Source organism: Cricetulus griseus, chromosome 2 (assembly GCF_003668045.3).
Source record: "Cricetulus griseus strain 17A/GY chromosome 2, alternate assembly CriGri-PICRH-1.0, whole genome shotgun sequence".
Lineage (NCBI taxonomy): Eukaryota > Metazoa > Chordata > Mammalia > Rodentia > Cricetidae > Cricetulus > Cricetulus griseus.
Window position 1 is genome coordinate 314,004,987 of NC_048595.1, and position 67,956 is coordinate 314,072,942.

Here is a 67,956-nt window from a genome sequence, read left to right on the forward strand (position 1 = left end):
CGGGGCTGCAGGGACACCGGGGGCCCCGGTAGTTGGGGGTCCGCGGGGACCTTGGGGGCGGCTGGAACGCGGGGACCGGAGAGACCGCGGGTGGAGGCGTGGCGGGAGGGGTGGGACACCCGCGGCCTGAGAGTGGTGAGCTGGATGCGGGGAGGCCACGGGGACCTCGGGGACTTCGGGTGGTGCTCCCGTGCGGGAGCCGCGAGTTCCTGCCGGCGATCCTGCCACCCTGGCTTTGCGGAGAGGCCCAGCCTGTCTGGGCTTCCCAGCTCTGTGGTCAGCCAGCTCTGGGGGAAGATTGAAGGAAAAGCCACCCCCATAAAGTTGTCTTGGAGAAGACTGACCCAGAGAACAGCCAGTGGCTGTGAGCCTAGAAGGGGCCTCTTGCACTAATTGTGACTTGGTCAAAGTTTCCCACTGGTGCGGGGAGAAAACCGGTGTAAACCGGTATCCCCTCCTCCACTAGACGCAAACAAAAGAGTTCCCTGATCCTTTCCCAACACACTGGAACGTTGTGTAAGCCATCTGTGACCTTTCTCAAAGCTTTACGAAATAGGCTGGGTTTTTCCTCATTGGAAGGAAAAAGAAATAAGTACCTGTCATCGCCGAGGTCCAGGGTTTAGTATAGCTGTTGTAGAATTAGTTTCATAAATTGAAATCATTAGTGTTATTCCTGTTTTTGCTTTTGTTTTGTTTTGGACATTGTCTCTCTACATATTCCTGGGTGACCTGGAACTCTCCTGTGTAGAGTAGGCTGGCCTAGATCTCACAGAGACCACTTGCCTCTGCCTCCCAAGTGCTGGGATTTAAGACATGGGGCACCACTCCTGGTGATTCTTGTACATTAGTACACCTTTTGGTCTCCGAAATAGTTCGAGGCAAGTCACAAAATGTATAGGAAATATTGTAAATATATCAAGAGTCAAAACCAGGTAATTTTCAACTTAAAAATCTTTTAAGTTGCAAAGGTCGTCAAAGCAGGGCATTTTAAAATCCTCCTGATGCCTTTGAAATGGGTGCCTTCAAGATAAACTGGGTCACCACCTTTTCCCAATGGAATATACTATATATATATATATATATATATATATATATATAATAAACTAATTCAGAGATGCAATAAAGGTCCATTTTAGCGCATAGTTTTTATTTTTAAATCTATTAATAGAGTGTTTGGCTGGCTCTTAACTAGTAGTAGAAAGAAACAGCTGAGAGTTCAGCTTAAAACATTAAGGTAGCATAATTAGCTAAGGGTCCAGTGTGTGTTTTGGGGAGTTTTTTGTTTGTTTTTTTTAACACCCATATATAACCTTTTTCTAATGTTTTCACACCAAACCTTTATTTAATAACACATTTTACACTTTGCAGTCATTTTTACTGACTTCAAAAAATGATTTCTTCTTATTTATGTGTATGCCCCCACCCTGCGTGTGTGCATGTATATGAGGGCGCCTGTAGAAACAACACAGGGTCCAATTCCACAGAGCTGCGTTACAGGCAGTTAGGAGCATCTAGGCATGGGTGCTAGGAATGGAACACTGGTCCTCTGGAAGAACTATAAGTGCTCTTAACCACTGAGCCATCTCTCCAGCCCCTTTACTGGCTTTTAATTTCATGTGTGCCTTCAGATTAATGATTACAGACTAATTTTTCTAGTTGTCTGGGTCTATTTATAAATCCATGTCAGGAAACTAATCGGTTAGCAGAGATGGACAGACCACAGGTGAATGGATTGCAATTTCCTTGGCACTTCAGCTGTCAAGGCTAATTATTGTGTTTTGTTTGATTGAAAGCACTGTTGGATGAAGCACATGCCATTCTTGCTTCCACATAACCTGTGGATTTCATAAAGATGTCAGTTTCTCATGTTAGATCCAGGCTCAATCAACACATATTTGTTTATTACTCTGTCTGGCAAACTGAAGTGATTAGCCTTGACCATAGGACAAACAGGACCGTGCTTCACTTATTTCCTTTTGAAAACATTTCCTGGTTCTTTGGCCTCTAGCCTACCCAGTTCCTCTCATGTGTGCAAGCATAAGCATTAAATAGTAAAATTAATTTTCATGAGTGGTTTGTAGAATGACTGTATTTATTAAACAAAGCGAGGTGGATCTGAAATAACCATGTACTTCAATGCAGAAGGCTTTAGAGTGAATGGGGAAAAATAAGGGAGATACTCCTAGGTATGAGTTGAGGTTTATTGTAGATATGAAGGAGAACCCAACCAGAGGCATCTGATATGATCCAGACTGGATGAGAGAGGAAGAGGAGAGACGGGCTAAGAGGCCAGGAGCGGGCCAGGAGGGCAAGAAACCAAGAGACTGGGCAACCAGAATGGCTGAGTTATATAGGGATCAGAGGCTGGATGGAGGGAAGCCTTACCTTGGGCTGGAGAGTTTAGGGTAGGGGACAGGATGAGAAGTGCTGTCAGGGGCCAGGACTCTGTAACAGGTATTGGTGATGCTGAGGGAGACTGGTGGCCATCCTCCACTTTGGTATGTTAAATAGGCACCTCAGCCATTTGTCCTGAATTTGAGACCTAATATAGTATTTTTTTTTTCCTCCTTAACTCCATTTATAGGGGCTGGAACTCAGTGGTAGAGCACTTGCCTAGCCTGTGTGAATACTGGGTTCAGTCTCCAACAGCACAAAAAGAAACAAAAGAACCACTACCAGTAAGAGAATTAATAGACATCCTGCTGTTATGGTAATAGTGGAAATGTCTGCTTGTCTTATAACGAATTTTATGGTCATACAAGAATATATGTATACATATATGTATATGGATATATGAACATACTTAGAGTGTACAAGAAGACCATAGGCTTTTAAAAGTTTTGCATTGATTTATTTTTGTGTATGTGTGTAGAGGTCTAAGAACAATCTACGGGAGTTAGTTCTCTCCTTATACCATGTGACTCCTAGTGTTTAAACTCAGGTCATCAGGCTTGGTGGCAGGTGCCTTTGCCTGCTGAGCAACCTTGATGGCTCCATATTTACAGGCTTTAATGGCTTCCTTCAGCCTCTGGGTTGGTATTTGGGGAGGTCATATTGAGGAATCTGGATTTAACTTGATAGATTACTAGAATAGAATTTCTCAAGATAGACTCAAATGCAGGGATAATTAACTGGAATCTGTTATCTTCTGCAGATATAGGCTTCTCCCTCCTTCCAGAGCATAGATCCCCAAATGAAACTCAGCCACTGGAGAATTAGAGGCAAACCGCCAAGTGGTGTTCCCGTGCCATGAAAGACACCCCCCACCCTCCCACCCCACTTGAAATTGAACTCTAAAGTTTCATTGCTGTGTTGCTGTTGCTAAGTTGCTTTTATCCTAGCAGTACTTTGATGTGGCTTGAATGTGTTTAATGTTAAAACAGGAACTCAAAAGTCTGGTTATATACTAACAAAGTAGAACTCTTGGAGCCAAACCCTGACCTGATCTTAACCAAGGGTATTGGAATTATCATTGGAAACATCTCTTCACCCCCTCCCAGGTGGTGAGTTAGTTACCCAAAGGCAGAGTCTGCACTGCTCTTCTCAGCTAGTCTGCAGCAGACCCTTGTGGAATCCTGAGCAGGTATGTAGTGAGAGTTGGATAGAGTAAATGGACATCAGCAAAATAACCGCATCTCTTGGCAACTTTGAACCTGTTTTTAAAAACCTTCAAGAAACAGAATGAGGGGTGCTCTTGTTTTTCATTTTCTTTTTGTTAGATACACACACAGTTAATGGTTATATATCGTTATTTGGGCCTCCATAAGGGAGAATGGACATCACCCAGTTTGAGCTAGCCTACCTTCCTGTAGTTCCCTGGACCTGAGTGGTGAGCAATCTCCTTTTTTGTATGAAGGTCTATTTAGGAAGTGACAATAAATTTGAGGAGCAATGGTCTTGAGTCACTAACCCTTCCTAGTTTTCTTTTGGATTTCCTTAGGGATTCTTCCCATTTTGAATGTCTGCCAGAAACAACACTGCTTTTCAGTATAGGTGCACCTGAACAGGAAATACTAGTCTCTCCTATATTGTTCATGCCTTAAATTTGCATGGTGCTTCGAGTCAGACATCCCCCATCTCGGCCTCCCTTGTAAGCATGTGATCTTTATCCAGAGAGGTGCACCTCTGTCAAGGAGATGCGCAGGTTGAGCCCCTTCCTCCCCATCACATTCTCCTTCCTGTGGATACAGAATCTCCTGCTGCTACAAGGCACAGGGAGCCATGTTATGCTCATCAGCCCTGTACATTTACCTCCTCCCTCCTGATGGCAAGCGTCAGCAGGAGTTTTACCCTTGGGATTGTCTCCTTCAGCCTCCTTAATATAGTCTTGTCCCTATCTGAACTCACACATGAGATGCCAACGTTTGTCTATTAAAAGCCACTTTATTTACATACAGATCTTGCCACACACATGCTTTGTGGTAAGGCATAGGCATATCAACCATACAGCTTTCTTAGAGGCTTTTTCTTGGGCTTTTGTGTTGTCTACTTCTCTTCCCCCACCTTTCCCATCACCACCCACCTCAATCTGTAGTGTCTTCTTTTTTAGTTTCCTAACCTAAATCTGTGGGGATGGCTCCATATAGGAGTTTTGGACACTATGATTGTGTGAAAGTGGTAGACATTCCATAGAAGCCATATTTTGAATTTTGACACTTGATCTTTTCTGGCTAGCAGCACAGAGCACAGGCAGCTGGGCAGGAATGTCCAGCTGCAGCTCTTAGGAACCTGGCAGTCATGAGAGGAAACAGTCAATGTTCTGTAGTGCACTGTGGTGCTCAGTCATGGTACTTGATAGACTATGTTAAATGCAATTTCTACTTAAAGTGTTTTCCACATATGATGAGTTCAAGGCTGCAACTGCATCATGAATTGAGTAATACCTGTATCTTTACAACACTATAGTTATCCAGGATTACCTAGAAATAATGGGATTTTATATATACTTTACAACATCTAGCATTCCTCCCCCACCCCAGAAACTTCCCCTAGAACACCTGACAGATTTCCCACCCTTTGAATGACTGCATAATAGTCCCCCTTGCAAACAGACATTGTATACTCAGCTATGGTTCCTATCTGACTTCAAGTATCAGTACCTTTAGTTGTACAGAAGAGATAGCACATCTATTTTTAACTAACGTTGAAACTTCCAGATGGCCTTCCTCAAAGCCCTCCAACCTTCAGCAGGAAAGTGAATGTGCCTGTTTTCTGCCTCCTGCCTCCTTCCTGATTTTGATGCGTTGTACCTGCCTGCCTTTGGATGTTAGGGCAGTGGATCCAAAATGACATTTTGTTCTTGCCCTCATAGCATTTCCCTGAACATAATTGCCTTTCCACAGACATTTGAATTGCCCTTAACTCATTTGCCTCCTCATGTTTCTTGCTTGGTTTCATATTGGATCATTTGCCTGTTAAAGTTGTCTCCCCCACCACCCGTAAGAACTCTTGGTGTGTTCTGTTGTGATGAGGCGTTCCCAAGGTAGATGGATGCGCCTGGGCTTTCTGCTGTGTTCCAGGTGAAACTGAAATGAACCTGGGCTGTATTCCAGGGCTGGACAGATGTTAGGACTGGGGTTTCATCCTGGATATAAAGTCGTATCATATAAGCCAGAATGCAGCCCACTGTGGAGGACTGAGAAGGTGGGGCAGCTCCATACCATGCTGCCTTCCATCGGTTAAGACCTCCGAGAGTAAAGGGCTGGCCAGGCCAAGGATGTCCCTCCACCACCTTGGAGGGGCAGCACTATGCTGGCCCACATTTTGTAGTGTTGCTTGTCTCTGGCTCAGGTGAAGGACAAAACCCTAGCCAGTGCTCTCCTGTGGTGCCCACTTAACTCTTCCAGCAGACAGCACTTGCTGGTGCTCATCTGAGCACCTTAGAATTTACAGGAAACTGAGCTCTAAGGTCACAGGGACATAAAAGGGTTTACAGTAATGGGTCACCCTTGGCATTGTTAGAGATGCATAAGCAATGTGGACGCTGAGCCCTTGCCACAGGTGAAAGAAATCTGTAGGCTCACATGCCTGTCAAAATGGTGGAGCAGTAGTCAACTCATTTTAAATTTATGAACTAACTTAGATTCGTTATAATAGCATCCCATCTTCTGTTTATGTCTAGTAAGTAAAAAGGAGCCTGGAAAGGGTAGATTCAAGTTAGAAGGGAATGGAGTTCTTAACAACAACAAAAGATAGGGTGCATAGAAAAATTTAGATGAAGATAGATAATTAAACTTTCTAATATTAAATCATGTTCTGTTTATGTTTTAGATTAATATTTAGTCAGCATGCAGAGAACTTGGTTTCACTGTGGCATTTTCATACATAGATACATCTCCACACTTTGTTCTTGTCCCTGTCGCCCATCTGGCTGGTCTTCTTTGTCCCCTAAATGGTTCTACCTTCTGTTCCTATGACATATGTATTGTTATCCTTTCTTGTCCCCTCCCTAGTCCTATAGACTCCGTTCTCTACTTTTTACACCCACGCCTACATAGATACATACCATCTGTATATAAACTTAGTCTACATTGTGTTTCTGAGGGGAAACATGGCACTTGTCTTCCTGAGTCTGGCTCTCCAGTGTCATCCATTTTCCTGTGAATGTTGAAATTTCACTTTCTTTTATGTGTATATACCATGTCTTTATTTATCTGTTGACAGACATCTAAGCGGGTTCAATATCTTCCTTAAAAGTACTTGTGTATTTTTAATTGTGTATTTGGGGGCATATGAACATAAGCAACCCTGGACCTGGAGTTATAAGTGGTTGTCCCCCAACATGAGTGCTGGGAACTGAACTTGAGTTCTCTGCAAGTGCAATGCATGTCCTTCACTGCTTAGCCATCTCTTCAGCCCCTGGTTCCAAATCTTGACTATTATGAGTAGTTCAGCAATAAACGTGGATGTGCAGATATTTCTGCGGTGTGTTGACTTTGAATTGTTCAGGCATATAGACACCATGTATGGTACACATACGTCATACAGTATTTATGGCTTTAATTTTCTAAGGAACCCCCTGACAATGATGAGCATAATAACTACACTAATTTACATTCCTGCCAGCCTCAGAAAAGGATTCCTTTTTTTCCCACATCTAGGCCATCATTTGTTGGTGATGGTTTTCTTGATGATAGATGTAAGAGTATACATAAATAAGCTTAAGGAAAAAAAACCACACAAGCATCTCAATAGGTGCAGGAAAATCTTGAGGAAATGAAAGACAGAACATACCTCAACACCTATTGCAATCAGTGATATTGGTCTGTAGTTTTCTTTCTTTGTTGTGTCCATATCTGGACTTAGCACTGAGGGAATGCTGGCTTTGTAAAGAGAGTTTAGTAATTTTGCTTTTTTATTTTATGGAACAGTTTTGAAGTGAATTTGTATTAGATTCTTCTTTTAAACATTTGTTAGAATTCATCAGGGAACCCACCCTTCTTTGTTGAGAGACTTCAAGTGTCATTGCCTGTTACAAAGCTGTTTAAATTGTCAGATCATCTAGACTTTAATTTTGGTAGGTCATATGCAGCTAGGAATTTACTCGTTCCTTCTGAATTTTGCAGTGCTTTGGAAAAATCTTAAAAATTGGGATCTGATGTACCCTCCGTTCATCTCTACTTTTACACTCTGGGGTAGTCTCTCAAAAATATTTTGGTTAAATTGGCTAGAGTGTTGTCATTCTGAGATTTTTTTTCAAAGAACTGACTTTTTATTTTTATAGATTATTCATTCAGTTTACATTTCATTAATTTCTGTCCCTTTCTTAATAATTCCCTGCCATCTACTCCTTTAGTGTTTAACTTATTCATTCTATATGGCCCCAGAGTATATCATTCGCCTGTTTATTGCAATCTGACCAGATTTTTAATGTAAGCACGCAGAGCTATAAACTCTCCTCTTGGAGCTGCCTTGGCTGCATCCCTGAGGTTCTGCTTTCATATTGGCTTAAAATTTCCTCCCTGAGTTTTCCAAGATACACTGTTCATTTAAAAAAACATGTGTGGTCTACTTTCTAAATGTATGCAGTTTCTGTAGCTTGTCTTGCTATGGATTTCCTGTTCTGCTGCACTATGATTTGTTGATTTGTTTGTTAAGACTTTTTTGAGAACTATAAGGAGTCCTGTTTTAAAGAAGGTTCCATGGGCCCCGGAAAAGAACTTAGAACCTATGTCTTTTGGGTGGATATTCTGCATATATTTATAATTTACAGTATAGTTTAATTCTGAAATTTCTTTCATCTTTAGTTTGGAAGATCTGTCTAGAGATGGGACTGAGTATTGAAAGCACCCACTATTATTATTATTATTATTATTATTATTATTATTATTATTATTGTCACAATATTTCTTTTCTTTTATGCCCATTTGCTTTGTGAAATTGGGAACCCAATTATACACACTGTATATGTGTGTGTGTGTATAATACAGATGTTACATTTTTCCTGGTCTTTTTATTGATTTAACATATTCTGTAATTTTACTATCTCTTCTGCTACTTCCTTAGGACCTGGTAGTATGAGCAGTCATTGGCTAGTTCACTAAGCCTCGTTCTCCCTTGGCCATGATGCTTCCTGAGATAAGTCCTCAGAAAAGCTCAGAGAGTCTAAGTATTAGAGAGTTTGTCTGGATCCATACATTTGGTCCATTTCCAACTTATTCACTAAAGAATAGATACCCCTTTTTATGGTTGGGGGCATATTGTGTGGGTGAATTGTCTTCCTCATGGAAAGACTTAGTCATTGGCCAGTGAGATGGCTCAGCAGGTAAAGCATTTGCCATTCAAGCATGATGATCCAAGTTCAACCCCGAGAACTCATGGAAAGATGGAAGGAAAACACTGATCCCACAAAGGTGTCCTCTGATCTGCACACCCATGCTCTGATGCACACAGACACATCCAAGGCTTGGGCATTACAGTTCTGACTCTGCATTTAGATCCCTTTGCATAGACACTTAAGCAGACAAAGCACATGCTGTTAGTTTTCTTCCCCCACCCTTAACTGCAAGTGCCAAGCAAGCTTTCTGTCTTCCAAATATAGAGAGGAGGGGCCATTTAGTTATAAAGTAATATATAGCAATAAAGAAGGCTAATTATTTGTCTTGTGTGTTGGGTATCTAGAAAATGCTCAGCAAACAGAAAGTGAACTCCAGGTGGGCACTCACTAGTCATTTCCCTGCTACTTAAGGCTGTTCCCCTGGATTTCTTATGGGTCTGTGAGTCTTACAGATTCCAAGCACTGCTCATCAGTCTTGACTTATCCTGTGCATGTGTTTCTACTTTGGAAGCCAGCTTGGTTGGGAACCTCCAGGCTATAACCAGGACCTCAAGATCATTGAGACCTGGCTCACTATTTAATGTAAAGACAACAGTTTAGGGCTCTGCTTTATATTTTGCTAGCTCCTAAAATGTGCATATTTTGAAAGCATATAGTGGTTTCCAGTATGGTCCGTTTTCTTATAAATACATCGTTGTAATCACCACTCCCAATATATAGTGCATGGGATCAAACCCAGGCACTTGTGCACGCTGGGCAACACCTCCAGACCTTAGCTCAGTTTCTTGATATGTTACATGGAGACACTTGTTCAGAAGAGAACACTTAGTGCAAGAAGGACTAGACAGTTAACATCTTTCTTAGACATTGGCATTTACTACTCGAGTATTAAGGAGAGGAGGAAAAATCATATCACAAGGTTTGTAACATAAAAGGGAAAGTAAAATGTCCTCAACTAACATTTATAGGATCTGTGTGTGTATAATAATGATTACTGTTGTGTGTGTCCCGTCCCCGTCCCCCTCGCATCCCCCCCTCCCCCCATGCAGACACTGCAGAAGGAATGAGGAGTGAGGAGACCATGGAAGACAGCTGGAGACCTGATGACATTTCAGGACAGGGCGGTCCCTGTCCCGGGCTGGCACCCGCCGCTCCCGGTCACCTGGGGGCGCCGTACTCCGAGGCTTGGGGCTACTTCCATTTGGCCCCGGCTAGGCCCGGACACCCGACGGGCACCTGGGCCACCTGCCGCCTGTGCGGGGAGCAAGTGGGCGGCCACCCGGGCTTCCAGACCTGGACGCGGGCGCTGTGGCGACACCTGAGCGGCGCGCACCTGCGGGAGCTGGAGAAGAGCGGTGCTCGGAGCTCGCCGCCCGCCGCACCCTGCCCTCCACCACCCGGCCCGGCCACCGCGGCTGCCGAGGGCGACTGGGCGCGCCTGTTGGAGCAGATGGGCGCGCTGGCCGTGCGGGGTAGCCGGCGAGAGCTGGAGCTGGAGCGGCGCGAGGCAGCCCTTCGGCAGGCGGAACGTGCGCTAGAGCGCAGGCGCAGGGCTCTGCGGCAGGAGGAGCGCGCCATGGCGCAGGCGCGACGCCAGTTACAGGCCGAGCGCGAGGCGCTGAGCGCGTGGGTACGGGAGCAGAGCCAGGGGGCAGGGGTCTCGGCGCCGTCCTCTCCTCGGCCTCCACTCCTCAAGGAGGACCCTGATGGGGACGTCCACGGCGACGTGATCACCAAGGTCCTATTGTAGTGAGGACACTCCATGTACCCCAAGGACTTTCCTCCAGGAGCCTGGATCGGGTGCACGGGATGGACCGTGTATATAGCAAGAGATTTTGGCTCCAGCAACCTCCTTGTAGTGCCTTATGGATGGAGGCTTCCAAAGCCAGAAGGTTCTGTAAACACCAAAGACTCATCACACCGGGTGCCTATACACAGGGCAGGGGAGGGGCGTGGAAACGATGGTGGTTTTTTGTTTGTTTGTTTTTTATCCAGGGTCTACTCTTTCCTAATGTTTAAAGTTGGCCCAGCACCAAGTTCCAAAAAGGGATTTTGAGTTTCACTGACTGCCAGGCTGCCTACCTTAAGCATCTATAGAACCCCACATTGGGCTAGTCCCAGAGAGACCCCCCGCCCCATCTTTGCTCCTGTCTCCGCACAAGGCTCATCCAAGGCCACGAACACCTTTTTCCTTAAGTCATCTTTTCCTGGATCCTATCCAGGGTAGGTATAGTCTCCCACTTCTCCCTCTCTCATTTCTTGTCACCTTACTAGCAAGACATCATCTGTCACTAGGAAGAGCAGTTCCTTGCCCCAAAGTCTCTCAAAGACCTCCCCCTGAAACCAAAGGAGAAGCCTGAGGCTACACCTGACAGCATCAACCCTTTCATTTCTTTCCTTTCTCCAGCCTGTTCCCCAGCAATGCCTCTTAGCCCTGAAGGTCAAGAAGTCCTTGTTGCCCACACTTGCCTTTTCCGTTCTGCTGGTCCCTTCCCATGCATCAATGCGTGCTAAGCTACCACCCAAAACCAAATATGTTTTCTGCAGCCCTTGTCATTCTGGAGTCCCTTCTGTTGAGGTGGAACATGCTTTTCTAAAGCTTTTATTATTATTATATATATTTTTTGAGACAGGGTCTTTCTATGTAGCCCTGGCTGTCTTGGAACTCACTGTGCAGACCAGGCTGGCCTCGAACTCAGAGAGATACACCTGCCTCTGCCTCCTGACCACTGAGACTAAAGGTATACACAGTCCCCAAACTGTTCTCACTCAGACGACTTTTGTCCTCAAGTTCTTTTTTTTTTTATTATTTGAACTACCTACGAGAAGTTGAAAGGCCGATAAAGTGAATATATATATATATATATATATATATATATATATATATATATATGGATATTCAATATATGTCAGTTTTTTTTTAAGCATCCACTTGCACTTTAGATTTGTCTGGTGGTTTTTATGGGCCAATGTCTACATTCAGCTCCTAGTCCATTTCCTTATAGAGCTTAAGTAACTTCTGCTAGCAACTCACTGAGGTATCCCAGCCTACTAGTCACCTGTTGGTGGCTCTTTCCACTACTTGCATAGCCTGCTACTACCCACACCTGATAACTGGTAGTTTCTGGACACTTACAGCATTGTCAAGCACACAGCTCCAAGGTGAGGTACTACTACTGTGCCTGCTTCATGCCCAAGAAAAATGTCAGCTAGGTGTCTCAGTGGGTAAAGGTGCTTGCTGCCAAGCCTGCAGACCTGAGTTTAATAAGGATCTGGTCCACATGGTGGAAGGAGAGAGCCAATTCCCATAGGTGTATGCATACATACACATACACACACACACACACAAAGAAATAAATGCAATAAAAATATTTTTAAAGAATAAAATGGGAGAAGGTTAATCTGTACAAGATTACAGCTGGTGAAGTGGTCAAGCCAGGATCTGTGTGTGACCAGCTGTCTGCAAGTTGCCATGTTTTTCCTAGCTGCTGCACTGTCCTCTGAGAGTGGGCACCTGTCCTGCCTCCATTTCCACTTAGTGAAAATGGTGACATTAACATCTTCTGAGCATTCACCGTGTGCCACAGCTGTGCTGGATGCAGGGCGTAATCCCTGCACTTGGGAGGTAGAGGCAAGAGAGTCAGGTGTTCAAGGTCATCCTGAGCTACTTTATTAAGTTTCAATCTGGGCTACCTGAGACCTTATCTCCAAAGACCTCCCACAACTCAGCAACATAGCACCCCCTGGCATGTTTGTTGCATAGATGAGGACACATGCTCAGAGTCTCCCCTTCACCCATGCACAACCGTGATGAAGCAGGATGCTGCTGGAACTCAGTCACAGAATCCTAAGCACCACTGAGCTTATTTTTATGGAATGTTGCACCCCCTTTAAGTCATTCATTCACCTGGGATTCATCTTCTCATCACACCCACCCCCCATCTCTCAATTTGGCCACAGCCTGTTCTTAGTACCTCTGCCCAAGTTTGCCTTCCTCTAAGTCTTTTCAGTCTCTGGGTGTAAAAAATCCACCCAGAACTGGGGTACAGCTCAGTAGCAGAGTACCTGCCCAGCATGTGATAAATCCCCACCCGTTTGTAAGACCATGTGTCTTCCTTAGAGGGATTTCCTTCTCTGAACAAACCAGCCAGCATATGGCCACCTGGAGTCTTGTCTTCCCTCAGGGGGAGGGGGAGCAAATCACTCACCTGTGCTTACAAGTTGTTCTGTAGTTAGTCTTATAATTCCTTTATCTTTAATTCTCAAGAATTCCCAACAGATTAACTGGAAGTAGTGTGTGTGTGTGTGTGTGTGTGTGTGTGTGTGTGTGTGTATGGGGGGGGGGGGTTCTCATTAGCCCCGAATGGCTTGGAACTTGCTTTGTAGTCCAGGCTGGCCTCTAATTCACAGAGATCTACCTGCTTCTGCCTCCAAAGAGTTTGGATTAAAGGCATTTATACCACATCCCTGTTCATTTTTGATTAGTCAATAAACAAAGATCTTGAAGGTTTAAAGAAATGCCATTTGACCCCAATAGACAAATTTTGGTTGCCATGGGGGATAGTTTGTTATGCTCCCTTTTCTTACATAGGTTATGTGAATGTCATGCCACAATCTAAGAACAGTAAGACAGTTTCCCAAAGTCTGCCATTTCATTAATCATTTGCCATTTTTATGTTAGTCTAATAACAATGTCATTTCTCCCAGTGATTGGAATTTAGCTTCGGGTACATTTATAAATCAGGCTGTAAGATCTGAATTTGGATATTTTAGAAGCAAAGAAGACTCTGAGAAATGTTATTCCTGTCTCACCAATGATCAGAGCCATCAAACTAAAGGAGTCATTTTTAGAATTATACTTTTAGATTCTTTACTACAAAGAACACTGACAGGAGCCAGAAGGGCCTAGGAGCTGGCTGTGGGAGCCAGGGAAGAGGCTCTCTGCCCTGTACACATCAACAGTTGTAATTTTCTATACCAAACCTAACTTATAAAATTTATCTACATTTGCAAACAAATCCTTTCCCTCTGCATTCAGCTTTCTTAGTCAAACACAAGGGTGTATATTACCACCATTTCTAAAAAAGCCTAGAGAGAAATACATTCCTAGTCCACTCTACCATCGTTTGACAGAAGAGAAAAATGAGCTCTAGAAGCGTGTGGCCCACTCAGCGTAATGGCAGGCCACCTATCTCCAGCCTCTTCTACAGGCATCCCGCCTCTGTCCTTGGGGGCTCCTGGCAAGCACAACGTCTGTTGGGACAAGCATTCTGGAATCAGCAGAGGTGGCATTTGAGAGCTCAGAGGTGGGGTTGAGGATTGGATCAACACTCTGGCCAGCACAGACTGCTCACAGGGAACTGTCATTGCTGGCTGGTAACCAGGACATGTCTTGCATGTATGCCGTGCTGTCTAAGGTGACAGCATTTGCTGATGGCATGCCCCTGGTGCTGTAATTAGAGGGGAGAATATGGGTGCTTGGAATTACAACTCTCTCGTGTAAATGGAGTTCTTAATTGGTCTAGGTAATAAAAACCCAGAATCAGATATAGAAGAAAATACTAAGAGATCAGAGAGAAGAAGGAGCAAGCCACCACCACACCTTACCTCCTTAGTGTCTCAGCAGACAAGAGAGCCAGTTCCTGTTTCTCCCTGCTTATATCCTGTTTCCACCCAGCTATCTCACTTCCTGTCTGTCTGTGCAGACCTCCAGACCTCTATGGTTAGCTAGTGGCAAACTCCATTCTCTGACCTTCAGACAGGCTTTATTTGTACAAAGTATCACCACACTCTCCTGTCAGGATGTTTCTGTTCACTCTATGTTGGAAACTGATGGAGAAGCATGAGCATAGGATCCCTGGGGCAACGACACCACCAGAACTGTCATCCTTGACTTGGATTTGATTGGCATGGTCTGAGTTTCCACTGTGACTGTTATGCCCTTAAAAATCCTAGATTGGAGTCATGAACACTGTTGTGGTTTTATCTTTTGCCTAAGATTTTGTTTTATTCTTCTTCTGGACATTGCCCTAGTTAGCTTTAATTGTCAACTTGACCCAGCCTAGAGTCATCTAAGAAGGCAGTCTCAATTAAGGGATTACCCAGCTCAACCTGGCCAGTGGGTATGTTTGTTGAGGACTGTGCTGATTAACAAATGAGATCCTATCCCACTGCAGGTGGTACCATTCCCTAACAGGCAACCCTAAGCTGTGTAAGAAAGCAACAAAGCACGAGCCTTTGTGTGAGCTGGCAAGCAGCATTGCTTCTGATTTCTGCTTCAAGTTCCTGCCCTGGCTTCCTCAGTGACTGGCTGTGACATGAAGTATCAGGCAAATAAAACTTTGCCTTCAGCATGTTTCTTTGGTCAGGGTGTTTTATCAGAGCAACAGAAAGGAAGCTAGAACAGACTGATTAGAGCTCCATTTCTAAAGGTCTGACTTTGTACCCTTCAGCCACTTCAATGTGCTCCTTTGCCTAGAAAATGGATGAGACAATCTAATTAAGGTCCCCTTGGCTCTAATCCACTATGGTTACAGGAAAGACACCAGAGCAACAATCACTAGTTCAGGGACTCAGTTGCTTAGGTAACTAGATTTCATTTGCATTTAGAAACAGTGCCATCATATGGCCAAGGGTAGGGTGAGGAAGACACACTAGTTAGGCAAATGCTGGCATAAGGTTAGACCCAAGGATCAGGACTTCATTTCTTACTTCATCTGAAAAAGGAGCTCAGATCCAATCCTAAGGCCCTCACAAAGGACAGGCTCCCTGGGAGGGTTCTTCACTGAGGCTGCACATAAGCCACAGAAACTGTTTGCAAGGTCATTTCTCCCTCCCAACCCCAAAGAAACTGCTCCCTCCAATCAAAATTGTTACCCATGATTACAGGTCACATGACAAACCGTACAAACAGTGGTCCCTACTTAGTGACCTGGGAGAGTATACAGTTATTTCAAAAGTACACCCTGTTTACAAATGCCTCTCAGAGCATCAACATCTTGCCCATTTTTAAGACATCCTTTGAGTTAGCAAATATGTATCTTTCAGAAAATTTTTCTTATTTAAAAGTAGTGCTAGAGCCTGTGGACTGTGGTGCATGATTAGCAGGTTAATACTTCTCACTAATAAGGTGAAATTATAATAAAGCCATGATAATTATTTTTGTGTGACTAATAAGTTGGTCTGACAGCACCATACCTTAGGGTTAAGTAAGGCAGCATAGGTACATAAGAGATTAAATCCCTTTTTAGTTGGTTTATGACATGGAACGCTAGCAGCCATTATGTACTTAAACAGTATTAAATGTGTCTTATGAAAACCTTAATTGCGACATTTCTGAGATGAGACTTCATAGAATTAAAATTGGGCTTTAAGAAAGAAGCATTAAGTGGTGATGAGAGCTTTGTTCGTTCAGAATGACTCTCAGGGGCTTTGGGTCAGGATAAGTAATGTTCAGGTGAATGAGCCGGCGACCTTCCTAACCTTTGAGTCTGCCAGTAATGGGAACTTAAGTAATTCACTCTCACATGTTCAAACACATCTAATGACATTCCACCAGCTACTTCTGTCTTCTGCTCACTGAGCGGTACTATGCATTGCGTTCTTACCCACAAGGAGAGCTCACTGCTCCGTAGAATAACTATGCGAGCACTTTCTTCCCAAGCAGACAGAGACAGCCTTCTGTCCATAAGCGTGGGCCTCCTCTGCTCCCCTCTTTGGCCTCCGGGGACTGGCTCAGGCAGCATCAGCACCTAGCAGCTTGGCTGACGGCTTCTGTCTTGATTTTCGGTATGACCATCATCTACTGCTAGATTGAGAAGGCTGCGACCCAATGTCTACGCTGCTGTCACTACAATCTCAGGCATGTACACGAGGGGCCAGAGTCTTGGCAAGATTTTATTGTCATCCTCATGTCTCAAGCCTCAAAAAGGTGACTGGGAATAGTTAAAGACAGCATTCATAAGACTCCTTTAAATAGGTTTGAAGACAGATATGAAAAAAAGAATAAAAATCCACTTCACCTCCCCACCCAAAGAAATCTAGCTTTAGCCAGGCGGTAGTGGCTCATGCCTTTAATCCCAGCACTCAGGAGGCAGAGACAGACAGATCTCTGTGAGTTCAGGGCCAGCCTGATCTTCAAAGAGAGTTCCAGGACAGTCTCCAAACCTAAAAAGAAACCCTGTCTCGAAAAACCAAAGAGAGAGAGAGAGAAAGAGAGAAGGGGGGAGGGAAAAAGGGAGGGAGAGAAATCTAGCTTTAAAATTTTGGAAATGAATAAAAATGATTTGTGATCAAAACCACAGCATTATCAGGCCTTTTGTGCATCATTTGGCCTTTGCATTTTACCCAATTCTACCTGAAAATAAACGTAGGCCCCACAAAGGCAGCAGGTTGTCTGTGTGCCTTGTTCAGTGTGGTCTCCTTAAGAACCTGAAACAGCGTCCAAAGTGCACTAAGCACTAGGGCTGTTTTCTGGCTCAGTGTGTGCTAGTGTGTTCCTAAAATCTGACTTTTCCTCCTAAAGTCCTGTCAAATCCACCCCTCCTTTGAGGATGGTAGAGATCACCTACAATAAACTAAAAAAAAAAAAACCAGCTCTGCAGAGATACACAAAGCGGGGTATACCTCTCCCTGGGCCACTGGGCAGGCACTAGGCAAGGTTAACCATCTGTTAAAATACTAGTATTAATTAGGAGTTGAGTCCTTATTGTAAGTACTCCTGATATTTCATTTTCCTGCAGATAGGGAACAATGTTAAAGGTGGGGCAATACAAGGTTTTTTGTTGTTTTCTCATTTATTTATTCTTCTGTGGGCATGCACTTACATGCCATGTGGAGATCAGAGGACAACCTACTAGAGTTGGAGCCTTCCTTCCACCAAGTTGGTCCTGATGGGACTCAGGTCACCAAGTTTGGCAGGGGCAGGGCACCTTTACCTACAAAGTCATCTCAGACAGCCTGGGATGGGGCAGTTTGGCTCCCTAGTATAGCAGCTATAAACTCTTCTTTACCTCCTTGGCTGCCTTGAACAAAAAGATTTTCATTTCAATAGACAACTATATCAGCACCAGCCATTATTATGAATATTCTGCAGATATCTTGGGACAAATACACAACGACTCCAGCTGATTCTGCCTAGCTTGGCTGCAGTGGCAGTGGCAGCTAGGCAATAAGGCAGGCTATGCTGGCTAGTTTTATGTCAACTTGACACAAGCTATAGTCATCTGATAGGAGGGAACCTCAATTAAGGAATGCCTTCAAAAGGCCTGGCTGTAGGTCATTTCCTTAATTAGTGATTGATGGGGAGGCCCCATCTCATTGTGGGTGGTGCCATCCCTGGGCTAGTGGCCCTGGGCTCTATAAGAAAGCAAGCTGAGCAAGCTATGAAGAGCAAGCCAGTAAGCAGCACCCCCCACCCTATGCCTCTGCATCAGCTCCTGCCTCCAGGTTCCTGCCCTGTTTGAGTTCCTGCATTGCCTTTCTTCAGTGATGGACTATAATGTGGAAGTATAAGCCAAATAAACCCTTTCCTTCCCAACTGGCTTTTGATCATGGTGTTTTATCACAGCAATAGTAACCCTTACTAAGATACAGGCTAAGTAGGAGGTAGCCTATTGCTTGGCACTGGAACTGGTATCAGTCCTGGGTATTGTGGCTGCAGAGATAACAGCCAGGCTGTTCAAAACAGTTTGCGCTAACACTCCATGCTGCCATTAAGACTAGAAGAGCTCTGGATAACCCTGCATACACCTTGGCCAGAGGGGCAGCACGCCCCCTGGTGGTCTAACAGAGAGATGTAACTGGTACCTAGAAACAAGGCTGTGGTTGGTCCAAATCCAAATCATCCATGAGTGTAACTGGTGTTGCGACAAGGCTGTGACTGTCCAGAATAAACTGTGATGGTGCAGACGTCCCCAACTACACAAGCAGACTGCTCAGGCTCACTCAGAGGGTCAGCTGAAAAGCATTCTCCTCCTTTGCTGCCTCTATTGCTGGTGCAAAGCAGGCCCAACAGGCTTTTCTTTAGAATGGGTAGTGCAAGGGGGGTGGGGGTGGGGGGGACAGAGACAGAGACAGAACAGCAACAGCAGAGGCAGGTTTTACCCCCTAAGGCAGGTACCCTGGTTGGCCCAGCAGAAGCAGCAGTGTGGAAGTTATAAAGACCAGCATTTGGAGCCAGTGGCTGAACAGTTTGAGAGTGGCCAGGGCAAGAGGGGAAGTAGTGAGAGGACAGAAAGTGGGGGCTGAGGCTGAAGGATGAAGAGCTGCAAGGAACCAGAGAAGGAAAGTTGCAAGTCCCCACCCCATGGCAGAAGAGTCCCAGGGAGCTGAAAAGTGTTTGGGACTAAGGGTCTCAGACCATAGACTAAGAGCTGTTAACACTGGCACTGCAGGGTTAGAGATATGGGAGGAGGGCTGCAAGGGACTGTGACCCAGCTTCTGCCTGCCCACTCCAGTGGCACACGGCTACTAGTCAAAGAATGCCGCAAGAGAGCAAATCATTGCTACTTCTGCACCTGACATTTTTACCCAGTTAAAAAGAATCCTTAGCCTGAAGGATGGGTGTCACTGCCACTTCCAGAAAGGTTTTGACCTTCAACAAAATAAAACCCCACTTTTTTTTTTTTTTTTAATACAAACAATGCTGGGGACTCTACCACTGAGCTCTACCCCAACCCCTCCCTGCAAACAAAATACCTCATAAGCCTGGGTTTTCTAATTCTTTAAAGTGTTGAGAGCCAGGGATACAAGCTAAGTGCCTAGTGCAGCCCCTGACACACAGCCAATCAACATTGCATTCCAGCCATGAATTACCAAGAACGTGTCAAGCATCCTCCCTGAGGTAGGCGCTGAAGAAACAGCACTGGAGAACACAAACAAGGTTTCCTGCCTTCCAGCACTGCACAGTGTTGTAGGCTGAGAATTGCTACACACATAAACCCTGCAACTCTCCAGCCTTCATCTTCTCCCTTCAGTCAACTACAGTTACCCTGCTAAGCCCTTCTGAAGGGTCAAGGCCTTCTGTGTATATGTTTGTCTTATTGGTTGATAAATAAAGCACTGTTGGCCAATAGGGAAGCAAAATAGGTAGGGCCAGGAGTCGAGGATACTGGGAAATGTAGTAAAGAGGACAGTCACCATGTGATCCTGGGGAAGACAGGACACATGCCGCTGGCATCCTTGATAAGTCTTTATAAAATATATAGATTAATGGTTATGGTTGATACTTAAGACAGAGCTAGCAAATAAGAAATTCCAGTCATTGGTCAGCACCATTGTAACTAACATTAATATCTGTGTGTTATTTGGGGGCCCTAACGTGGTAGCAGAACTCAGGTGGCTGGTGGAGTTATCGTTACTCCCTTCCCTGCTTATCTCTTCAGTAGTTGTTGGGGTGCAGCTCAGTAGTAGAGCATTTGTGCAGGCATGCACGAGACCCTAGATTTAATTCACACATAGAAATAATAAAAAGGAAGGAAACCACTGCCTCACTTCTGCTGTCCACTGAACCTCAGCAGTTCTGACATTAACATGCTCAGCTCCACCTATTGGTTCATGATTGGCATAAGCCAGTTGTGGCTACCTGTTGCTTGCTTTGAAGGAGTCTCTTGGGATAGGAAGAAGTGGGCAGTGTCTGCTTGAGGACGCTTCCCTTCCTGACAGAAAACAACTGGCACCTTGCACCACACTTCCCAATTCTTCCTAAGACATGACTGTGCCCAGAGTTCCAAAAGCCACTTTGCCACAAGCCAAAAATATGACAAGGTAGGGAGGCAGTGGACAAATCCTGAGCTCTGATAAGCAGGTCCACACAGAGGCGCTTCTCACTCCAAGGAATCCAATGGCCTCCTATTTTAAAGTCTGAAAAACCAACTGCAATGCTCTGACTCAAAAGTTCAAGCAGAAATGAAGGTGACACTTAAAGAGAGAAAAAAAAAAAAATACACATATGGCCAGGTTCCTGGGAGATTGTGTCCACGTCCCTGAGGATACCTTAGGGCTGGGTTCAAAACTGCTCCCAGGCACCAGCCATGTGTACTCCTTCAATCCCACAGCTTCACTAAGCTAGCTCCTCATGCCTTCTGTTTTCCTGTGTTTAGGATTTCTACCTTCTGCCTGTCCCTGGGAAACATGCCCAATTAACCAGTGGCCTTTCACATGAAAAACTGGGAGCCTTCTGAGTGGGGTGAAGCAATCTCAAGTTCAGAATCAGGGTAAAAAGGAAATTCTGGGAGTTAACCCTATTCCAAAAGCTGGGGGGAGTCCTCTCTTTGAGGAGTGCTTCCATTAGCAACTTAATAGCAGAAAATGACTTCCATTAAAGTGAATAGCTTCTTCAGCCCTCAACTGTAAATTCCTCATGTTCTGGCCAAAAATAAGATGTTAAGTTGCTTAAAATTCAGTTAACTTGTAGTTCAAATTAAACCAAGTACTTAGGAGCTACTATATAAATTAGTAAATTTGCACTTTGGGAATAAAGTACTACTTAAAATTTGCATTTAAAACAATTTTATGTATAATTTAAATTGTATATAGCTCACATTTATGCTTCTAAACCAACAGAAGCTCACATATGTTTTATGGTGACAGTTTACCAACTAGTTACATATACATTGCTTTTGTTGTCTAACAAGACACGTGAGAAAAAAATCCCAGACAGAAGCGGAGACATTTATTCAGTACATTAATAATACATAATGAAGCCCTGAGACTTTAGACCTGCAAAGTGGTTTAAGAATGCAAGTACTGCTGGGTGGCAGTGGCAGTAGCAGCCATGGCACACGCCTTTAATCCCAGCACTCGGGAGGCAGAGGCAGGCGGAACTCTGTGAGTTCAAGGCCAGCCTGGTCTACAGATCGAGTTCCAGGACAGGCTCCAAAGCTATAAGAGAAATCCTGTCTAGAAAAAAATTTTAAAAAAGAATGCAAGTACTATGTACATATATTTCAGTTTTTACTACTGTTTTCTAGTTTTCAGTTTCTTAACAAAAACACCTATGAAAAAACACTTCCCCCTCAAAGTAGACTAAAGGTGGGAAGTAGTCATTTACTAAGCATGTGAGGAAGACCCACACCTGTTCTGAAGGACCTACTGTTACCTATTCAGGAAACCAGCACCGAAATTTTCATACTTTTGATTTCTATTTTAGAGAAAATAAGCAGAGCATTCCTGCTGCCTCAAGTGTGTGTGTGTGTGTGTGTGTGTGTGTGTGTGTGTGTGTGTATGTACATGTCTGCATGTGGGAGGGCACAAAGAAACACTATTCAAATAAAGAATTACAGGGCTAAATTCTCCCACCCTGGTCCTCTGGGTACTTGTCAAGTCATCTTCTTTGTCACTTTTAGTCATAACTGACTTCTCGGCACCCACCCCCACATGGACCATACCACTAGGGGGAAGTTCCACAGGCAACCTTTCATTTGAAATGATTTCCATGACTGTATCTCTTTCAGAATTTCCTGCATTTGTTTCTGAATCTTAAAGACATTTCTTTTTTGCAGATGGGGAGCTACAGTTTATACTTATTGCCAAAAAAAGGAGAGACAATTCCAGTGTCAACTTCCCAGTGAACAGTTGTGGGTGAGGGGAATGATAGTGGTAAATGAGACGCCTGTCCCCAAAGGCCATTGGTCTGCCAATGCAAAGGGGAAAATTCTGGTTGGTTGCAAATACAAAGGAGACAAATATGTTTAAATCATTTATTCAAGAAATTAAGTCTTTTAAAATGTTTTTATTGCATTTGAAGACATTTCCAGGAAATGCTTGTGTTTGAAGCCTTGGCTCCGTAATCCACACTAGCTGTCACATTTCTCTGGCACAATCCCATTGCCTGCAATGGTGTTTATCAAAACTAAAAATGCTAGCACACTGAATATGCCAATATGTACCCAGTTATCTATATCAAATATTTCATCAGCTAGGAAAACACCAAAGGCAAATGCTGAATATATAGTACAAATCAACATTCTTCACAGAAGAAAACAGTTTGAGACTAATTTTCTATAACATGTCACCTGGTCATCAGTTCCTCAATTTACTGCAGTTATTTCAAGGATAATAAAATTATGCTCCACTACTCACCGTTTCTCAACTTAAAAAAAAAAAACAACAAAAAAAAACAAAAAAAAAAACTATGTTCTAAAATGTATACACATAGAATTACTTTATAAGTTTTGACATGTCTTGTCTGTGTATCTTCTTACAGTGAATACGTGGAAACAGGACATATGTACACTCAAGTCATTAGTGGTTATCTGAATTTTGCTTCCATGGCTAGTTGCCCCTTACAGGTGTGGTAAATGACAGGATAAAAGTCTGACAAGCTCTGCCTGTGCTCTGTGAACTTTAGTCCACTTCCTGCATGAGTCCATCCAGTTCCTATTCCTCAGTTAAAACCGCTCTCTAAGAGCTGTTCAGCACATGCCCTCACACATGTGTGGACCACGAGGGCCATCTCAAGAGTTCCCTTCTGGTACTGACTTTTTAGGGACCCAAGTTTCTACAATAAGAGTTTTCAAACTTTTTTTTCTCATTTCAAAGCCCCAATCTTCCCCATGACAGACCTTCACTCTGCAGTTCCCTTCACCCATGGCATGGCCCCTGGCGAATCTTTCAGAGGCTTAGTTTCTGTGAAGTTTTCTGCAAACCTCTCTCGTGCTTTGTCCCAATTTGTTTTGCTCTTATTTTGCAGAAAGTGAAGATCATCAACTGAGGATGGTTTCCCTGTCCCCAAGCCCGCATGTGTCCGTCGAAGCTGAAGCTGGATCTGTTATGAAAGTTAAACAGAGGACCTGTTTTAGAACCTAAACACACCAAAACCTGCTGTGTGCCACACTGGGTAGAGACGTCTGCCTATAATTATTTGACTTATTAAAGGTTCATGCAAAGAACACATGTCAAATGTATAAATACACACAGGAACACATGCACTATTTCCCATGAAGTTAAAGCCCATTTTGTTTTCATTGTCTTACCAGACCTAAGTACAGCCAACTCCATTAAAAAAATGTTCCTTAAACAGCCGTAACCAAACGTTTGTCCTTTTCAATTATGATAAATATACTTATCTACAAAGTTTATGCTCTGAATAGCCACCCAAAAAATGAACAACAAAAGAGCCCCATTACATTTTATGTAAGTTTATGTTTTGTTTAGGCTGCAGTCCACAGACACAGGAGGGACACACCTGAATGGTAGAGAGGATATTATTCCATTGTAACCAAAAGTAAAGGTCATGGACATGTTTAACCCTGCCCTAGCCTCACTCAAGCAAATGTACAGGAGGACTAAGCATTAAAATGGCAAGAGGAGGCCTGAGAGTCACTGGACAGTGCAGTGTCTGCCAGGCATGTACAAAGCCCTGGGCTCAGTGTCCATGCTGTGCACACAGAACTATGAAGAGAACCTACTGTTCTTTACTCTCCCATCTGGTGATGGGGGCCTCTCATTATGTTAGAAAGCTACCAGAGACTGGTGATGTAAGTAAAGCTTAGGGCTTTATCTCCAGGACACCCTTGATAATGGTTCTTATCATCGCCACCTCACACAGCACTGTAACTTCAAACATGCCCAAAGCCTCAGTGACAAGGCTCATACATACTCAGGGTCTAATTATTAAACCAAACTTTCCATCATGCTCCAATGAAAAGGAGAAAACTGGCCCATTTTCACACTGGTGGTCCATCTGTTCTGACACATATCAAGTACTTCAAAAGTTCTACCGTCAAAAGTTACTTGAGAGACAGAGAGTGTGTGTGTGTGTTACCTCCTATCAATTATGGGACTACAGAATTTAACTGATGCGCTGTTATCTAGACATTACTCTGTATTATACATACAGACCTCTGGGGCTCTGGAGCATAATAGATTCTTCAGCTAATGCAGAATCTGCCTACATGTAAACTAACACCAGCTGTTCCTGCAATGTTCAACCCCAGACTAGTAAGAATGTCATTTAAATTTTTTAAAAGGACTGAGTGCTTGCCTAACATGTTCAAGGCCCTGGGTTTAATGCCCAACATGGTAAAGCAAAGAACCCCAAAACCCACACAACTAAAAAGCACAAGAAAATCTTTGATTCAGGAAATAACACTTCAACAGTTTTTTTTTTTTTTTTTTTAAGAAAAAAATTCTAAACAAGACTTTCCCAAAGCACAAAATAGCAAACAAAACCCACATGTGTTAAATGATAACACAATAAAGGTCATAACCATGTCTGTTTTGGGTTATTACTATAGGCCTCAGCACTTGGCAATGTCTGGCTCATTACTGCACAAAGGCAATGTTTAGTCAAAGAATTTATGAATGAAAGAAAACACAAGTCTTACCGGAGTTTTCATTCCTCCACCATCCTTTCCCAGGCCCTCTCCTTTTCTCCAACCCATCTTCTCCAACATCTTCCGGCCTTTGTTGCTATCTGTAATTTCACTGTAGGGAAAGTTAAAATGATAACTGATTTACAAAGACTTTTAATGCCATATGTACAATAAACTCATACATTAAAAGTAACCAGTACAGTTACTTTAAGAAACTGACAATACCTCATCAAATGGAGGACATAAATTCTACTCTATAGATACTAACTAACGGAAATGCACCTAATGACATATGTACAAGCAAACAAACCTAATAGCATCAAGTCATAAGCAATTCAGATGTCCACACAGAGAGAGACAGACTGTGGACATTCATAAAGTTAAGTTCTATGGCAATGAAAATAAATTGTATCAAACAAATCCACAAAGAACAAAAGAATACAGATATATCATATGAATACTTGGTATTGCTCCATTCATTTAAAATTTTAAGATCAATGGAAGCTACTACTGTCAGGACAAAAGAAAAGCAGGGCAGTGATTAGCACAGGTCAAAGGTTACTGACACTTTTGTACTTCTTGTCCATGAAACATGCACTGTAAATGGGATGATCTTCCACAGTATCCACAAGGTTGAACAAACAGTCAGCACAGAACAGTATGAATTTCTATATACATGAATGTACCGATAAAGGGGAAACAGAACCTTTTGTTCACTACTTGCATTCTGTGTGATGGATTTTCTAATGTGAGATGTTTGATTTTGTGTTTTATTACTTTCTCGCTGTGTGGGAGCTACATTAGCTTCTTTTATAATACACCAAGTGAAGCAGACCAAGGTGCTTCATTCTTTATTTCTAATTTAAATCTGATGTTCTCTCCGGCATAAGAAATGCTCTATTTTTAAAAGTTGCCCTGCTGCCTCCTGCATCCAGCTTGTAACACTACATTCCATCAACTGACTCCATGCACAGTAGGACATCCTATTCTACGTACTGTAAAGGAAAAGTTAATTATAAAATTAAACCTGGCACAGGTGGTACAGTTTGAGAAGAAGGGAGAAAAATCATAATTTTACAATTCTCATTTCTGCATGGAAGATTCAATCTAACTCAAGCTAGGATGAAAAATAATGTAGCTAATTTAATTCAAAGTGTGGTCATATTATAGGCCTCAAAATCACATATTTTCATGTTGCTTAACAAATCCACTTTACCATGAGAAAAGAACTACTACATAAAAAAACTCAAGAAGTGTCTTAGAGGTGCCAGTCAACACTCACGAGTGAACAGATGCAGGGGCATCATCTCTTTGGAAAGTCCCTTCGCTTCCAACCTGCTCCCTGCGTTTTCCAGCTCTGTCTTTATATTTTGGATTCTTCAACGCTTTTTCATCTTCATAGTCTGTATTCTTAGCAATCACAAACCATTGATTGAGAAAAAAGAAAGCAAATAAAAATACAACTTAGTAAATATGGCTCAATGGGGCTTCTGTAGACATGAATGAAAACAAGTTGCTATATAAGCCACCCGCTATTAGACAAGCTATCTTCACTCCATGCTGTTCAAGTTGTATCACAAAATAAACAAAAAGACAAGGAGACAACATGCTGAAAATCCAGTGCATTTTTCACTTATTGTTGTGGACTAGTGTTCAGTAGTGGCTCAACAGGTAAAGGCAGTTGCCGAGCAGGCCTGGCAACTTGAGCCCCATAGCTCACATAAAAATGGAAGGAGAGCACCAACTTCACAGAGCTCTCCTCTGACCTCCACAAGGCACTGTGACATGCATGCCCACATACATACCAAGTATGCACACATAATAAGACTTGAGCCCCCATAATATGGCAGGCTCATGATAAAGGTGCACCCAGGTGTGGCAGTGGTACCCAGGTTATATCCATTATAAGACTACAGCATGGTTTATTTATCCATATTTAAAAGACAGTTGAATCTCTCAGTTTAACACAAGTACAAACATTTGCTTATCAGTCTTTATAGAAAACTATGTTTGCCCTTCTCTTGGGCAAATACCATAAATTAAAATGATAAGACATACCTCCAGTCCCTTTTAACTTTTAAAAAGTTACCACATTGTTTTCCCAGAGGAACTGCACCACTAACATTCCTACCAGCCATGTATAGGAATCCTTATAACCCTGTGAGTGATCTGTACAATCAGTTTAAACTTTCACACCATTCTATGGATGCTCACTGGTATCTCACTCACCATAGCAATTGCTCACATTCCTACATTCCTTTCCTACATTCCTTTTGTGTGTGTGTGTCTTTACTTTCCAACTGGATCTTCTTTGGGAAGTGTCTGCTAAAATCTAGTACCTTTTTTCCTTTTAAATACGGGGTAGTTGTTTGGATGATCAATGCCCCCCATAAGCTCATGTATTTAACACCTGGTCCCCAGTTGGTGGTACTGTTTGGGAGGTTATGGAACCTTTAGCAAGCAGAGCCTTGCTGGAGGAAGTAGTCCCTGGGAAGGGCTTTGAGTTTACAACTTTGTTCCATTTCCTGCTCTCCCTCTCTGCATCCCTTGTGATCAGGTTCTTGGTCCTGCCACCATGCATGCCTTTCCCAACATTAATGGTCTCCATCTCTCTGGAATTTTAAGCTAAAATAAATCTTTTCTTAAGTTGCTTTTGGTCCTAGTATTTTATCACAACAACAGAAAGGTAATTAATATACAGGGTAGCACAAGGCTGGCCCTGAATGAGTTCAAGCCATCCTCTTCATAAAAATCTCCAAGTAAACAGGGCTGAGTATGGGCTGTGGCCTAAGGCAGCCTGCTTTTAAATTACGTTGTTCTCTCATTTTACAGTATTGTGTAAATTCTAGATTGAAGTTTCTCATCAGTATGTGACTGCAAGTGTTTCCTGGTCTATGATTTAATCTTCATATTCTCCAAAGTATAACTCATCAACTTATTCCTATCTTTGTGATTTTGGTGTTAAATACCTCAGAATCTTTGCTTAAACTTGAGTGTGAATGTGCAGGTGGAGTCAGAGGGAAGAGACTATCAGCTGTCCTCCTCAATGGTCCTCCACCTTAGTGCTGGAGAGGGGCTAACTGGCCAGCCAGAAAGCTCCAGGGATCCTCCCCACCTCTCCAGTGTGGTTACAACATGCACTGCCACACTGGCTTTTAGAAGGGTGCTGGAGATCTCAACTCAGGCCCACATACTTTCCTGGCACGTATTTTACCAAAAGCTAATCTTATTTTCTCATTAATTAATTTATTTTGGAAACAAGATCTTACTGTGTAACTTTGACTGGCCTAGAATTGACTATGTAAAGAAGGCTGACCTGGAACTCATAGATATCAGCCTGCCTCTGCCTCCTGAGTGCTGGGATTAAGGAGTGTGCCATCATGCCCAGCAACCTAATCTTTTCTTTCTTTCATTTTTTTTTCATTTTTTATTTAAATTAGAAACAAGATTATTTTACATGTCAATCCCAGTTCCCTCTCCCTCCCCTCCTCCCCTGCCCCCGACTAACACCCTACCTATCCTATACCCTTATCTTTTCTTTTTAAGAAAGATTTCCTGGGCTTAGGGAGATAGCTCAGTGCTAGAACCCTTGCTACCATGCTATAGGTCCTGAAACCAGTAACTAGTACTGATGGAGGCAAATTCCTAAAAGCTTTAAGTTTTTTTGTTTCATATTTTAAAGATTTTGTTACATTTACATTAGTCAGTCATTTGTGTGTATCCATGTGTGCACGCATGTGCCAATTCACCCCCCATGGAGGTCAAAGGACAGTTTGTGAGTATCAGTCCTTTCCTTCTCCCATGTAGGTCCCCAGGAACCAAATTTAGGACCTCAGGCCTGACAGCAAGTAGCTCTAGACCCAGGGAACTATCTTACAAACACATGTTTTACATTTCTAAGTTTACATTAATAACACATTTTTAGGTCATATTTTACAAGGCATATAACATGAACCAACACTCTTTTTGTTCTCATCCTTCACTCTTTGGTTTCTGTTCCTTGCAATATGGCCATCCAACCAACCATTCTAGTACCATTTGTTGGAGGGAAGAGGAACAGGCATCCTTTCTCTATCACACTACATTTCCACTGTTTTAAAATCAAGCTTTCCATATATGAACACACGGCTCTACTTCTGGACTCACTTGTGGTCCATACAGATATGTATGCATCAACACCTGCAGCATCGTCTTCCCCCTTCAGTATTTTAATCTTTTTTTTTTTTTTTTTTTTTTTTTGAAATCAGAACATAGCCTACTACATTTTCAATTCCAACTTCACCAGCTAAATTTTAAATATCAGAACTACGGAAATTACATAAGCAGTCATGGTAAATAGTAAATGGTAAATAGTACTTAATCATATATAAGGTGCTTAGTATATACTGAACAAATGAAACAACATTCAACATCTTTACCTGCAAACCATACTTTACTCGTATTTTCTTTAGTGCTTTTCTTCTTTCCAACTCTTTTTCCTCCTTACTTAATGCTGGGCCAACTAAAAGGAAAAACTGAGTTTGAATATGACAGACTTTATAGAAAATTATACTTACAAAGAAAATAACAGTTTATCTCACTTAGTATATTTCCCAGTTCAAACCATTTTTCCTGCAAATTTCATAATCTTAATTTTCATTATAGCAGAATAAAGTTGCACTGTGTATATCACATAATTATTATCCATTCATCGGCAAGTGGAAAATACATTGAGACAACTAATCCAGGACCAGGAAAAGACAAAATGTTAACTATGCACTCTGCTATGTGAAAAATTTTAGTATGTCTAGCTAAGCTGGCGTGTCTGCAGGACCAGGAAGGCAGAAAGGGCCCATGAGACAGGGCCGGACAAAGTGGAGCACATGTGATATGAAAGAAAGGTTAAACATTTTAGTGGGAATGGGAGAAGAGGAAGGAGTTGAGATGTGGTTTAGCCAGAACTAAGGATGTATGAAAACGCCTTCTGGAAACCTACTATTTTGAAAGCCAATTTAAAAATAAAATTTAAGTAGAGGTACCCTGCATATATGGACAAATTCCAAACAATTCACTTCATAGCCTTGCAGCACCACTCACTGAAGTGCACCTTGTCTACAATACCCACCACTACACAGAGGCTGGCGCGTTCACCTACCTGAGCCCACATGCAGTGATACGAAAGGTGGGAGGTTGGGCCCAGTGGTAGAGGGACCAGGCTACAGGGCACTTTAAACACTTAGTGAACTGAAGTGCTCTAAACAGTATCATCACACCCACACTTAGTGTGTTGCACGTACCAAAAGGTTCACCTTTCTTATCAAGGCGAAGATGAGCTCTGACCTGCCCTGGTTCACAGCCATCACAGGTCTCACTGCCAGGGTGAATGTGAAAAGACAACACAGTCTCCCCAATTTTCACTTCATCGCCGTGTTCAAGGACGTAAGGGTCACTCTTAGTTTTGGGCTAGATGAGAAATTTTCAATGAAACAGAAATACAAAGTAGTCATGTGGTTACATTATGTCTATGGTAAGAGATAACTGATGATAATTTAAAACTCAGAAAAGGAGACACTTGCACACTTCTACAATTTGGTGGATGGACTGTGAAAAACACTACTAGGACCATGACAGTAACTCAGTGGTAGAATATGGTACTTACCCTGAACCAAACTCTGAGCTCAATCCCACAGTCCCTTATAGTATTTCCCCAAAGCTACTTATAATTTTGATCTTATATTAAAATCCACCAATTTTATTACCCACCAGTTCACTCTGAACTTTAATCTAATTAGCAAAACACAGAGGAAAGTTATATGTTAAGAGGCAACCACCTCTTTTTCCTTAAAACAAAATCTGCCTGGTGTGTGTGCGTGTGTGTATAGGGGGTTAAGATTGCTCAGAGCTGGAGTTCAGGTATTGATGGGTGTGTACCTTGTTACATGGGCACTAGGATCACAACTCTGGTCCTCATGATTACATAGTAAGTATTCTTAACCACTAAGCCACCTCCCATTTTTTCTTGTAATTTAACTTCCTTCTTTCGTTCTTAATGCACAAGGACAGGGCCTCCTTGATGGTTTAAATGATTGACTTGACAGGATCTAGAACTGCTTATATATAGCCTTTGAGCATGCCTGTCAGGACCCACTTGAACTTTGGGCAGCACCATGCCATTGGCTGGGGTCCTAGACTGAGCTCAGAGATCACTTTCTCTCTGCTTCCTGAAGTCTGACAGAACACAATCTCCTGCTTCACAGCCCTGCCTTCCTCACCATGATGGGTGGTTCTCTTCCTTCCCAGAGTTGCTTTGTCAGAGTATTTGGTTTTCAGCAAATTCCCAGTTTAACATTATTTTTATTAAGACAAAAAAAGGACACGAAAGGCAGGTTAGAGATGCCTAATGGTCCATCAGAGGGAGAGTATCTGCTTGAAATGCAGGAGGAACCTGAGCTAATAAATTCATAGCAGCACACAGGAAAAAAGAGGGCCACCAAAGTCACTGCTATGAATATTCAGTCTTGGGCCAGTGAGATGGCTCAGAAGGGAGAAATGACTCCACAAGGTTGGCCTATGACCTCCACATGCATGCTCACATGCACACACATTTTAAAAAGAATAGTTAATCTAAATAAGCTTCATGGTACATTCATACCTAAAAGAAGCAACAGAGACATAATTAGAGGCTAAAACTCAACAGACCAGTATCTACTAAATATTTTTTCTAGCCCTTTCTGGAAATTTCCAACCAAGTTACACATTTGGGTTTGAACTCTGATCTGAACCAAATGCTATCTATTAAGGACCAGAACCTGTGCTCTGACAAGGAAGTGAAGATGATCACTACACATCCACTCACCTGAAGAATCTGCTTCCCATTGACAACGGTACCATTCTGGCTGCCCTGATCCACAAGGACGTAGCTTTGCAAGTCATGGTCAAAATAAATTTCTGCATGAAACTTCAAGAAAAACAACCAAGCAATTACAAAGTACTCCACATTTCCAACCTGGAGCTAACTTCACCACCATGTAACGCTGTGGGTATGAGTCTCTGATCATTTTACTTGTATTTCTCTTAATGCTTTTTTCTGAATACAAATTATTATGAGTCTCTGGTAGAAATATAGAGGCTATACTTCTGCCTTTAATTATGATGAAAAATTTGTATATATCCTGCTGCTTCTACTTTTAAAATGTACATACAATTTGAACTTTTTCCCCTAACATAAGTACTATCAATGTCTATTTAAAATCATTATAATTCTCAATTCAAACTGACTTGAAACACTCAAGAACTTCGCAAGGAGGCAAGTTCTCCAGATCTTCAGGACACAGGACTGAGCCTCCCTTACAGCAGAGCACTTTACTCATCTGTTCTGCAGCCCTGCTCCGTAGGCTTAGTGTTATGCCGTGCAGTTTGTCCAGGTGGTAGGTACAACTGTACCCTGTCCACTCTGTTATACAGATTATCCCACAGTCAATGCTTCTAAAACTGGCTATCAAGGCTTTCTAGAGTGTTACACTATCTTTAAAAAATAATGCTGTGCTCAAACTGGAGAGGTGACTCAGTGGTTAAATGCAAGGACTGCTTTTCCAGAGGACCAGAGTTTGATTCCCAGCCCCCACATGGAAGTTCATCCATACTGAGGCTTACACCATCTGTAATTCCAGTTCCAGAAAATTCATCACCTTCTTCTGGCATCTGTGTGTACCAGGTACCCAAGTGATACACCATTGTGGAATATTTGTACACTGTGTGAAGATATATTGCTGTGATTGGTTTATTAAAGAGCTGAAAGGCCAATAACAAGGCAGGAGGTATAGGCAGGACTTCTGGGCAAGGAGAGGAAGGAGGAGGAGATAATGGAGGCACAGAGGAGATGCCAACGAGACATGGAGGGAGTTGGATATACACAGTGAAAGAAAGATAAAAAGCCACATGGTAAAACATAGATTAATAAAAACAGGTTGATTTAAGTGAGCTAGTAAGAAACGCCTTAGCTTTGGCCAAGCTTTCATAATTGATAGTGAGTCTCCTAGTCATAATTTGTGAGCTGGTGCCCCCTCCCCAAAAAAATCCGATTACAGTATACAGACATACATTCAAGTAAAACACATACTTGTTTACAACTAAAAAACCTCCTACAAGTTTTCTCGTATGTATAACATCTGCACACAATCCAGCTATTTCTCTAAGATACTTAAGAGACGGGGCTGTCAAATTTATTTATTTTGTGTGTATTGTGTAATGGGGTAAACACACACACACACACACAGCTTTCTCCCTCTTAGGGCTGTAATGGAGAGGAAAGGTCTTACCTTGCTGACACCAACTTCAGGGATTCGGAGAGTATGTTCCATATCCTTTTCTCTGCATGGGTAAGAGTGACATTAGTGATTTTGGGAACATGTAGAAACAGCAGTGACAATGACAGGGCCAAAGTCTGTTTTTACTAGATGTTCAAATGGAAGTCTGGCACAGCATTATCCACCTGTGGATTGCCCTTACAGACACACTAGAATTTGCATGCTTCCCCCACAGTATTTGTTTACATCATTTTTCTTGTTTAACTCTGCTGTTTTAAGATGAAGAGGTTGCCTTAGTCTTTTCTATTCCCAGAGCACATACACCAAAGCTTGAAACACAATACTACTCACCCACCTTTTTGAAATACAGTATGAAGCATCCTTACCTTCCAATCGTGGCTGGGTTTACAGCTGTGATGATGAAAAGCGAGCCCGTCTGCAACACTGGAGATCTAACAACAATCACCCGAATACAGGGGGGCCAAATCTTTTCTTCCTCTACTAAGTAAGAGGTGGGGAAACATTAATTTAAGTGCTATGAAAATTAATTTTTCATCAAGTGGTGGTGGCGCACACCTTTAATCCCAGCACTCAGAAAGCAGAGACAGGTGGATCTCTTGTGAGTTCGAGGTTGGCCTGGTCTACAGAGTTAGTTCCAGGACAGCCATGGCAGTTACACAGAGAAACTGTATCTCAAAACAAAACAAAACAAAACAAAAAAAAAAAAAGGAGAGAAAATTATTTTTTCCACACAGATGACTAAAAAATACTGCCCAGCATGTGTCAGATCCTGGGTTCAATTCCCAGTATAGCAACAAACAAAAAAATTTCTTAAGTTCTAACATATATATATATATATATATATATATATATATATACACACACACACACACATACATATACATATATATACACACACATATATATATATTGACATGTAAGACTTATTATCATGACTATTATTACAGAACAAATTTAATTCATTGACTATATATAAAATACTGTGTTTTGCATCTCCATATCAAGTAAAAATGTTAGAATGACATAATACTTATGTGTGACTTCATGAGCTATGCTTTTAAAGGCAATTTACTTTTTCCTGTTCAATTGCAAAAGCAGACCACAAAAAGCACAGCCTTAACATATATTAGAATTAAGAGGGTTTGGTTTTATGTGCAATGGAAGGTTTTCAATACAATGCAGCTTTCTGAAGTTAATGTAGTGGTCATTTGGCGATGACTTGCCTTCTAAAAACTGACTATGGATCATTCTCCTAATCTTCAGTGTCATCAGATAACTGGTGTGCCCTGTCTGCTGCTGCATTCAGCACACTCTCAGCAGTCTTGCTCTCTTAAGACCCAGTGTATTATTCACTTACATACCTTCATCCTCCGATTCTTCCGAGGATCCCTTGTTCTCACTGGTACTGTCTTCATCATAACTATTTTCGCTCTGAGAGTCTGTAATTTCACCTTCCTCTGGCTCACTCTCACTCTCTCTAATTTTCTCATCCTTCGATGAAGCTGAGTTATCATCACCAGGAGATGCTGCAGTGCCCCCACTAACTGGAACAGTGAGCGTTAAGGGACTACTTCTGTAGGCAGTGTCTATTCTGGCCTTCTTTTTCATATTTGCAGAATTTTCTTCTTCACTGCAGTTTATATATTCAATGCTGCAGATGTTCTGATCTTCTGAACTCAAATCCTAGACAGAGGCAGGCAGGAAACTAAGTGACAACATCACCATCTTACAGCACTATATGAAATTCCATTGATTCAGGGAGGATACAGGTATCAAGCAAATGGGAATCTGTGCCTGCTGACGGTCCTGCTTCATGACACCATCACTCTAAGAAGGTTATATTTATTGCAGATTCCCAGTACAGCATCACATGGGACCAATATACAAGGGCTAGACACTCCACAGCCTTCCATCTATTCTCAAGGCCCAAATATTTCCAACCAAGGCCCCCATCACCTATTATGTGGCTTGTGTAATAGCATGTAAGAAAGCTGTATAATAACAACTTTAATGTAACTCCTATTTATACTTTAAAATTTTCTAGTAGTCACATTTAAAAACATTAAAAATGTATATTCACTTCTGTAGTAAGACTTCAAAATCTTGTACATACAGACTATCCTCCTATATAGATAGGACCTTCACTTCAGTGCAAAGCCACATATAGCTAGTGGTTACCTTACTGAATACTATGAAACTCTGAGAATGTACCAATCCTAAATTTTTATTTTAGTTTTTAAATAAGATAATGTACATAAAACAGAAATATTTTTAAAAATAACAGGAATTTAAATAATCAATGTTATCAAAACTGAGGTTTTGCCAAAACTGAACATTTTATTTTGGCGTTAACTGCATTGAAACTACACAAAAGTTTAAAATACAAATGAGTATTCATATGCCTTTGATTCTAAAAGTTCAACCTGTCTACCATAAACCTTTTATTATTAATTTTTGGCATGCTTTATGAAAAATGAACAAATTACTTTTAATTAACAAATTAAATTATTTTTATTAAACTATGTTTAGAATGAATGACTAAATCAAGCCAATGAACATGTGCATTACATGCTTTTGTGGTCATAACAAAAAGTTTCTCATAGTAACTTTCAAAGAATATAATACATGTGCCAGAATACAGCTCAGCAGTGAGATGTGTGTGTAATACGCATAGTATCCTGGGTTTAATTCCAGTACACATGACAAATAATACAGGTACCAATAACAGGCGCTGTTCTGTATAACAGACAACATACATTATTTAAACTGAGAAGCAGCACAGAGTAATTACTCTCTTTTCCTTTTTGGTATGCCATGTTGCATATAACAAAGTGAGTTCAGATGCAATTTTATAAAATATGACAGCATATTTTTAATAGCAGCATAAATAGAGTTTGGAGACAGGCTGAACATTCGGTGTGATAAACTATATATACTCTCAGCACTACAAACTCACCAAGGGCAAAAGCAAGGACAAGGAGCTAAAAAGCTATTAGGAGCTTTACAGGTCATGTGGTCAAAAATATCTCCTTAGCTATATATACACTTTTTAAAAAGCATGTTCCAATCTTCCATTCATTACCACATCATCATCATCATTATTATTACTATCATTACTTCTTAGAAAACTTAAGAGAAAATAAATGAAGCTGTTGGAGATGCTTTTGATAAGGGATATCCTGGTTTAGACTCTTAGATCAACATCCATAAGAAACAAGAAAGGGCACTTATATGTGGACAATGAAGCGTGTGTGTGTGTGTGTGTGTGTGTGTGTGTGTGTGTCTGTGTGTGTCTGTGTGTGTGTCTGTGTGTACATATATAAAAATATTTTTCTCAATATCTAGCCCTGTTGCCTTCTTTTCACAAGTCCTCATCTACAAAAAAGTGAAGCTCAAGGGCATCTTAGAAAGGAAGGACATTAATTGGGAGCTTCTCAGCTGTCTCTCACACTCTTCTTTCTGCTAGGAAGAAGGATTTTATAGAACCCAGCCCTTCAAAGTTTAGAACAAGTCACAAAAAATGGATATCCCAAAGTGCTTCTTAGTAGTTCACTAACATATTTTTCTATTCCAAAGGAAAAAAAAAAACACATCGAGAACAGAAAAATAAGGCCAACAGAATCTTAATTCCAAGGGTTGATAGTAGAATTTATTATTTTAAGTAAATTTCTTTGGGCTAAGAAAAAATATGAGATAAAATTTCCAAAGTACACAATTCAAACAATGCGAGTGAGGCTAAGACACTCCTCCTTACACATCACCAACCTCAGTCATTTAGGGAGTAGAAATGAGAGAAGAGCATTCTAATTACCATGTATCCTAAGTGATTTTAAAATTCTTTTCAGTCTTTATATAAATTTCTTTTCCTTTACATGTTCTTTGGTTTTGTCTTTTCAATACAGGGTTTCTCTGTGTAGCCCTAGCTATCCTGGAACACACTCTGTAGACCAGGATGGCCTCGAACTCACAGAGATCTGCCACCTTTTGCCTCTTGAGTACAGGGTTAAACACATGCACCACCACTGCCAGCTACGTCATCATGTTCTTAATTAACCAAAGTCACACCACATTAGACTTAATTTTTTTTCTGCATTTGACATGATTTCTGCAATGCCAGGGATCAAGCCCAGGACCTTGCACATGACACATAAGTGCTTCTATACTAAGGTACATCCCAGCCCCCCTCCCTTCTTATACATATAGCTTCGGTAATTACACAAAGAAATTGTCTTTTTTAAATTTTTTTGAAATATAAATTACTAGAAATATGTTCTCTACCTAATGAAATAAAACATCTTTATGATTACTGATGAAATCAACCTCTTTCCAAAAACAAAACTAAATTTAAAAAACAGGATAGATAGTTCAGCAGTTATGAGTGCTCGCAGTGGATCCAAGTGTCCTTCCCAGCACCCACATCCACTCATAACCAACTATAACTCTGGATCCAAAGGATCTGCTCCTTCTTCGGGCCTCTACATATTCAGGCATGCCCGTGTACACACACACACACACACACACACACACACACACACACACACACACACACACACACTGTATATTTAAATACAAAAACATTAAATCCTTTAAAATAAAACAAAAAACTCTTTCAAACCTAATATGTACCTCACTCCATATTTACCAGTAATGCATTTTAAGTTTGCAATTTAATAGGTGAGAAATTACTTAACAATATTAAGTCTGTATATGCCAATACACAAACTGTTTTTCTTTTGTGAACTGTACAATAAGCAACTTATTGAATCAGTTTTTGGATGTTCTTCTAAGCTAAACAATATAAAAAAATTTATGTATCTTCAATCTACCTTCTTCAAACTTTAAAAACACCTACTTCTAGTCACTGAGTTGGCAAAAAAAAAAAAAAAAAAAACTTGTTTCATTTAAACCTCCCTTGGCTTTTAGACTCTCATACCTTAATGGATATATTTAAAATGCAAAAGATGCAGAATGATGTTTACATTCATAAATTTTTGGCTTACCTAATGGTACTAAAATACTGTAAAATTTAAAATTTAAGAAAGCATTACCTTTTCGTCGTTTGCTGTACAAAAACCTGGTTCTTTTCTTCTCTTCTTCAGCTTTTTATCTTTGCTTGGTTTTATGCTAGAGGTCTGGTAAGGCTGTAAATCTACTCGAGAATGAAATTGGTATCGACCACTTTCCACATCACAGTAGTAATAAATCCCAGTGGAAGGATCATAGTATAGTTGGTTTTCCTTTCAAAGTCAAGAAAACAAACATTTTACTCATGTTTAATGAAACCAAATAGAAAAATGAACAAAAATGTCAAATATATTCCAATATAGTGAGTGTTTTAGCAACTAGACTATTTTCAGCAGATAATGAATTAGGAAAAAAATGCTTTTAAATTTTCAAAAGTATTTTATCAGTTAATGTCTGCTGTTTTCCCTGGTGGGAAAATAATTAACCTTAATTGCATTAAATGAAACCGCCATTGTTTATAGTGTTTTAGTTTATAAGAAATAGCAATTTCATATGGTTCAACTGAACACATTAACAAAAAAATGAAAGAAATTGTTTTGAAGGCATGAAAACTAAGGCATAGATCAGAAAGCTGAAAGTGAAACCATCCTAATACCAAACACACAAACTTCACCTGAATGCTACAAAAAAAATCTTGACTCTCAACATTTAATAATAAAACTAAAGAACCTGGGGGTGGGGAGGGCTAAAGTGTAAGAAACTGGTAAATATCTATCTTCATTAATTTTCTATTTTTTCTCTTAATAGAAAATTGGAGGCAAAAGTTCAAAATATGCAGGAAAACAAGCAAGGAGAATGAAACACTGAAAACCAGAAATATTTGAAATTAAGGATATCTCAATTTATAGTCAACCAAATTTTAAAAACGGACAGCAGACCATCATTAACAGAAAGGACCCTGGGAAGAATGGATTTCAGGGATGGAAGCCCACTCCTCAGACCTCAAGTGTAATTTTTAAATGCCAATTCTTATTTTTTTTTTTTTTTTACTTCAGCTTGGGCTTAATTTTTGCTCTCAGGCAACTAAAAGCACAACAGTGTGGTGTTAAAAAGGTCTGAGACACTTACAGAATCGTAATAGAAACCAGTGCTGTGGTCAAAATACAATCCCGTGTTCTCGTCGTAGGTAAAGCCAGTCTGGGACACAGCAGCTTCTGCTGCAGCTCTCAAGCTGTCGGCTATTGAGGACCCTTCCAAGGCCGTGCCCTCTGCTGCTAATGCGGACGCACTCTCCTGGGGAGAGAGAACCACTCCAGATGACACACAACTGTCGCTAAACTACAAATTTGTCGCTGGCAAATCTAAAGCGCTGTTTGTTTCCAGTTTGTAATGGGAACACATGGCCATTTAAAAAAATATATTTAAGTGTTCTCCAATTTAACCTTGACTCTGAATTTTTCTTTTAGTTTTGTTTTGCAAGGCTGGGGATAAGACAGAGTCTAGCACATTCTAGGCCAGCGCTGTACCATGTACTTTGAAGTGGCATTTATCCCCAGGGTCTTGTCTGAATTTTAAAGACACTAAAGTAAGATGATAACAATTATTCAAAGTTAAATGTTTCATAACACAGGGACACACAGACTATGAAATACTCTCTAAAACAATGATCTAATTTGACACAGTTCATGCCAAATTCAGAACCAGTATGGGCAATATAGTGAGACCCCATGTCAAAATAACAAACACTTCACATATAAACATGTAAAACACATTTCTGTTTTGTGTCCAAGGTCCTTTAAAGCCTTACTAGAATGTGTGAATGTGGACATGAGTGCCACCGCAGGCAAATGGAGGTCAGGAAAACACATGTGGACTTGATTCTCTCCTTCAGCCGGTAAGGAGGTTCCAGGGTTAGGAACTGACTCAGGCTGCCAGGCTTGTATAACAAGCACCTTAACCTCCTGGGTCATCTCACTGAGCGCCAGATTCATGGACTGAGTTCAAATAGACTGATAAACAGTCCTTTAGTTGATGTCATCATAAACAGAAAAACAATCACTATAAACACGTCCCAGTTCTGTTTTTTTTTTAGCAACCATAGCTGAATGTATTGATACAAACCAATACACAGGAGGCTGAGGCAAGACAACTTGAGCTCAGGGATTCAAGGCCAACCTGAGCAACAACAACAACAAAAACTGTATTTCAAAAGACAAAACAAAACTGATACTCTGCATAATCATATATAAGACTGTATATAACTCCTGTGTGCACTGTTGTGGGTCAAGGAATCCCATCTTTCTCTACCATGGCAATTTAACGATAAATCCCTGGGCCTCGGGTGTCATGGTTAGCCTTTGGTTACCTGTGAATCAGAGGTGAAAGGATCCTCCTGTCCATGTTTAACACATTCTGCTCCATCGATACCAGCATGACTACCACTGTCTATTTGTGACTCGTCTTTAGTAGAAGCTTGAGCATACTGACTCTGCTGTGCAGTCAGATCCGTCTCTTTACTGGGAAGACTATCATCATAATATGTCTGATAATAATAATCTGTAGCAAAAAGAAAGGAAGGAAGGAAGGAAGGAAGGAAGGAAGAAAGAAGTGTATGGAAGAAGTCTCATTGTTAATTGTAAACCCAGAGTAGCAAACACAAAACAGCACCCATTAAATCTGGCCACAAGGCCAAGACCAGATTAAAAAAAAAAAAAAAAAAAAAAAAAAAAAAAAAAAAAGAAAGAAAATGAAGGGAGTAGGAGTGTAGAAGAAATTTTCCTAGTATTGGAGAGCCTAAGGCAGGAAGCTAATACAAATAAAGCCAACTTTGGGATATCCAGAAAGTTCCAGGCTAGCTAAAAAGAGATAAAGAGGTGGCCAGTAGGCTGGGATTAAAGGCATGTACCACCAACGTCCAGCCTTTTTGTCTTATTTTTAAAGAGACACTACTTCAGCAGACCTTGGATGTTCCGTGGGGCCTAGTGTATACCCACCAGACACTAAATACCTGAAATTGACCAAGGAGCATGGTTCTCTGTCTGTACTTCTACATCAGACTTCTTCCTATCTTCATATCTCCCACAATGGAGTATTTTACTGAGTTCTTCTACCTGAAAGGAGACAAAGCTTTAGGAAAAATAGAGCATAAAGCAGTCCAATAATACACATAGCACTCTGTCATTCTCATGACATTGTAAGGCATTTTTCTTGGTAGAACTTTTAGACCTGTGCAGAAAACAGCCAGTTCCTTTTCAGAAACCCTACAACTTATTCACAAGTTAAGGTTTGACTTTTGGCTTTCCTTATTTCCTCTACCCCTCTTCTCCTTCCTTTTTAACAGATTTCACTATTTTGCACAGCTGGCTGCTAATGAACTCGAAGGCTCAAATAATCCTTTTGCTTCAGCCTCCCAGATAAGACTAAGTGCATGCCACTTCGACCCACTCAGGGATGTTCTCATAATCATAGCAAAACACCCAAATCACAGCTGGTCATGGTAGTGCATGTCTTTCAATCCAGCAGGTGGACCGATGAGTTCAAAGCCAGCCAAGTCTACACTGCTGTGAGACCCTGTCTTTACAAAAAACATTTAATTCACTTCTCCAAAACCCTAGGAATGAAGCTCAGTGGTGGACACTTGCCCAGTGTCATGAGGCCTTAGGCTCAGTTTCCAGCACCATATAAAGAAAAGTCCAACTACAGTTCAACTATGGCAAGTTAGCACAAACAAAAACAACACAAAGATTTATTCTCATAGTCTCTAAAGCCAATAGCTCTCACTTTAAAATTACATTTCCATCTGAACTGAATTCTACCACTCAGTGACTCCAAGTTACTTACTTAAACACAGCAATGCTATCTGTATGCTGTATGTACTTTTTCCTCTTTGTTCCTATCACTAAATAACTACAGCAGAATGAACCAGACACCACCACAGAAGTGGCATCATTCCTTTGTGTGCTTTGTGTACTCAAGCACCACTGAAAGATGCTGTGCAGGCCAGGACAACAGTGTGGACATGCCCGTGAGTGGAAAAGAACCGCCTCAATCTGTGTTTTATGCAAGAAACCAATGAAAAGGCTTCTAAATATTTAATGGTGAGTAAGCTTAAATACAGAAAAGGCCGTGGGAGTAGTTACATTCAGGTTTACTTAGGCACTTTATGAATTGTGAGATCTGCTCTTATTACCAGGAATGGAACCAGGCTGAGGGAAACAAATTAGTGAAATCTATTCAGGAGGCACTGGCTCTCAGATTCATCCCTCAGTCATTCACTTCTTACCTGAAGCAGAGTGTCTTGCCCTGGTGCTGACTGCCACCAGCACTTCCATGAACTGGAATACTTAGTATCTACCATATTTATACTGGAACTTGGAGTAACATCTTAATTTATACAACTTCCTTATAGACTAGTTTTCCTGATGTCAATGATACACATGAAATATCTTAAGAGACAAAGTAACTTGTAAAAGGCTTGTTGAGCCCAAATGGATGACAGATAACCACATTCAACCCTCCTAGTAGGGAATACTGACTAGAAAATAGTTGTAATTATCAGCAAGATGCTAGCCAGGTGTTGGTGGCTTTAATCACAGCACTTGGGAGGCAGAAACAGGTGGATCTCTGTGAGTTCGAGGCCAGCCTGGTCTACAGAGCGAGTTCCAGGACAGGCTCCAAAGATAGACAGAGAAATCCTGTCTCAAGAAACCAAAAAAACAAACAAACAAAAAAAAAACAGCAAGATGCAAGACTTCCTCTACTTTGAGTTTGTTATTATTATTATTATTATTATTATTATTAAACTGGCAGAGGGAGGTGTTGGGAATCCAACCATCAGGGCCTTCTGCTTATAAGCACTCTACCACTGACACTGTCTCTCTCTCTCCTCTCTTTCTACACTGCCCAAACTAGCCTAAAATTTCTAGGCCAGAAATGTAACTCTAAACAACAGGTAGATAAGTCATTTCAACCCAGCAGATATTTCTGAGCTCATTTAAGAATAGGATTATTCTCAGGGACTGGAGAGACAGAAATGGCTTAATGGTTAAGAGAACTTGCTGTGCAACCTCCAAGGACCAGAGTTTGGATCCCAGCACCCACAGAACAAGCTGGCTTGGTTTCCAGCACATCTGTAACCCCAAAACTGTGGGTGATAGAACCAAGAGGATCCCTGAGCAGTTCGGGCTCCCAGACTAAGGAAAAAAAAAAAAAAAAAAAGTCAGGTCCTGGTGAAGGAAGAGACCCTGTCTCAAAGGAATAAGGAAGATAATGGACACCTGATGTCTCCCTCTGGCCTGTGTGCACATAGGAGTATACCAAACACACACACACACACACACACACACACACACACACACACACACACACACACACACGCAAGATTAGTATGGCAAAGTTTGATGACATTTCAGTATCTAGCCTGGAGATGTAGTTTTATTAAACATTAAATTATGGAGAAAACATTAAGTTGAAATTAAGTACCTAGAAATAACTTATTAGGATAATATGCAACTATTCAATAGTCAAACTAAAAATGAATTATTTAAAGCACCAATGTCAAGTATTTATCCTTATTACATATTATGAAAATAAAACATACTCCTAGTATCTGTACAAAAGACAGGTTTACCTCTCTACAAGTGAACCCAATAGGATAACTCTGATCACCCTACACATGGAGTATGATCAATGGTGTGTAAAACTAAATTGTGTTCTTGCTTTTAGCCTTCTCTGCTGCATGCTATTTTCAACCAGATCTTATAAGCAACTGGGGTACTCAAGATACGAGTCGGGATTCTAAGTTCAGCCTTAAGCAAACTCAAAGGGCGGGGTGGGTGCTGTTTCGCGCCTGAAAACTCTTGTGTCAGCCTCGGAGGATGACACAAGATGGCCAAGCGTTTGAGTCAGTCTTGATCAACATTCTGAGATCTAAGCCAGGCTGACTACAGAGTGAGATTCTGGGGTGAAAATCCCAAATCGGGATGAAATAGAGACCAAATGCAAGCCCACAATTCCAGCACTTGGAAAGTGGAGGCAGGTTTAAAAGTTGAACTTCAAGGTCACCCTCCTTTACACCGCGAGTTCAAGGCCCAGGTGAGCCTTCGTCTCCACCAAAACAACTCAAACATGACCCAGGAAAAAAATAAAAAATAAACGCGCTCATCGCCACTGGGTCAGGAAATCAAGACTCTGTAGCCCATGCTGGAGTTCATTCACGCCTGCCCCCAGACAGTCGTCCAAACCAATTGGCTTGCACTGTTCAGCTGGCTCCAAAGGTATTCGGGGTTGTTAACAGCTCTAGGCTTCATTGATTTCAAAGACTCCATAGAGAAGCTCTGGCTCCGGCCAGGGAGGCACTGGCGGGGCTCGGGGCTGAGGCGGACCGCGCACCTGCGTGCGGAGTTCCTGATTATTGCTCTCGGCGCTCTGGTACAGCCGCTCCGTGTGATGCAGCAGCTTCTCGACCTCCCGCACCTGCCTCTTGCAGCTCCGCAGCTCGCGCTCCAACTTCTCCACCTTCCGCCTAAGCTGCGCCAGCTCCGGCTCGGGAGAGGCGGGCGGCGGCGAAGGCGCCTCGGAGGCCATGCGGCCGTGAGCGCGGGGCCCGCGGGCGCCGAGGGGCTGCTCACGCCGACATGTGTGCCCGCCGACCCAGGGGCCACGGGAAGGCGCGGGCTGCGAGAGGCGGCCTCACGCCCGGCCTGGCGCGGCGGGCCCCGGACATGTCGCCCCCAAGTCGGCGAACGGAGCTACGAACTACAGGACGAAGCCGAGCCCGCCCGGCCACGCGCCGTGAGCTCGGACACCCTACTAGTGACAGCCCCGGAGAAACCGAGAAACCCGAGAACTACCGGGACACGGGAACCAAGCGGAAGCGCCCTAGTTCCGGGCTGAGCCGGAAACGCTGAGCCAGAGGTGGGTGGGGCCAAGGCGGAAAAAGGAAACGACGGGAAGCTAGAAGGGTCTGGTAGCGCAGGTGCGCAGTTCTCTCTTCCCGAAGGGCTGTGAGTTGCCGTTGACAAGTCAGTATTTATGTAGCCAAACAACGGTCTTTATTTCCTGTTGTTTCCTTTGTTTTGTAATCTATGGTTTTGAGTCAGATTTGTGAAATATTTCCCAATCCAAAACCGAAGTTCCTTCTATTTTCCTCACAATGTGAATTTTGACATTTCATTCTCTACCGGGACTAAAGGGCTTCACACATTTTGCATAGTTTTGTGCAGGACCACCATTATTATCTGTCTGGTTCCTGTATCTATCTAGAAGTCTACTTCTGAGCTCTCCATCTTTCCCATTTGAGTATCAGTGTGTTCCCATAATACAACCATATAATTGCTTTGGTTGTGTACAATGTCTTTTTTAAAATCTGAATAAAAATACTCATTTTTATACGTAGTCACAATGTGACCCAGCTATACCACTTCTGAGTCCAAGTCAACAAACACTGTAGAGGGAAAGGGCCAGCCAAAGAAACACACCCTGAACAGAGCCAAAAGAAACACACTTTGGCCATGTAACCAGAACCAAAGAAATGCACCCTGTCCCTGAAACCAGTACCAAAGAAACACACTTTGGCCCTAGAATCAGAGCCAGTGAAAGAAATACACCCTGGCCCTAAAATTAGAGCCAAAAGGCTAAAAAGAACAGTGAAAAACACACTTTGGCCCTAAAATCAGAGCCAAATCTGGCCCTGAATCTGAGCAGAAAAACAACCAATCCTTGAGTCAAGATCTAGCCATTCTGAACTCAGGGGTTGAAATCTAACGAATCCCTATCCTGGAAATCTGTGTGGAAAAACTCTGCCCCTAAGAAGCCCTATATAGTCACCATGAAAGGACTGGGAAGAAAGGACACACCAGGCAATCTCTGCCTGTCAGAGATGGTTCTGCAGATGAAAATGCTACTTCAGGCTGTTGTGCCCAAGTCACAAAGATCCCCAGAGACCACCAGGAAGACAGACCCACCAAACTGCAAAAGCAAGGTTTTAATTGTTCACCCAACCATGACAGGGACCCGGTCTGGCTAGCTGTCACAGCAGCCTCCAGAGGGAGTGAAGTTTCCTGTCTACTGCTAGGTTTTAAAGACAAAAGTTACAGGATTACATCAGTAGACTTTGCAGTAACTATCCACTGTTACCATGGCTACTGCCATTATCTCCACATGTTCTCCCTGTGTAGAGTGCCCTGTGATGTACTGGGGGCTTTGGAAAAAGAATGGAAGAGCAAATGTGGAAGTTGAAAGCTGTAAACTGGTAAACGTAAGAACATTGCCTTCAAGAGATCTGTGAGCCATTCTGATAAATTATCAAACACCATGGTGGATCAGAAGTACTGATGCCCCAGGACTTGGGCCAAACCAATCAAATCCACATTGTAAAGACAATGACCTTCAGCTTCAATTAGATGAGTCCATGCTCAAGACTATCTTATTTTCCTCCTTGGACTCCTTTCTTAACCCTCACAATTAAAACTGATTCAAAAAAGAGGAGAAAGAGGAGGAGGGGAAGAAGCCCTGTATAAACCGTGTGCCTGTTCAGCTTGTGGCTGTCTGGCTGTACAGCTATGGTGGCAGAGGGCAACCACTCTCCTAGATTCTTCCCTCCCATTAAATCTCTTGAATGAAGTTTGGGTGAGACCTTCCTTCCCCCAATGGAGTGGGCCAGGGCCAGTTGTCAGGGGGGTCAGGGGCCAGCAGCCAAGGGCCAAGAGCCAAGTGCCAGGGCCACTGAGCTGCCACAATGCTTACAAACATCACAGAGAAACCTGTTGCACTAATTACTATATCTAAACTATGGAAGCCGTCAAGGTAACTAAAAACAGTATTGGTGGTATTAAACCTGAGAATTGCAAGAGGAAAAGACCAAATCCAAAATTGTCCAATTAAAGCAAGATGTATCTTGGGGTACACCCGAGACTGGCCAGTTGGCTCCCAGAGGACCTGAGTTCAGTTCCCAACACTCATATCAGGGGCATCACAGTTGCCTGTAACTCTAGTTCCTGGGGATCCAGTGCTCTCTTCTGGCCTCTAAGTGCTCTTTACCCACCTGCCCAAACACACACACACACACACACACACACACACACACACACACACACACACAGTAAAAATAAAAATCTAGGGTATTGGAGAGATGGTTCAGCAGTTAAGAGTGCTCGTTGCTCTTTCAGTGAACCTACGTTCAGTTCTTAGCACCTAGGGTAAGGGATCCACCACCCTCTCCTTGCCTCTGTGGGCATCTGAACACACATGGTGCACATACATACAACCAAGAAAATACTCATACACATAAAATAAGTAGACATATCTTTTAAAAATTAAAAAGAAAAATAATCACATGTTTTCAATGAAGAGAAAAAGAAAGTTTCATCAGTTAGTTGGTATGGGAGAGAAGAACTCTTTTTATCACTGTGGTATCCCTTCTGTATGATCTAGAATCTTAACAACAGTGTCTCCCCTGGACCTGTATTCTTGGAGGGAGTGTGGATGGGGAGAGGCCCTGTCTATATAGTCAAACAGGTACAGCACAGCCTACCACAGTTAGGGGAGGTCTTGGAGCATACAGCCGGAGCAGGAATATTCCATTTTCACAACTTTACATTCTCAGGGATTAGAGGGAATCTGCCATCTACTTTGACACACTCCACACTCATCAGGATAGCTCTCCTGTGGTTGCTGGCTTTCGTGGCACATGCACTTGTGGAAATTCCTCCTCTGGCAAAGTTACAAACAATCTTCCATGTACTCCTTCTGACAAAAGCCTTTCTCTGCAGAGAGAGGCACAAGGGCTCCCACTGCTTCAACTGGTGTGATCGCTTGTGGTCCTGTGAGCATGTTCAGATCCCCCCTGCTCCCGAGTTTCCCAGACAGGACCTCTACCACATGGCAACAGCCGTGAGCGCTGGAGAAGTGAACAGCTCCCTCTTGATTGACTCAGTCTGTGCTGGTAGCTGAGAAAATATGGTCAGCCTGCTGTTCTGAAAGACTGCAAGACTCTGCATCCTATCCTTGATGATGGATGTTGACAAATACTCTTCCTACGCCTCCCCTTCCCCCTCCCCCTCGGTTGTTCATTTGTTTTGAGACAGGGCTTGTCTATGTAGCATCTCAATTCCTGGAACTCGATTCCTAAACCAGGCTCGAACTCACAGAGATGCATCTGCCTGCCTCTGCCTCCTGAGTACTTGGATTAAAAGCATGTACCACCACTACCCAGCCTTTCAAATCTCTTTAATGGCATCCGGAAATAGCTTTCCATGGTATATTATATTATATTATATTATATTATATTATATTATATTTGTTAACTTGTCCTGTGCCACTTAAGCTTGTCCAAAGTAGACTGTAGGATGGAAAAGGCCCTTCCTTGTAGTAAACTCAAGAATGTTTATGTCAAGGGTGCTGTGAGCATGTGTGCACATGCATACAAGTAGACCACATGCATACACATACAATCACTTTTAATTTAAAAATCAAATTTTCAAATGAGAAAAGTAGGCAGCTGTGGTGGTGTTTGCCTATAATCTCAGTCCTGGGAGGCTGAGGCAGGAGGATGGAGAGTTTGAGGCCTGGGCTACATAGTAAGACTGCCTCAAAAAATTTGGAAGATAACCTATTCCTGTGGTTTCGTTATAGTATACTTTTCATAGTTAACATTTGTTTCTGGTGCTGCTCCAGGGTCTCATTTTTATCATCAACATAGCTGCTCTATTTTCTCCCTTTCTAACCTCTCTCTTTCTCTCCATTTTCTCTTTTTTACTATAATTTTTGAAAGTTTAACTGTCTTTCTGTAGACCATCTGTTGATATGTATCATCTCTTTTCCCCAGTCAGGATTCTCCAAAGTAATAGAACCAATGAAAAGAAAGAAAATAAGGGAAAGGGAGAATGAGGAGAAGAGAGGGGAAGAGAGAGAAGTGTAAATGAGATTGACTATAGTAATGGCCCCTTGTCTTTATGGAGGGCAAGAAGTCTGGACATGTGCTGTGGGCGAGCTGGAGATGCAGGAATCCAACCGTGTACTCAAGGGTTCTGAGCCCGGAGCTTGGATAGAAGATCCAACTAGAGACTGAAGGCTTTAGACTCAAAGTGGTTCTCAACCTTCCTAACTGTGACCCTTTAATACAGTTCTTCACGCTGTGGTGACCCCCCCCAACCATAAAATTATTTCATTGCTGCTTCATGACTAAGTTTGCTACTGTTACAAACCATAATGTAAATATCTGATGTGCAGAATATCTGAGATGTAGTCCCCCCAAAGGGGTCACAACCCACAGGTTGAGAACCACTGCCTTAGAATCAATAGTGTGGAGTCAAGAGACCAGTGCTCCAACTGCAGCAGGCAGGCCAAGTGAGAGTCCAGCCTTTCCCTGTCCAGGCCCTTGGTGGGTTGGCTGATGCTGTCTGGGCCTAAAGGCATTGCTTCACTCAGATAACTAAATCAGATGCTGACCACTTCTGGAAGCAACCTCATACACACTCCAAAACTCACATTTCAGTAGATGCCCGGGAATCCCATAGCCCAGTGAAGCTGGCAGGTGCAATTGACTGTTACACTTTAGAGGTCTTCTGAATGGCTCCAATTTAGTTTTGTCCTGCATCCATGTTCTCTTCCACATGATTTTGTGATTTCCCTCACTAACCAGGAAGAACCCCCCTTCCACTTTTGAAGCAGCTGAATGGGATAATGTGCCAGAATAGACCCAAAACCAGGTCTCAAGAGGTTGGAGGAGCACTGCCTGTTGTTGTCTGAGTATCCTGCCATCACGCCTGTCTGTTGGTCTTGGGAGAAGGGTGAGTGACACAAGAGCAGATCTGTCTCCACTAAGATGTCCAGCTTAGCCCAGATAGCACAGAGGCTCCTGGGAAACCCCAGAAACATTAGCAGTGCCAGTGGTAATCAGCTCACTTCCATGTTAGTCCCAGGCTTAGAATTGAGCGATAAGAGACAATGGCTTAAGTCCACTGGGTTTTGAGGGGTTCTATATTAGGCAATAGCTAACAGATGCTCAGCCTGATTGAGAGCCATGGCAGGTGCCTGTGAGTCTCACCAGATGGAGTCCAAACAGCTAAGATACTACTGTATTCCCCAACCAAGGAATGTTGTCCACCCAACATAGCCTGATTTATATCTAATTTCACTCAGGGAGTCATGAATTTGGAATTTAATGAATAGTCACCTGTAGTGATTTATATTGTATCTGTGGATAGCCAATTCTCCCGATCAAGCTTACTGTTTCATGTAACACAAGGATGTCTGGGGAACCATAACATTTCCATAGTAGTGATTAATGGTTCTACATTACTTTGGTCAATTGACCATTACCTGTGTCTTTCCCTGGAACTGTAAGGAAAGAATGGATGAGTGTAATATTAAACACTGGTGTAAAGGTAATAGAAGCCAAACCAGGTGACCCCCTTTGTTTACCACGCCGGAAATACTTATTGGTTCATGTTACAATTTTCTAAAGGTTTCAAAAATTACCAAGTTGGAAGTGGGGGCTCATGTCTGTCATCTGAGCTACTCAGGAGGCAGCAACAGGAGCATCTCAGACCTAAGAGTTCAAGGCCTGCCTGGCCAATATAGCAAAATACCTGTCTCTGAAACCAAAATGAAGGTTGGGGATTATGGTGGTTTGAAAGAAAATGGCCCCCAAAGTGACTGATGCTATTAGGAGGTGTGGCCTTGTTGGAGGAAGTATGTCACTGTAGGAGCAGGCTTCTAGGTCTTTTTCTCAAGCTTCACTGAGAGTGACAGTCAGCCAACTTCCTGCTGCCTGCAAGACGTAGCACTCTCAGCTCCAGCACCATGTGTGCCTACCTGTAGCCATGCTCCCAGCTATGAGGATAATGGACTGAACCTCTGAAATTATAATCGAGTCACACTCAATTACAAGTTTCCTTTATAAGAGTTGCTATGGTCATGGTGTCCCCTCACAGCAACAGAAAACCCTAGCTAAGACAGGGATGCAGTTTAATTGTAAACCCTTGCTCAGACTGGGTCAGGCCCACATTTGGGCTTGAGCTATCAAGGTAAAGGGAGGAATGAAAAGAACAAGGAATACAGAAGGACGCTGTTAGTAGTATAGAGGACTGCCGAGTCCTGCCTGACCCATGTGAATGGGGAGGAATCTCATACGTGTACTGGCAGGTGAGTTGCTAATACATTCCCCTGGACACTGGGGAGTCTCCTTTCCCCCTCCCCCTTTTCTTCCTGAGGGGCATAGATAGATAGATAGATAGATAGATAGATAGATAGATAGATATGTAACTCCATTATAATAATTTGAAATATTTATGAGATAAGAAAGGAAAGAAAAATTATTCCAAACCATCCAGGGATGTGGCTCAGTAGTAGAAGGATTGCCTAACATGGGAGGATATTAATTAACTTCAATTTCCAATATTATGATAAAAATGAAAATGAATAGTCGGACATGGTCCCACATGCCTCTAATCTAATCCCAGGAGGTAGACGCAAGAGGGTTCAGAGTTCAGAATTACCCTCAGATAGCAAGTTGGAAACCAACCTCAGCTTCATGAGACTCTGTCTCAAAAAATCAAAGCAAACAAACAAAATAGCCAAAGGAAACATTGATCTGCTGACCTTCCTGCTGTTTCATAACTCACTGTTTATAGATATATGTAGATTTCCCACTTAGCATTAGTTTACGAAGAGTTGATATGAAGTCATGTGACTAAATAACATTTATTTATTCAGTAGCTCACATAGTCCAGGCTGGCCCCAAACTGACCAGAAGTGTAATAATGTCTGAACAACCTCAGGGCAGGCACACTGGGCAGGAGATGGGGTAGGGAGTTACTCATCCCTGAGCACAGCCCTGCGCTTCTGTTATCACTCGAAGAGCTGAGCTCGGGCTCTCACAAGAGTCAGCTGCACTATAACATGATGCATAGTCTGCTCTGGGGCATGGCCATTATCTGAAGAGTGTGTCTCCATCTTGTGGCATTGTGAGTAGACATTAGTATTAAAGTAAGACTCCACAATTTAAGTAGATTTTATTGTACAAATCAATGATTAGCGGGAATTGTGGTTTTTATGAACACCTTGCTGTTTTTCCATATACTAGTTTTACTGCATCTAAGCACGCAGCACTTCCCTTCGCTCAAGGCTCAGGAATGGGAAGGAACTACTGGGAGAAAGTGGCATGCTCTTTGATTTGGAGTTTTACCCCTAAGGGATGCAACCTTAGTTCTGTGAGGCACACATTAATGCTGTCTAGAATAGGCTGAGAGGGCCCCTTTTTTTCATGCAAATAACTATTATGACTTTTGTTAACATCAAAAAGAAAATTTAGTCAGGAGTATCATCAGCATATGTGAAAATGTCAATTTACACAGAGTTGGTCTGCAGTGACACAGAACTTGGGAAACAGAGAGAGCCTGATCTAACAAGTTTATATACATAACTCTCTGAGTTTGAGGATAGCCTGGTCTACAAATTTCAAGCCAGCCAAGGCTACAAATTAAGACCCTGCCTCAAAAGTGTGTGTGTGTGTGTGTGTGTGTGTGTGTGTGTGTGTGTGTGTGTGTGTGTGTAAGTTTCTGTCCTGCCCAGTCCTGCAGCTGTTTGGTCCCAAATAAACACACAGAGGCTTATATTAACTGTTTGGCTGATGGCTTAGGCTTCTTATTGGCTAGTTCTCTCTTAATTATTAACCTACTTCTATTGATCTGTATAACTCCATGTGGTCTTATCTTACTGGAGAATGAGAGAAACATATATTCCCAGCATACAGAAGGACAAACCCATCATATATTTATGTGTATACATACATACACATATGTGTGTGTATCTCTATATATACACTCACACACATATATATATATACATATATAAAAATATATGTATGTATACACACACACAATGTCAAGATGGCTGCAGGAAGGGATGAGATCAAGCTGAGCACTGAGTACAGGAGAATGGATTTATAGCCAAGAGGTGACCTGCGGGGTACTGGTGACAGAACACTAAACAGGTTTGGGGAGATTCTGGCTAGAATGCAAAAGCAGGGCTCTTGCTGACGGCAGACCAGGGTGGTGAGATAGCAAGGCAGGGGTATAGAATTTGACCAGACATTGAAAGTGATAAAATATTCAAGGTGCAGGGATTCTAAATAGATTTGGGATTCTTGGTGAAAGCTGGCTAACTGGGGCCTGTGTGAGGACTGGGCTCAGGGGAGGCTGCCCAAAGTGTATGAAGGACAGTGTCTATCAGGTTCAACACACAATAGCATCCCCACCTGAAGTTCACAGAATTCAGAGCGTACTCCCTTGGCTGAATAAAGCAGGTACAAATGTCAATCTCTAGAACATTCCCCATTAATTCCTATGCTCTGACCTCATTTACCCTTCCAGGAGCTGGATGACCATTTTCTGTGATTTTAAGGAAAGTCACAGGTCGGCCAGGGGAGGATGATGCTGGTCATCCTAGTCACTGTGGGTGGTTGGAAATCACAGGGACCGTCGTTATTAGTCATGCTCTGTGGTGGCTAGGGGATCTGGAATTAGTTGTGCTTTCCTTTTGGAGACTGTTCTGGGCCAGGTTTTTTTACATGTTAGTTTTGCCTCCTGGTTATTTATATTACTAAGAGACCAAATGAGAACAAAATTCTACTCGGAATAGCTCTTTCATAATTGCATATGAATTACCAGATAGGGGATCAACCAACAACTGGAGCAACCCTTGTTTTTAGTTTTGATATTAGTTGATGCACAATAGGTCTCTACAGGTCCTGTGAAGTTAACACATGATCTTTAGTACCTTTAAAACATGATCCTTAGTACTAAACAAATGAACCATATGCATAGGTAATATTTTAATCTATATTTTTGTGTATACCGAATATACAAGATGTGGCAGCTTATAAATAATAAAGAATAGTATCCAATAATAATAATAAAGAGTAGTCATCACTCTCATTCTAGGGGAAGGGCTTCTAGGCCATCCTCTCGTCCACTGCCCGGACTGTCAGATCGTGTCATCCTTGTAGGTCTCTGGAGATCTTTCTAGTTCCAGATCTCTTCTCGGACCTATAGTGGCTCCCTCTGATATGGTATCTCTCATCCTGCTCTCTCTCCTCTATTCTTCCCCCAACTCAATATATCTGCTCCTGCAAAGAGTTTTTACTTAGGTACACGATGCTGAAAAGAGGAGTCAAGAGTATACAAATGGAGTACTTTAGCCGCACTGGGTGCTCCAAGACTTTATTAATGTCTACATGCCCAAGTCAGAGAACAAGGCTGTGTGACAAGGAATTGAGTGGAGGTTCTTCTTGATAGGACCAGTTCTTAGGTACAGTGATGACCCCCCACCACTGAAGTCTGTAACCAAAGGGAAGAAAGGTTCTTCAATGGCGAACAAAAATGCTAGTGGGTGATACTGGTGAGTGTAACCTCCAGGATCAATTCAAGGTTGGCAGCATGTTGCCAGAAATGTCAAGCATAGCCTGGAGTTGTTTAAAGTCACAAGACATCTGTAGGTGGCTCACAGGGAAAGTCTGTTCCTGAGTGAGAGACTATTCCCAGGTCTCTATCCTCGGTTCTCACATGGAGTTGGAGGAGACCCCTCTAGGGGAAGAAGAACTATGAAACAACCTGCTGTGCACGTATTTAAAATAAGTTTATAGTTATTAACATAGGGTAAGCTCCTGGGGGTTTGAGAGAGCTGGGGTGGGGGAGGAGTTAGAAATCATTGGCGGGCAGCCTGAGATGACTGAGGCTGCATTCACTGGAGTGTATGATGGACAGGGAGAAGCCAGAAGTCTGTGATACCGAGTTGGAGGAGGTCTCCTCGAAAGATTTGGAAGTGTGATTGGAACCATGAACCTGATTTCTGGGGTCCTGCATCCTTCTGGGGATGAAGAATTAGAAAGATGATTCTTTGGGACTGACTTTTCTGGAAGTGGTTGATTAATTGAGATAATATGTTTGGTGTTTCAGAGGCTGCATATTTCGCTCCACATTCTTCCTACATCATACCATTGGGTTTATGCAAACGAGCCTTGTCACTGCAGAAGTGTTGGCCCCAGTGGAACAAGCTAGTGATGGTCAGGGCTGAGGAGAGAAGCACAAGAAACCGTTTCTGCAGCAGAAGCTTTGGCTCGAGCTCATACTTTGAGCAGTACGGTCTGTTGAGAAGCAGATTGCCTGTGGTGGGCAACCGGTGAGTTTTAGATGCTGAAGCAGAGAACCTGTGGGCTGTCAGCTCCATTGCCTCCTCTACTGGTTCATCGCTGAGCTCAGAGCCTGGTGCCAGCCAAACTTCATCTTCAGGACCCCAGGCCTCCCACAGTGAGTGTTGGGCTCCTGGACTCCTCATATGACTTTAAGAGGGGGCTCTGCAGGGGAGTTGCTGGCTGTGATGAATCAGTAGGAAGCAGTCTTCAGCTACTCCGAAGCCTCAGGGTCTCACGGGTAGGATATGGGAGAGGCTAGTTGGACCTAAGAGTGGCACCTCGTGCTTACGTCCCCACTTGTCTCTATGATTCCTCCGGTTCTCTACCCAGAGTGAAGAGGATGTGACAAGGAAGTGAGAGAAATGGCTGGTGCCATGGGGAAAGGCCTTCTACAGACTTGCCAGCTTGAATGGGGTATTTTGAGACTGAGCAGTGAGCCGCCTTAGTTTCAACTTCCCTCATTCCTTACTGCCCACTTGGGGACCTTCACTTAACGGCAAGCACATGTGCGGTTCTTTAAAACTCAAATATAACAGGAACTTTCGGACTGGGTTGTCACCTCTGAGGTACAATGTTTACCGGCCTGGCTTCTGTCCTCCAACCTAAAATGGGAACCCCAAACTAAGTAATACAGATTTGCCTTGTATACCTTTGGACCTCACATATTAGTTCAGTGTTTGTGTGGGGTGGGGGTGTTGGCCCTGCTGTTTTTATCACTCGTGAGAGATCTTTACATTGCTGACTGCACTGGTTTCTCCCAAAGCAGGTTCAACCTTGTCAGCTTTTCTCCCTCCCTCCCTCCCTCCCTTTCTCCCACTCTCCCTCCCTCACCTTTGTGTGTGTACATGGTTTGTATATATGAGTCACTGTATGCATGTGGCGATTAGAGTACAACGTTGGGTGTTGGTCCTTGTTTTCCACCTTGTTTGAAACAGTTTTTTTCCCATTTTCTTGCCCCAAATCTGGGCTGAAAGGCTTGCAAGAATGTAAATGCACTTGCCAGATCAGATTTTTTTTTCTGCTAATCACTTGTTTCTGTGGCTATCCATATTTTAGCAAAAGTAAATCTAGGAATAGACAGATTTCCTGGGTCTTTCAGTCTCCATTTCTAATGGCTTCTATGTCTAATAAAATGTTATTTGAATCAATTTGTTTTCTCTGTTTCTAAAAGACCAGGTAGTATTTTAAGGTCAACTGGGTCCTATTCAGTGTCTGGTTCCTGTCCTTACTTCCCTCTTCCTTCACTGTTTCTGTTGCCTCTGGGTTTTGAAAAGGTGAAAATCACCTTCGCTTATGGGCTATACAAAAACAGTCCCCAGCCAGGAGGTGGTGCATGCCTTCAATCCCAGCACACAGGAGGCAGAGGCAAGCGGATCTCTGAAAGTTTGAGGCCTGCCTGGTCTACAGAGTGAATTCCAGGACAGCCAGAAACCTGTCCTTACACAAAGAAACCCTGTTTCAAAAAGCCAAAAACCAAACAAACAAACAAAAACAGCCCACATACAAAAGCACGCAAAAACATGGTTTCCCAGTGCCAGTTCCAGGAAATATGAGCAAAAGTTTGGGAGTTGGAAGTTGTGTACTTTGGTTGAGATTGTGAGATTTGGGGAGAGTGGCAATAAACTTGGACCAGTTGATTGAAGCCTTCCTACTGAGCCCTGGGGGCCAATGCAAACTCAACAGGCAACAGAGAAAAGCTGTGAACATCTCCAAGCAAGGAAAATACAACAGTTTCAATTCTGGAAGATTCATTCTGTGAGAGCTGTGGGAAGGAATAGCATAGGTGATAGGGATAATACATGGGGAAAGAACAATGGGAAGTGAATTACAGTTACAGTCATTTGGGTTAGAGACAGAAAGCAGAGCAACATAGTTAAGACAAATAATTAAGTATATTACTGAAAGTACATTTGCATAAGCGGAGCAAGACATGCAAATGCATGGCTGGTGGAATCAAATGGACCATGAGCATCCATCCCTCACTAAGACTTCACGATGCTAATGCCAAGTTTTGCCCAGGACCTGTGACTCTCATTTCATGCTGCTGCTTCAGCAAACTTCATCAGATTGGTACCTCCCCTTCTGATGGTCCACTGGAGACTTCCCAAAGGCTATTTATTACAGCAATAGCTTTGCCTGAAGACAAGAGCACAGCGGGAGAAAGGATGGTTTCATAGGAAAATAAATGCAATTGCATTTCCTATAATAGGAAACCACTCCAAGTTAACATAACTGAAATTCATTCACAAATTAATTCACAAAGCTGGCAACTAACCTGGTTTTTCTTTAGCAATATTGAACAGAAAACACAAACCAAAACTGAGACCTAATCTTAGGAGGTGCAATGACACAGCACCGTGTTGCCCCTGAGGAATTCAGTCTCCTCCTGTTTTGTTTTGTCTTTAAAGATTTATTTATTTATTATGTATACAATGTTCTGCCTGCATATATCCCTGCAGGTCAGAAGAGGGCACCAAATCTCCTTACAGATGATTTGAACCACCATGTGGTTGCTGGGAATTGAACTCAGAAAGAGCAGCCAATACTCTTAACCTCTGAGCCATCTCTCTGGCCCCATTATCCTCCTGTTTAGGGACCTGCACTCAGACAAAGCTGGATCCTTCCCTGGATCCTTTCCAGCAGGAAAGGATTTCAGGACAATTGGGTTGACACAGAGTTGTAATTTATTAAAAGATGTCTCTAGAGCTGAAGAGATGGCTCAGTGCTGCAACAGCATTTGCTGGTCTTGCAGAGGACCAGGGTTTAATTTCCAGCATCACCTTCCTTCTCACCCATATCTATAATGCCAGTTCCAGGGCATCCAATGCCTCCTCAGGTATACAATGCTACAAATGCATGCACTCAGGCAAAACTCATCTGCATTTTAAAAATAATTTTAAAAAGACTCCTTTAATATACTTAAGAAGAAAGGGTTACAGGCACCCAGGGAAACACCAAGGCAGACCTGAGAGCAAGGAAGTGCTGGCTTCTCAAAAGAGATTGGCACTTTACTGTGCCAATTTATAATAATCATATAAAGATACGGGTGGTTTCTGAAGTTCATATCTTCAAAAAGTTGCTAAGAAATGTAAATTAGATCACAGTTTTTTAGCTGTACCTAACATGATTACGATTAATAAAAATAAGACCCAAGGCCAGCAAAGTGGCTCAGTGAGCTAGCAACGTTTTCCAGTCAAGCTGGCTTACTTAAGTGCCAACTTTGATCCCTGGAACTCAGGTAAATGTGGAAAAAAGAACAGACTTCACAAAGTTGTTCTCTGACCTCCACATGTGTGTCAACACACACACACACACACACACACACACACACACACACACACACACACGCACGCACCACACAGAGATCACACAAATACATGGAAAGACACACATACCTCACATACCCAGATATAGTAAGAAATTACCAATACAGAGTCAGGTAGAAATATAAGGGTATTTAATAGGGAAAAGCCTTACTTACAGAGCGAACCAGCCAGCCGGTGGTAGTCTGTACAGCAAGAAGCAAAGAGAAACCGAAACCGAAAACGCAGTCCCCCTACTCACTCTGACCACGCCCTCACAAGCCCTCAGGTACTCTTGTAGCCAGCCCCTAAGAAGGCGTGGCTACAGCTTCCCCTACAATTCCCCTTTTAGTCTAAAAGAGGATTAAAACTTAACAGTATAAAGGTAAAATATAAGAAGATAACTATCTATTTTAACTAAACCCTAAAGTCATAAACAATAGGAAGCTATTCCTAACTAGGTATATACACTATCCTAAGTGACAACAATGGGGAAAGGGGGCGTAGCATTTACACCCACACACACCAATAATAAATAAAAATTAAAACGCAGAGTTAGGTCACCTTCACTAAGCAAAAATTAGTATTTTTGCTTTGAAGGTTTCCTTGACAATTTCTGGGAGAAGAGTGAGGAACTGCTCAAAGTCATATGCACTTAGGCCACAGGGTTGGCTTATTGATGCTTTAATATTTGGATTTGAAAATATCTCTCTATACATAAAAGAATTTTCATCTCTGTTTTGGAAGCCTTCAAACAACAAATACTGTAAATTGTAAATACTGTAAATTGTATTGGAATTCTTGATTGATAGCTGGCAAAAGACTTTAACCAGACTCTAGAGTTGGGGCCCCTTTTCTTTCCCATGTGCTCATAACTTCCCCTGTCTTTGTCCTGCCTCAAGACCTCACAGCTTTGGTATTTCCAGAGAATAAAGGAGCAGCCTTTTTATTGGTTATCAGTTGTTTTGTTTTGTTTTTTCCCCTCTGTAAGAAATGAAACAAAGGGTTATGAGGTACACAAAACAGTGATCATTAAGTTTAATTCCCTAATGAATGGGCTTTCTTTGCAGTTCTAGACTCAAGCAGGATTTCCTTCCACAAAGTTCAGTAAGTTCTTGTGGCACATTGAAGGATATCTGTTTTACAAACAAGGACTGAAGGACTCACAAAAGAGCAAAAATAGTCTGAAATACTCAAAGTTATCTCTGTTTGAGAGAACAATAGAAAATAAGCATTAGCCCTTGTTTGTTTTTGAGATTTGGGTCTCACTCTGTTGCTTAAGCTGGGTCTAACTCATGATCCTCTTACTCAGACCAGCAAGGAAGAGACTGGGAGCGTACACCTATGTCCCTACATCTGGCTCACATTTCCTTTTAGACGGAGCACAGAATATACAGTTTAAAGACAGGCAATGTTGTCTGGCATGCCTGGGCGAGTCTTCTTTCTCAGTTTTACTCATTCTTTGGAAATTCAGATAAGCAACTTTCTTCTGAGTTGGTGGTGTGGAACTTTTGGCATTGGTAACTCCACTTCAATTTTTAGCCAGGTGTGTTGGAGCCCAGTGTAGTAGCTTAGTCTAAAACAATGGCCTTGTGTGGCCTTTATTTAACAGTGCTATTCCCTACATTGAGTGTCCATGGATAGTCCTTTGTACATATTCTGGGCCCACGCTGAATAAAACAGACCACCCCCCCCAGCAGAGAGCTCACGATCAGAAGAAGAAACTTCTTCAAGTTACTAGTGGGGACAATGTATGTCTGAGGACTAGTCTTAGGGCATAGAAATGGAATGATTAAAATAGCATTCACATTGTAAACTAGCTGGAGATCAGGAAGTGACTCTAAGGTTGTAGTTTGGCATGCTGAGAGGCCTTAGAAGTAAGTGTCTTGGGATTAAGGACTCTCTGACCTTCCTTTTCCCTTTTCCAAAGTAGTGGGAAGGACTTTCTGCCATGTCTCTGCATCCATCTGAACACAGCTGCCAAAACAGGATCAGAATTGCCTGTTTTCTCACTGACCTGTCATTAACTACAGGGAATTAGACTTCTACTCTATTAAAGAAAACTGAAAACAGAACATGACATCTAAAGCCCAGATGAGATTTTCTCCAGGATGATGTCTATTCCTTGGGCCCATCCATCTTCCCTGAAAGAGATCTGCCCTCTGAAGGTGCCACACCCCATATCCTTCTCCCCTAGTAAGAGAGTACTTAATTCTAACCTACTTGGCTCTTCTTTTTATTGTTTTGTTTTGAGGCAGGGTCTGTTGTAGCCAAGGACAACTTTGAACTACTTTCTGGTTCTCACCTACCTCCATCTCTTGAGTTCTGGGATTACAGCTCCACCAGCTCAGGATTATTCAGTACTGAGGTCTGAACTCTCGGTTTGGGGTGTGTTTAGCAAGCCTCTTCCAAGTGAGCTGCATCCCCAGCCCAGGCTCCCCCACGCTAGCTTAAATGTTGTGCCTCCTATGCTTATGCACAGTAGTAAACAGATCAGCAGTTCAGAGTGCACACTGCTCCTGCAGAGGCCAGAGTTCAGGTCCCAGCACCCACATTGGGTGGCTTACTTCTGCCTAAAACTCCAGCTCCAGAGAATCCAGCGCCTTTTTCTGGCCTCTGTGGGCACCTGCACATAAAACCCACATACATCACATAGTTAAAATGTATTTAACCTAGAAACAAATAATCAAAGCAATGCATGTGCCTTTCTTGTTAGCAGTTATGCTAATTATGGTTGTAGTTGAAAACATGAGCCTACATTTGGCTCTGACTCTCACCAGCTGTGTCACACGCAGGAAATTATGCCACACTTTGTCCCTCAGTCTCCCCCATTCTTATAAAAAGAGCTGCTACTCAGAGCTCAGCGGTGTACATAGCTGAACTGTGCAAATGCATCCTAGCAGCTCAGGGGTTCTGTACCCTGACACCCTCTCCTTTTTCTCCTTCTTTAGTAAGAAGGTGCACGCCTGTGTGATTGGGAATGGGGTAGACACAGGGCAGAAAAAAGAGAAATGCTCCATACAGACATCACATATAAGCAGTCCTGAGGTGGGAATACCCGAAAAGAGCTCCAGCACGAAGAGGACAATCCATTGTTTTTCTCTGGCTCCATCTCCTACTCGTTCTCTCCCAGACCCCTCTTAGCATGGATTTAACAACACTCTAGTTGTGTGAAAGGTCTACAAACCACTCTAATGCTCTCAGGTGGGAACAGCTCCTTTCTCTATGACACTTCTGAAGGGCAGAGACTCTGTTCTGTAATTGTCTCTTCAGAGCCTATCACAGGCAGTGCCTCAATAGTGTAGGGTGAATGACTCCAGGAAAACTTTTGTCACTCCTTTCTATGGTATCCCTCTGGACCCCATGCCCGGCTTCTAGCTAATTAGTACAGAAACTAATTCCAAGTAAATACTGCATGTCAAACTTGGGAGGAGTGTTTGCTTTACACATCCCTGGACTTGGATCGTTTTTTTTGAGTGTCCTTTTTGCCCTTAACCAAAACTTTTCCATCAGGTCTCCTGACCCACATGACCTCCAGTCAGGTCACTAGCCTGTACCTGTCTTTCAGGTCAGATTCAAAATTCCCAGAGGAATGTAGTTAATCCACTCCAGCTAATGCTGCTTGGCCACCATTACTCATCTTATCAGCAGTGGGCAGTTAATGGGGTAAAGGTGGCCATGAGCTGTTTCTGTGACTTCCAGATTGTGGGCGGTTGGTGAGTAAGGGGAAGGTGGAGGGGCCCTCCCCTCATTTAATGCATTCTGTAACAGGAGGGCTCTGATGCATAGAATCTGCCCTGTGGGTATTGAAAAAAGCAGAGTCTAAGAGTTCTGCATATAGCAGAACACTGCAGATAATTTTTATCACTATTGCATCTCCCTCCCTCTCTCCCTCCTCCCCCCCCCCCTCCCCCCCCTCCTCTCTCTCTCTCTCTCTCGCTCTCTCGCTCTCTCTCTCTCGCTCTCACTCTCTCTCTCTCTGAGTCTGGGTCTCACATGTCCCAAGCTGGCCTCAAACCTTATGTAACCAAAGATCCAAAAATGCATCTGAACTTTTGATCCTCCTGCCTCCACTTCATTTGGACGTCTACCCTTCATGCTCGCACCTCCTAAGCACTGAGACTATAGGTATGTGCCACAAACCACCATGCTGTTTTATGCCATGCTATCAACTGAGCTACATGCATCTCAAGCCCCCTTAAAACATTTTTAAGTTAACAAAATATTCCTCTACTATAAAGATATGATAACATCACAGACATCATTTCAAAAAGTCTTACTTTTTCATTTTTCTCCCCAAAGCTGGGAGGACAAGTTGGTAGTTATGTTAGGTCCTCAAGGAGAAAGTTGGGTGAACTCAGTGACCTGACATGCTACTTCTCACTTCCAGCAGGTGGCAGGCTTCTCAAACATAAACGCTTCTGGGAAACTAATATGAATCCCTAAGAGCTGACTATACTGTAGTCTGTTTTCTTTCAAAAATCCAATATTATCTTTAAGAAATCTAAGGAAAAAAATGCTTTTAGAGTCTGAGAAAATTCCTGACTGTGTGACCACAGTGACATCTTGCCACCTGCCAGGTCCAATCACCTGTAAGCTAATGAAGTAAGCAAAGCCTGTGGTGGTGCCTGTGGTATCAGTATTTAATATTAATGGCGAGGCCATGGGGAAAGCCAGAGAATGTGCAGAAATACACTCTACAAAAGAGTGAATATAATTGCTCCTATAAAAAGGCTAGCATAATGGCTCATCTGGTAAAAGATGCCTGCTGCTAACCCTGATGGCCTGAGTTAGAAGCCACATGGTAGAAAGAGTCAACCAACTGGGCCAGAACAGCAGTCATGACAGCCATTCCATACAGTCTCGATGTCCTTTAAACCCAGGTTGTAAGCCAACATTCAACAGAGATCCACCAAGTCCTTTCCACCCTGCCTTCCATGTTGCCACCTCAGAAAACTATTCATGGTAGAAGGGAAAATGCTATGAGAGGAACTGACAACATCATTGTCATAGTCTTTTCCTAGGGTTACTACTCTCTATAGCAGTGGTTCTCACTCCAATGTTTTGACCCTTTAATACAGTTCCTTGTGGTGTGGTGACCCCCAACCATAAAATTATTTTTATGTAATTTTGCTACTGTTATGAACTGTAATGTAAACATTTTTAGAGATAGAGCTTTGCCAAGAGGATCGTGACCCACAGGTTGAGAACTGCTGTTCTGTAGACTAGGACATCCTGGCCCCATTCTATAATGTTCTAGATTTATTTTCTTCCCAATGACTTCACGTAAAAAGTGTGCCATGTGGTCACTAACCTGTATCTCAGCCTGGATAATGGAAGCATTCAGACTGCCATTTCCAAGCTATTATGCTTGTTCCCCCCACAAACAGCAGTAATGCCTTTCTCTGGAATCCACTACAAAATATAACCAGCCAGTAAAGTAGAGGAAGCACGGGTCAGAGCCATTGTTTGCTGGTTAACACAACAAAAGCCAACAGATCACATGTATGCCTTTTCATCCTTTGGCCTTGGCCATGCACTTACAGTGCTCTTATAAGACACAAACCATCTCTAATAATACTGGAAAGCCTATGTATCAAAGCAAACCAAGGTGGGATTCACTCATTACATGGAACCAAAAGGCTCAGAACTTCATGACTCTGGAAGTGGCCCATGTGCACCAGGTGTGACTTCTAAGCTCTTCCTTCCTTTCAGTAGAGAGGTATCGGTGACAGAGAGTGCCAGAGGTGTCTGTCTCAGGGAGTATAAATGTGTACATGTGTGATGTCTTTCACAAGCTAGGACAGAACTCAGTGGCCACACTCCTGAGGCTCTGCTTCACACACACACACACACACACACACACAGAGAGAGAGAGAGAGAGAGAGAGAGAGAGAGAGAGAGAGAGAAAGAGAGAGAGAGAGAGAGAGAGAGAGAGAGAGAGGAAAAGGAAAAATCAGAAAAGTGACTTTCACAAGTGCAACAGGGTTGAAGCTTAGCCCTAGAACATTTAATTCAGATGAGAAATACAAATACAAATTACTCATGAAGTTTTGTAATACAGGAAGGATTGAGATAGACAAAGGGGACCAGTCTTCCTCTGTGGCATATAGCACATAAGTGCTCTTAGGGCCAGTAAGATGGCACAGTACGATGGGTAAAGGCCCTTACCAACAGGCTTGATGGCGCAAGTTTGACCTCTGAAACCCACATTGTAGAAGGAAAGAACTGACTCCTGCAATCTGTGCTCTGACTCCCACATTGGCACCGTGGTGCATACATGCCCACACAGGTGCACAAAATAAATAAAATGTAACAAAAGTGTGCTACTAAACACATTTAAAACAAATGCCAATGACCATAATTAGTTCTTATTGCAAGCGTTCCTTAAGACATTTATTTTCTTCACACTTAGACCAGAGAAGGAGCACTTCCCTTAGTGGTGGAATAGCGTGGGGGCCATAGTGACAGATGCAAAAGGTCAATGCCATGATTGAGTAAACACAAACCCTTGTCTGCATGACAGGTTAGCCTCGATTGGTGCAAACTCCCTCTCCTGGGATGTTCATCCATTTTGTGGACCAGCTGGGAGGTTCCCTCCTATTCTGCCTTCTTTAGTCTTCAACAGCAAGTCCAATAAGAGTCATATCTTGACTTGCCTTTGCTTGCTCACTTTTAGAAGAGCTGGCTGAACTGGTAACATGAGGAAAAAAAAAAACAAAAAAAAACAGTGGCAGCAGAGACCACAAGACCACAGGGGCAGTGGGTGGAAATGACAGCATGGAAACCTGCTTAACCTACTACCCTTGGTGGAAGTGTTGCCAAAATGTGAGATATCCACCAGCCCTGAGTGGCTACAGAAGCAGCAGGCCCAGCTGCAGAGGCTACAGTAAAGCAGAGGGCTTCAAAAGAGGCAGAGCCACAATACCAACAGCAAACAGGTGACAAAAGCTGCTTTTCAAGCTGAAGTAACTATGAAAGGAGACACATCAGTAAGAAGCAGCTAAGCCGTCAAGATGGTGACTCCGACCAAGCAAAGCAAATTGTGAGGTAGTGATAACATGGAGAGATGAAGGTGATGCTGAAGAAAGACAGAAGGCTGCAAAGAGCCAGAGAGATGAAACTCCAGACCCGGACACCAGATGAACTGTTAAGAACTGTCAAGTCTTCAGGACCAAGAGCTCCCTAGGCATGGGAACTGTAACAGCTGTTGTCCCGGGCTAGGCTATCGTTGTTTCCTAGACCTGTAGAAAGAGTCATAACACAGAAAGAGTAGAGGGTCCCACTGCTGAATCTTGAACTAGAGGGCCTTACCTGCTGCTTCTCTGGGGTAATTACTGCCATCATTGCTGCAGTCAGATCCCCCAGAGATACAAAGGCGGCTACAAACCTGCTCTGAGGAGCTTTGCGGGCCTGCACGCTGTTTCCATTTCCACCTGGATAGAGAAAAAGGACCTCAGCCAGCCTACTGGAAACAGAACACTTCAGTGAAGACAGCAGGCATGCGTGGTCTTTGCTGGTCAGCACTGGGCTCTTATGGCATCTTATGGCTCTGGCCCCAAGTATCATAGTGGAGTTTGTCTTCAAAGCCCCTGATTCCTAGATCCTCCCCTGGACCCAGTGGAATGTTTCCACTACTGCCAGACACCTCTAACTTCTCGGATGATAGTTATTAATAAACTAATCTCCACTCAGGTGTGATGTGAGTCTTTACTCGTAGGGGAGTTTCCACTGGACAGACATTAATATTCCAAGCTCAACATGGATTAGAATAGACATAAACATGAGTCTGAAAGGCTTACATTGCCCAGAGACTGAATAGCCGGAAATAAAATATAAGTAATATCCATATAACAAGGCTCACCAAGCCCATTGATAACAGTGAGCTCACAAAGACAATGTAAATAATTCACAAAAGGAGTTTAGAAATGACCTTTAAGGACTACTAGTAGAACAGCTAACAACCAAAAATAGGTGGACATTTATTCTACTTTCTTTATGGACTGAACCAGTAAGGAATAAACTGGGCGGGGTATGAAAGATATTCCTAGAAAATAATTCCAACCAATGAATATGATAATGTAAATGATAACTAAATATCATAATTCTTAATAAGTAATGATTGAAGGACATAAGCATCAAGACTGCTAAAAAATGTGAAGGAGAAGGCTAATGGGTCGAGAGACAAAGGATAACATTCTCCCAAAATGGGAAACAATGGGTGAGTCCTACAATTGTACCAGGCCTGCAAAGAAACAGGAAAACCAGATCCATAAAGAGGACACAGTCAAACCAAGAAGCCTCAGAATTGACCTGGAGCTAGAATCACTAGAATACATTAACAATTACTTTAAATGCTATTTAATTTGTTTAAATATTTAAGTAGCATTATGGAAGGTCTTTTTGAAAGATCTTAATCAGATTCTAATTGTCTACTATTTATCAAAATTTTTATTTTTTTAAAATCACGTGTTTGTGGGTAGTGCTTGTGTGTTCAGGTACTCGTAGAGGTTAAAGATGTCAGATCTTGGGCTGGAGAGATGGCTCAGCAGTTAAGAGTGCTGGCTGCTCTTTCAGAGGTCCTGAGTTCAATTCCCAGTACCCACATGGTGGCTCACAACCATCTGTAATAGGACCTAATGCCCTCTTCTGGCCTGCAGGTATACACGCAGAGCACTCATATATAAAATATAAATAAAATTTTCAAAAGGTGTCAGATCACTCCGGAGCTAGAGCTTCAGGCTGCTGTGAGCCACATGACATGAGTCCCCTGCAAGATGTCCTCTCAACCACTGAGTCATTTTTCTGGCTCCCATATCATGTTCTAGACCTGAAACTCCAATGTCTGTGGTAATGCAATAGGTGACCTCTATTCAGATAAGATTCGCTGAGTAAAAGACTTATTTATCCTATTGCTAGATAGATATGTGATGGATGGATAGATAGATAGATAGATAGATAGACAGATAGATAGATACTTTATAGATGCCTCCCCAAATAAAATACATAAAGGAAAAATGAAGAATTTTGTGAAAATTTAGAGAGTATGAGTAGACCACATGGAAATACCAAGTGGCCAAACACAAGTTCAACTGGA

The 67,956-nt window shown here is 42.5% G+C and overlaps 1 protein-coding gene and 1 non-coding gene across 4 annotated transcripts; one reads left to right on the plus strand and one right to left on the minus strand.

Moving 5' to 3' along the window:
- Positions 1 to 5,628: 5,628 nt before the first annotated feature.
- Positions 5,629 to 5,765, plus strand: LOC113834223. The gene has a single exon (XR_003482597.1). It is a non-coding gene; the product is annotated as a small nucleolar RNA SNORA47 (small nucleolar RNA).
- Positions 5,766 to 22,462: 16,697 nt separating this feature from the next.
- On the minus strand, positions 22,463 to 44,986 carry Aggf1 (angiogenic factor with G-patch and FHA domains 1). Of its 3 annotated transcripts, none has more exons than XM_027401706.2 (14): positions 44,754 to 44,986; positions 41,371 to 41,473; positions 40,729 to 40,919; positions 39,492 to 39,656; positions 38,447 to 38,635; positions 34,760 to 35,081; positions 33,764 to 33,875; positions 33,390 to 33,441; positions 31,928 to 32,029; positions 30,369 to 30,534; positions 29,511 to 29,593; positions 26,375 to 26,502; positions 25,105 to 25,204; positions 22,463 to 23,543 (listed from the first exon to the last, which is right to left on the minus strand). In XM_027401706.2, exons 1-14 carry the CDS (start codon positions 44,946 to 44,948, stop codon positions 23,343 to 23,345), a joined length of 2,109 nt encoding a protein of 702 aa, XP_027257507.1. In that variant the 5' UTR covers positions 44,949 to 44,986; the 3' UTR covers positions 22,463 to 23,342. The 3 variants fall into 3 exon arrangements, with proteins under 3 accessions (XP_027257507.1, XP_027257506.1, XP_035296393.1); XM_027401705.2 differs by having other exon boundaries at positions 33,764 to 33,878; XM_035440502.1 differs by lacking the exon at positions 44,754 to 44,986 and adding an exon at positions 42,646 to 42,957 and having other exon boundaries at positions 33,764 to 33,878.
- Positions 44,987 to 67,956: the final 22,970 nt, after the last annotated feature.

Bases quoted from the DNA above. Each gene is read 5' to 3' on its own strand.
- Aggf1 (XM_027401705.2), bottom strand. From the start codon at position 44,948: ATGGCCTCCGAGGCGCCTTCGCCGCCGCCCGCCTCTCCCGAGCCGGAG. The intron at 41,474-44,753 runs GTGCGCGGTCCG...GTCTCCTTTCAG, and splicing joins ATCAGGAACTCCGCACGCAG to GTAGAAGAACTCAGTAAAAT. The intron at 23,544-25,104 runs GTAAGACTTGTG...CTTTCATAACAG, and splicing joins GTGGAGGAATGAAAACTCCG to ATCCAGCTTCAGCTTCGACG.